Source organism: Chinchilla lanigera, unplaced genomic scaffold, assembly GCF_000276665.1.
Source record: "Chinchilla lanigera isolate Chin_1 unplaced genomic scaffold, ChiLan1.0 scaffold00051, whole genome shotgun sequence".
In the NCBI taxonomy this organism is placed as follows: Eukaryota; Metazoa; Chordata; class Mammalia; order Rodentia; family Chinchillidae; genus Chinchilla; species Chinchilla lanigera.
Window position 1 is genome coordinate 11,335,836 of NW_004955452.1, and position 71,624 is coordinate 11,407,459.

At 48.0% G+C, this 71,624-nt stretch overlaps 1 protein-coding gene across 1 annotated transcript; it reads right to left on the minus strand.

Moving 5' to 3' along the window:
* Nucleotides 1-12,165: 12,165 nt before the first annotated feature.
* Trim62 (tripartite motif containing 62) lies at nt 12,166-41,578 on the minus strand. Its single transcript, XM_005395108.2, has 5 exons — nt 41,149-41,578; nt 27,923-28,018; nt 22,954-23,210; nt 22,048-22,163; nt 12,166-14,468 (listed from the first exon to the last, which is right to left on the minus strand). Exons 1-5 carry the CDS (start codon nt 41,554-41,556, stop codon nt 13,918-13,920), a joined length of 1,428 nt encoding a protein of 475 aa, XP_005395165.1. The 5' UTR covers nt 41,557-41,578; the 3' UTR covers nt 12,166-13,917.
* Between the last annotated feature and the right edge of the window lie 30,046 nt (nt 41,579-71,624).

Sequence of the window (71,624 nt, forward strand, 5' to 3'; positions counted from 1 at the left end):
CATTTATCTCTCATTTGGATTATTTCAGCTGCTAAAGTCTCAACTGTCTTCTAGTTCTTCTTTTTTTTTTTTTTTTTGGCAGTATTGGCCATTGAAATCAGGGCCTTTGCATTGAGCTATATCCTCACCCCTTTTATTTTTATTTTTTATTTTGAGACAGGGTCTTGCCAAGTTACTGAGTTACCTAGGCTGGGCTCAAACTTGTGCTCCTTCTGCCTCAGGCTCCAAGAGTGCTGGGATTACTGGCATGCACTACCACGCCTAGCTTTCCAGTTTATTCTTTAGGTGGAAATCAGAGTAATCTTCCTAAAATGAAATCATACCACTTCTTGGCATGAGTCTCTTCAGGGGATGCCAGCTGCTTTTAGAATGATGTTAGCGCTTTTATGCCAGTCTTATATGACCCTTAGATCTAAATCTGTACCATCCATTATATTAGTCACCAGCCTATATTAGTCATTATATTAAGAGCCTTTGAGGTACAGATCACCTGAATTAATATGTGCTGTAGTTTGAAACACAGCTTAGAATTTAAAGATGTACTTCCAAAAAAGATTGTAAATTATCTCATTTTTAATTTTAAAATATTTTCAATGCTGAGATACTTTGAGTTAAATAAAATATATTGTTCAATTAACTGAACTCATCTGTCCTTAATATTTAATATGGCTATCAGAAAGTTTAAAATTGTATATGTCTCAATTTACATATATATTGGATCACACTGAGTAAATCCATATCCTACCAGTTTCATCTCTCTCTAATTCTTTATTTTAGCTACTGAAGAACTTTCTTCATTGAAAGTAATAGAAACTGACTTTTAGGGGAAAAGAAAATGAAAAGCTAAGGGACCCGATTGCAGGGATGTTCTGAATCACTGGAAATGTTGACTAGCCAGTCTGGGGAAGGAGGGGAGCAGCCTGGGACCTCAGCAGCAGCGGTTCACAGATATTAGTGTGGCTGAGCTCCATTTCTGGGCTTGTCATTCTACATTTCAGATTCCTGGAGAGAGAATCTAGCAAGCTCAGTTTAGGTCAGGTGTACCTGCTCTGGATCAATCCACTCTAGTTATGAAGGATTCAATGCGTGCGTCTACTGCATATCTCTCACCTTTACTCTCCAGCCTCTCTGCTCCCTAAAAGGCAAATGTAAACTTAGGGGTCAGCACACCTTTTCAGTGAAGGGCCAGACAGTAAATATTCTTTTACTTTTGAATCCTTAAGTTTTCTGTAGCAACTCCTGCGCACTGTTGTGGAAAGCATAAGCAGCCGGATGTACACAAATGACTGCACATGACTATGTTTCAATAAAACTTTACTTATAAAACAGGAAGTGAGTGATCATTTGCTAATTGCTACACTGTACTCTCTGTTCCCTCTGCCCAGACCATTCTTTTGCTTCTTCCTTCTGGCAAGCTTCCTAGCCTCAGGGCTTAGCAGAGGTACCACTTCTTGCTAACCCTCCTCTCTTAGATGCCACTTTCCCTAACTCTCCTCTCCTGGCTGGATAGTTGCACATCTTCTATGCTCCCTCAGACCCTATCACTCAGGGCCATGGTTATGGGGGTGACAGAATGGACCTTCCTTGACCCAAGGGGATTGGTGAGCAATGTCCAGCAGAACCTGGACAAGGGCATGAGGCATGCACCATGGCTGTAGCTTCTGTGAGGCTTTATCCAGCTGAGCACACTATTCCCTGTTGCCTGGAAGCATAAGCAGAGTTTCTTAATGTCACAAATTTGATTTGTTTTGTTTTGTTTTGTTTTTTTCTGGTACCGGAAATCAAACTCACAACCTTGTGCTTGCCAGGCAGGAGCTGTGCCACTGAGCTAAATCCCCAGCCCTTTTTCAAAAATTTTTTTTAATGTCACAAATTTGGGCAGTGCAGATGTGATAGTGATTTTCCTGAGTGTTTTGCATAAGGAGACTAAACGTAAAAAGAGAAATGCGTCCTGCCTGTCATTGTGTCCTTGAGTGGCTCATCTTGGCCCCTCCTGGGGATGACAGACTGGGACCAGTGACCCAGGACCACCAGCAGCATGTCTTCCATAAGATACAGCCAACGACCAGCAGAGTGGATGAGATCAGAACCGGGATGATGATCACTGCAGCCTGCAGCCACCACATCTGGCAGCAGGAAAGGGGTCATCGGGGCAGAGATGGTGAACTCGTTTCCTGGGGTAGGCTATGCCCCATCCTCAGTAGCTGTGGCTCCCACAACACTAGGCTCCCATACATGGAGGAAACATAGTGCAAGAAAAGAACAGGCTTGGAGACAAAGACTGAGTGATCTCGGGCAGATGTCCAGCAGTTGTTTCCCCCAGTGTCTGGGACTTAGCTGTGTACGTGTTGTGGACAAAAAGGGAGAGATGTGATGCTAGTACTACAGCAGATGCTTTACATGGTCACCACCATTCACCAGCTGGGGAAGCTGGGATTCAGAGCCTGCCTTCTCCCTGAGATTAGTAAGTTCATAAGGGTGGAATCAGGATTTGAACCCAGGTTGGATGCTGTCAGGCCTTCATGCTGTCTATGGACCACTCCACAAGCATGTCCTGAATACTTAACCAAGGGCCAGGCATGTGGGCCAGCCCAGTAAGATAACAAGTAACACTGGGATCCCTCAGTAAATTCTAGCTGTCATTAGGTATCACTATTATGTTGACTCATTTTGTCCTCACAGCAACCTAATGGGTAAATGGATTGATTGGTACTGGGTTTGATGCTAGGGTCTTCGACCTCCTCAGCTTTTTTTTATTTTTTATTTTGAGACAGTCTTGCTAAGTTGCCCAGGCTGGGCTTGAACTTTCAACCTTCTTGCCTCAGTCTCTTGGTGTGCTGGGATTGTAGGCAGGTGCCACCACACCTGGGAAGATAGATAATTTTATTCTTATTTTCCACAAGGGACTCTGAGGCCAAAGTGGTGAAATGTCTTGCTTCAGGACACCCAGTTAGGAAGTGGCAAGGCCAAGGTTCAAACACAAGTTGACTCCCCCTTTTCCGTGTGGGCTGAGGTGCTTTGGTAGAGAGGAATCCACTACTGCTGCTTCAGTCTATGCAGTTGGAGTCCTTGGAGAAAAGGAGGAAGTAGAGGGCCTTGAGAGGCTGGTGGGAAGGAGGGCAGGCTTTTGTCGGGGGCTCAGAGGACGGCGAGGACCCGTGGAGACATGTGGGGGAGGTATAAGGAGCTACCGCCTAACAATTACTCAGCAGTGGTCTGGGCTGCGGCCTGGTGAGGTCTCTGTCACCGCAGGGACACTGCTGGCGTGGGAGACTGTGGTGCCAGGGACACATGTGAGGGCTCCTCTAGTTTGCCTTACGCCAGCTGTCAGTTTGCTGTACCTGCTTTTTCTGGGGCGCTGTGGAACAGAGTGGTGAGGATGAGTAACTCGGCTTTGAAACATTCCCACTCTCCCCAGAGAAATCCTGCCTCCTCGCTTCTCTCTCTGCCTCATGCTGCAGCCTCACAGGCCTCATGGCCGCCAGCCTCCGTCTTTGTTCTACCCGCCACACATAAAACCATACTCCTTCCTGGCTTCAAACCTTGCCACTTCTCCCTATTGCCCGCAGGATGACTCTCAGCATGGCATGATCCTGTCCTGCTTTCCTCCCAGCCTCACTGCTCTGCTCCTTTGCCTCGCGTGCAACCCTTGGGCGCAGAGCCCTCCTCCTCTCCTTGCCGCACGCACATCGCTCGTCCTAGGATACTTTGCCTGGCTTTTCCTCCTCCCGCAGGCCTCAGCTTCCAGGAGGCACCTCTTTTCTGAATTCCTCTGACCCCCTTCTAGCCCTTGGGACAACTCTGTGATTGTCTGCTCACTATCCATTCCTCACTTACTCTTTGAGAGAGACCAGGGTGCCTCTGTCTGCTTATCTCTGTCCCTAGCAGAGTAGGCACTCAGTGACCAAAGGAGTGAGTGAAGGGGAGGGGAGCCCTGGGGGCCTGTCTTGCAGGAGAGTGGAAAGAAAGGAGAACCCTGGCACAGCCTTCTGCCACCCCACAAGTTATGCCACTTTCTGTGTCTTCAGGATGTGACCAAAGTCCGCACTTCTCTGGATGGACCTGGGGAAGATGGCACCTGGCTGGGCTGAACACAGACAGCCTTTCCTACCTGATTGCCCCACCCACTCTCAGCTCTGGACATTGGACTCCAGGCCGGGGATATTTCTGGCTCCCAGCATCCTTTTCTGGGGCATTATTAACTCATCAGTTATACTGAATATTGGTTCATATTCTAACATTTTCATACTTGCATATAACATCTTACCCACTCTCCCTATCACTACCCCTTACTCTCTTCTCCTGTCTTCCCCCAACCTTGTCCAGTAGTCTCCTCCTACTTTCATGTCCCAGCATTCTTTTTTGAAGAGTAGCCAGTGCTGGGTGGGAGGTGCAGTGGGCTGGCAGGTACATAGCCTGATTTACCCAACTCTGCCATGGACTTGCCATGTGGCCTTAAAAGGACCATCCCTGCCCCGGCCTCATCTTTCTCACCTATGACAAGGGAACAACTGTCTCCACAGACATCACTAAGTAGAATAGGACAGGGACTGGAGCATAAGTTTGGGAGTCACACAGCTCCGGGTCAAATGTGACCTCTACTACTGAGTTGCAAAATCATCTTAACCCTGAATTTAGTGTTCTCATCTGTAAAGTGAGACAAACATGGCACCTCCCCTTAGGCTGACTGTGAGGATTAAATTAGATGACAGCTAATAATTATTATGTAAATGATGTCTCAAACAGGGCCTGATGCATAACAGGGTGTAACAAATCATACGATGTGCAAGGACTTTGAGAGAAAAGAGACATGGTTTCAACTGAGTTATGGTATTCCAGAGCGGGGGATGTGGCGTACGAACTGAAGGTTCCATATTTCCCACTGTGTAACTGGTGGGGAGACAGATACCAGAGTGGAGAAGGGCTGTGCCCTCAAACCTCACTTAACTCCACACTACTATGCTAGTAAATTCCTTTAGCAGAGCACGGGCTTTGGCTGAGAAACTGAATATTTCCTGGGAACCTGAAAACTTTATAATTAGCTCATTCTCCTCTCCACCCCACACCTGGTACCCACCTCTGTCCCCTGTTCTTTCCCCAGCTCCTCAATCTGAGGGCAAGCTGACCAAGGTACAAGGACATCGCCCTTCCTGTTGAGTCCAGAGGCCCTCTCCTGCCTCACAGTCAGGATCGCTCAAGCCCCGCCCACACCTCCCCATTTGGGTCTTGGGTTGGCAGCGTGATTGGAGGAGCCCCGGGCTCAGCCAAGCAGCGGAGGAAAAGGACGGGCATGTACTCACTGCACCAGTGCGTAGCAGTGGCAAAGTTGCAGGGGGTGCTGCATACCCATCAGTGGGGTGTTGGGACTTCTGCTTAGGAGAGGTTGAGAGGTAGGTGCTCAGGGACTGCAGGGCATTTCAGTCCGGAGAGGGAGCAGTGAGAGGTCACAATCTGGGGCAATGGGGCTGCGGCCTGTTCCTGACTCAGAACAGGGTCAGGACAATTAGGCTTCTAAGGGATTCTGAGGGCAAACATCATACTAAACTGATGCTGTAGAAGATTTTTGAAACTGATAGACAAATGCTCACAACCTTTGATTAAATAGGGAAAAAACCAGGTTATGGATCAATAGGTAGAATGTATGTTTCACTTTTTATAAAATATGTTCACACGGGAAAATTTGTAAACTTCTTTGCCATAACCCCAACAGTGTCTACCTCAGGGCAGTGATTGGTGGATGATTCTAACTTTGGATATTTTGGCTATATTTTCCACAGTGAGAATTTTATAGGAAGTTTTTACTTAGGAAAGCAATTTTTTCCCCCAAAGTTAGTTCAATAGATTTTATTTTTTGTACTAAAAATAATTTTTAAAAAAAGAAAGCAATACATTTTAAATGACAAAACTGTTTGGCCCACAATTCCATTTGAAGGAATTACTGCAGAAGGTACAGAAAGACGAAGAATAGTATGTGAAGGATGATCATGTTTTTGTAAAAAAATGACATTTTTGTTATGCATAAGCAAAATAGCTCCAAGGAATCGCACCAACTGTTAGCAGCTGCTGACTTCTGAGAGTGGATGCAGAAATTTTCTACTCTTACATTTATTTGACTTTTTTTAAAAATAAAGAATATAAATTATGCTGTAATTTGTAGAAACAGCAGACAAACCACTTTCTCTGGGGGAAATCTGCCAAGATCCCCTGGTTCCCGCTGCACACGGTGTGGCTGGGAGTTGGTTCATGAGTCTCCCTGAGCACTCGGTGTCCACCGGAGCATCTTGGGGTGGGGACCAACTCTGGTCTCTAAGATTCCTCCCCAGTCAGATGTGGGGGGATCTTATTATTGCACTTTGACACTACCGGTGTCAGCTGGCTACACATTTTCCAAGATCTCCTGTGTACTCCATGGGCAGAGGTGCAGGACATGGTTCTGGCCTCAAGATACCCAAGACTCAGAGGCCCCAAGTGCTTCAGGGGCCCAGGGCCACTAATTCTGCTGGACCTGAACAATGGCACAGCCAGCCTTGAGTAGGACATGAAGGGTAAGATTTAAATTGGAAATAAAAAGACAGCATGGGCATTCTCGGTAGGAAAGAGTCCTACAAAAGCAGATGTGTGAAGGACAAAACTACTCTGAGCATTCTCCATTTGGGATCCTAATTGTCTAAGTGCTCTGATTCTTTTTTGCAGACAGGGTTTCACTATGAAATTCAGGCATCCTTGAACTCACTATGTAGCCTGAGCTGGTCTCAAATTCACAGCGATCCTCCTGCCTCAGCCTCCTGAGTGCTGGAATTACAGGTGTGTGCCACCATGCCCATTTAAGTGCTCTGATTCTTATGTTACATGCACAGATTTTTCCTCCTCTGGAGGAAACCCCTGTAAATAACAGATGTTGGTGAGAGGAGTGACAGCTGAGGGCTAGGCAAGAGCAGGACAAGGTGGCTTGGTGAGGAGGAGCCCTGTCATTCCTAGCCTGATCTGCGCCCACCCGGTGACACCTGCTGCAGTACTGCCTATATGGTGTCAAAGGAAGCGCTCTCTCCCTTCCTATCCTCCTTCCCCATAATCTCCCCACCTGCTGCAGGTCACTGGGGCTGAAATTCCACCATTAGCTATTACTCTTCTGGGAGTGGCTCCTATTATAAATGTGCACAGGTCAGGGAGGAGGAGACACCTCAAGCCAGAAGCCCATTTTATTGAGGAACAAAGGAGGGTAAACTAGGGTGGGGGATGAAAAGGACAGGGAGAGCATGCCAAGAGTGGGACAGAGGGAGGTCCCCAAAGAGGAAAGGGAAGTTAAAGGGAATGGGTACTCTCGAGCAAACTCCATAAAGTTGCCTCCGATTAGAACCTAAGCCCCCTTGTATCTCAGTTACTTTTCGTATTGCTGAGACAAAATACACAACACCTAAAGTTAAAGAGGAAAGATTTACTTAGCTTACAGTTTGTAGAGGTTTCAGTCCATAATTGGCTGGTTCCAAGGCAGAGTAGATGGCAGACAGGGATCACAGAGGAGGAACAGTTCATGGCAGGTAGAAGGAAGTAAAGCAAGCAGGAGACAGCCACAGCTCTTACTACCCCTTATATCTTATCCAGGCTACTTAGGACAGATAGCATTCATACCCTTGTATCCTAGAGCCCTTGACCCTAGCATTAAACATGAATTAATCCCAGTTTCACACATTCTAGACCCAGCCATCTGCATCTATGACTGCATGAGGCTTTGGGGAGGTGGGGGACATCTCGTCACAAGCCGTAACATCTTGCTAAGCTCATGAGACATGGAGACCATAAGGGGGAGATGAAGAGAGCTATACATTGTTACTAATGAGTCAGGCAGAAAACTGGGGCTCACTCGAGGTCTTTCACAGTTTGCCCAGGTTTGATCCATGGTCCCACACCTGTGAGATGCATACACCACCTTCTTGTCTCTTCCTTGGATCTTCATCTTCATTTTTATCTCCCCTCTCCTAGTAGCAAGAACAGAGAATGGGGCCCCAGGACATGGCTGCTGGTTGGTAGGTCTGGCAGCTTGGTCAGGGTTATGCAGTGGGCAGAGGAAACAGTCCCATTGGCTGATCCTCTAGAGTGAGAGGAGGGAGAAGCATCTTATTTGGGAAATGACCCCAAAACCTCCAAACTGCCTGGGGCCCTAGGGCTGATGTAGTCCCATGAAATCAGGGGACTTCTGTGGGCCACTGATCCCAGTGCCCTCACTCACCAGAGACTGCTTATATTCCAGTAGCTGCCCTTGCTGGGCTTTGTGCTTGCTGTAGCTGGTGCTGGCTCTGGACTCTTACCAGCAAAGGAGGTATAAGGTATGGGCAGGCACCGGCTGTGCCCAGGAGGAGGCATCTGGGGTCTCAGCCAGCTCTTCCTTCTCTTTGGGAAACAGGACAAGAGACAGCACCCAGCTCTTGGTGCCTGGGGCTGTGGGTCTTTGCTTGGACTTCAAGAATCTGGGGACTCGAGAAGGCTGGCTCCAGAATCCACATGGAAGAGAACAGAGGTTGCATGAGCATAACCAAGGGCTGAGAGTCAGGAGCCCTGGGGATGGGCTTGACCCCATTGACTGGTAAAATGATGGCATTGAGACCAGTGATCTTTCACAGCCATCCTAGACCCTGAGGTGATGACCAGCATCCCCAGCTAGGCTGAGTCTACCCTAGAGGGTACTTCTTGATTCTGTCACCCTTTTTTCTCCTTCTCCTTGTCCCTGGGTGCTACAGCCCCCAAGTCTGATAAGCACCCCTATACCCACGCACCTTTCCAGCCTGCCCTTGGTGCTGGTTTTCATTACCTGGGCTCAGGGCCTCTCAGCTGACAATTCTCTTTCCCCTGTGTGCTGACTAGGAACCAGGACATCTGGGTTCTGGTCCCACCTCTGTCACATGCTGTGCACCTTCAGCTAGAAACTAACTCTCTCTGGACTTCAGGGTGGACTAGAGGGTCACCAGGCTCCTCCCACATTCAGACTTGATCACATCGAGGCCCAGTCTCTCAGAGACCCACAGAACCTGGGGCTTTGGGTCTCTGACTCCAGTCTTCTGAGAGGCCCTCTAGGGTCATGACATCAGGGTAGGGAGCTCCTGCACCTCTGGTCCGAAGTGTCAACCTTCCCCCACTTCATCTAATTCCTAGGATGATTGAGGAACATTTTATAACAATCAGAAATATGACAGAACTGTCAAAAATTTGAAAGACTTCTCTATTTAACATTTAAGGTAAAACCCACATACTTTTCACAAAGATGGAAAAGAAAAACAGCCAGGGTGGGGGTGCAGGGCTGTAATCCAGCACTCTGTGAGGCTGAAGCAGGAGATTTGCAAGTTTGAGCCCAGCCTGATCAATTTGGCAACTTAGTGAGACTTTGTCTTAAAATAGTAATAAAAAGTAAATAAAAATAAAATAAAAAGGCTTGGAGATGTAGCTCAGTGGGATGTCTCTAGGTCCAATCTATAGTAATTCTGAGAGAGAGAGACAGACAGAGAGAGACAGAGAGAGAGACAGAGAGAGAGACAGAGAGAGGGAGAGAGAGAGGGAGAGAGAGGAAAATGAGCACATTTCAAAATAAAAGCAAAAGTACTTCTTCCTCTCCTGTTGTGTTTTTGGAAGCTGAGTCTCCTGAGTGTGCCACACCCCTCTCTTCCTGATCTGTGCCTTATCACTTCCTTTTTCTTTCTCTGTTTCAGGATTCCCTAAGAGATTGGTTAGAATCATTGGTCCTGTAGTAAGGAGAAATAGCCATGTCCTGGTGGGTGGGTAATGATGATTCAATTCAGCACCTTGGTCAGTACCCCACCTTCCAAGATCCCTCCCAAACCCCTGCATTTCAGTCTGTCACCCAGGTCTTTACCACTGACCTCTGGGTGGGTGGTAGCTTGAGGATGGTGGATACAGCCACGACCTGGGTAGAATGTGAGGAAGCAGGGAGTGCTGCCTAGATGCAAGCAGTCAGCTTCCCGGGATGGCTTCTCTGGCAGGAGGAAAGGTTTGCCCCAGAGCCCTCGAGGTGAGCTCTGTGCTGCTAAGAAACTTTATTTTTGTTATTTTCTGGCTCTGCTGCCACCCCAGAGTGAAGGGCCCAGAGGTAATGGGCTTATTAGGGGCTGAGCAGCGTGATAAAGTTGGCAAGCTATGGGGCTTAACACTGGACTCTCAGAATCCTGGTCCAACACAGTTAGGACCCTGGCAAACAATTAACAGAATCTTCAATTCCTCTTCAAGTAAATAAAAACTGAGCCCCAGAAAGGGACAGGGACCTGCTTAAGGTCACATAGTGTCTTCACAAGTTCACCCTTGAACCTTGGAGATGTAAGATAATTTGCATGCACCTGTGACTTGAGTCACAACTGCACAATTCCATGATGGCTGGTGTAAGCACTCATTTTGAAGCTCAGGGCATCCCAGCCTTGGTGGCTACTGCCTGTCACTGAGGCAGTCCTCAAAGTTGAGAGGAATTTCCAGAGAGGTCCAGTGAAGTTAGGCTTTAGCTCTGGATACATCTGATTTCCAACTCTGCCAAGTCGAAGCTGTGGGTCCTCTGGGAATACTTCACTCAAAAACTGAGATAATGATTCTAACCTCAGGGGCTTGTCTCAATAGATAAAGCAGAAAAAGTACCATCACTCTGCTAGGTGGCTACAAAGGACTCGGAGAAGGGCTGCTGCCAATCAATCCTTTCCCACCCTGTATAAAATCTACGTTGACTCCTCTTCCTTACCCACAGCTGAGCTGCTTTGCCTTCCCTCTTAACTGCATTAAGTGTGGGGATTCTGGTTACAGACCAACAATCCCATCTTTCATTCAGGAACTTTCTGGACAATTATGCTGATACACCTCTTAGAGGCATCCTAACTTCCTGGCGCCTATGTAAATGAGGCCCCTACAGTTACCCCCAGACACTTTAAAACAAGGAGGGTGGAAAATGGCCAGCACTTCTTGGGCTTGGAGCTGAGGCTGAGGAGAAAGGGAAGGATGGACCACGGTGTAGGGAGAGGGTTGTTCTTCCCCAGAAGGAGAAGACAGAGCGAAGACATTCACTGAGCAAAAACACAGAGGCATGGTTTTGGGAGGAGCCACAGTGATCCCAGTGAATAGGGGTTTTGGGGGACACTCTAGTCTCAAAATCACCCTTCCTCCATAACTTAACTGTACACTGGGCTGTTCTCCATCAGCCAATCAAGACCCCTGGTCCACCTTACCAACAGCCCCTCCCCATCCTCCCTACTCTCTTCCTACAGCCCCAAACAAGTCAATGACTGGGGATTCCCCTGCCTTCTCCCCACCTCCAGAGTGTGAACGAGGAGCCACCTGATGCCTCTGAGCATCCAGTCTAACTTCCTTTATCCTGTAGGGGAGATTGAGGAAGGGCCCTTTAGGATCAAAAGACTCAATAAAAAGCCAAGATGGCCCAGTAGCCTCCCAGCACCAGTGTTCACAGCTGTGTGTTCCACACGGGCCCTGCTGGGCTCCTGGCCAGGCTGCTTCCCCACCAGGCAAAGGTGGGATGGATCACCTTCAACAAGCAGACCTGGGGATCTTCCTGGTGGCCCCAGCTCCCTCACTGGGCACAAGGAGGAAGTTGGGCTTCTCGGTGTCAGACCCAGCACAGAGGTTCAGAAAACCCACACAGTTCTGGGTACGGGCTCCAGGGGCTGTCCCTCCAGAGGGACAGGCAGGGCCTTCTTTAGTGTACTGCATTTAGTTTACCATGAAATGAAATGAAGTTGGTGGTATTATCCTCACTCCTCCATGTGGGGCAACTGTGACCCAGAGAAGCTAGGGCAGTTTTCTAAAGTCACATACTGATGGAAACTGGACTTAAGCTCAGGTCTGCATAGTTCCAGAGACCAGGCTCTTACTACTGTCCTGCGAGCTCCTTGTGTCTTTTCCCAGGGCTATCCCAGCTCTCCTCTAGTAAAAGGCTGGCAGTCTTCCCAAGTTTCCAACAGCTTGAGAACTCAGTTATCACTTTCTAGTGTGGGCTGTGAGACTTTCTGTCCTCTCTCTGGGCCTTGCTTTTCCTTCCGTATAGAGTGAACTAAGTGCAATTTACCCAGCAGAGATACTTGTGGACCGGCTGTGCTAATGGACCTACACTGCCTGGGACAGGACAGGTGGGTTTTTGTGTTTGTCAGAATGAATGGAACAGACCACTGGCATCCAGTAACTTTAATTTAATACAAATTGATCATAACTCACAAAATGGGCAACATTTTTAAATAAAAATACTGTCAGGGATAGCCCAGATTCTGGGACTTGAGGGCATGGGTAGAGATGAGGATTCCTCTTGCCCATGTGTACGGCAGTTGTGAGTGGGAGCCCCTCAAGTTCAGCTGTGCTGGCTCTGTTGGGATGGTTGTGCTCTGAGACCCCAAGTACAGAACCAAGGCCCCGGCACTGGAAAGAAAAGCCAAGGCTGTGGAGATGTTTTAGTTCAGTCTTGCAGGCTCAGACCTTGGGCTGTCACCTCTGTGCAGGAATACAATCACAAGAACACCACAGAGCAGGACACCACAGAACACAACACAGTTGGATGCTGTAGTAAAAGATGTGGCTGGGCTTGCTCACCACCCATGCTAACATTCCAGTAAGCCTTTTTGTACGTCTGAGGCTGGAAGGAGGAAAACTACATTTCCCAGACTCCCTTGCAGCCAAGGTTTAGAATCTGTCTTGTTTCTGCAGAGTCCCTTGTAGGGATGTGGGATTTGGGGACCTGAGTTAAGTGGAAGAGAGGCAAGCCTCAGGACATCCACTTGTTGGCATGGATGATGCCAGAGGGAGCATGGCTCTGCAGGCAGTAGCTGCTGATGCAGCTGCTTCCCGCTGATGAGAGCAGCCTTCTTGGTCACAATAGGCATGATGAATCTGGCAGCTGGGAGTTGTTCCTGGAAATTCAGCAAAGACTCTGCTCCTCTAGCCCTTCCAACAATTTTGAAAGTCACCAGGGAGCTGGTAATAAATCCTTGTCTAATTAAGCCAGCTAAAGTGGCTCTTGTTTCTGCAGCAGGATCCTAAGTGAGATAGATGTCAAGTCTGAGGGCAGGACCTGGCCAAGGGCTCCTCCCAGAGCGCAGGTCCTGATCAGAACAACTGCACCCAGCAGCTTCTCTGCAGCCTAGCAGGTCACAGAGGCCCAGCTGAACAGGGCTGGCTAGATTCTGTCCAAAGCTGCTGGGGACCTCGATCATCCAGTGATGCCTGTCCTACAGATGCCTTTAGTTGATGGACTCTACACCAGTCCCCAAGGTGTCCTTAGGTTGTGGGTAGGAAAGGGGTGACATGGTGACACAGAAACCATGGACTCAGCTACTGGGTGCCTTCCACATGACACAGCATCCTCTCTGACTTGCTGATCAGTGGGAAAAGAACTCTTGGTACAGGGGTGGCAGGAGAGGGTGGGTCTCTGACAACTCTAGGAACAGCTATTGCCCATCCACTGTGGGCTTGGGGGGAGGTTCAAGGGTAAAATGGCCCATTGCTAGCTCAGTGAAGTCTTAGGTCATGGACACAGAGTATTCTGTGCATCTTTCAGGGTGTCAACTACTGGCCACATCTGACATATCCTGAGACCAGGGCAGCTGGGCAGGAGGGGGACAGACAGAAGGAGGTAGGCCCCTGCCCTTGAGAGGATGGGGGTGAGGTTGGGCAGGAGTTGCCCTGAGGAGAACTCATGTCATGTCCCCATCAAAGTCAGAGCTACAGAATATGAATGCTGGGAGGGAGCTTAAGAATCACGGACTGATTCTATCAATCTCCATGTCACAGACAGGGCAAAGGAGGCTGAAGGGTAAACAACTGGCCTGAGGTCTCAGAGTGATGGATGTGGGCCGAGTCCAGGCCTCCCTTTGCTGGGCTGGGCTTTTGCTGGTGGTAGTGACCCAGGAGGCTGTGGGCCCTTGGCCGAGACTAGATGCGGACTGTGTTGATCCGCAATGGCTGGACATTCTTGCCATTGGCATGGCTCTGGCCGGGGCTGAAGTAGGAGCAGAGCTTGCCTGGGAACTTCTCACGGAAGGTGTAGAGCCAGGACATGTCATCAGCATTGTAGAAGATAAGCAAGCCCTGGTCATAGTCCAGGAAGACACCCACCTTGTCCAGCTTGTCACGGACGTTGAGCCGTGTCCAGGGCTCTGTGCAGGCACTGTACTGGTTACCATCATGCATAACGATGCAGTAGAAGCCACGGCTGGGCTGGATCTGGATGCTGCCCTTGCGGCTTGCAGCCTCATGCGCCAGCCCGATCACCCACTGGGTCTTCTCTGCCACTACCACCTCCCAGTAATGGACGCCACTGCTGAAGGCTTCAGAGCCCAGCACTGACACCTCCACGTCAAAGCGCTTTGGTGAGTCCTGCAGCGGCTGTGGGTGTAGGTTCCCATAGGCCACAATGGTGCAGTCATCAGAAAGGATCAGGCGCTGGTGGGCAGTGCCTGGGTCCAGGGTCAGCGCAGCTGGTACTAGGCGGGGGTGGAAGAGAGAGAGATGATCAGTGGAAACAAGGCTCTCAAGCCACTTTTCAGTTCTTTGCTGAGGACAGGGTTCTGGTGCGGCCCAGGGAGACAACTGACCCACTGTGGGACCCTCAATACAACCTGTGCACGCTGGGCCTCACATCTTTCTCTGTAAAGCAGAAGGGAAATGGCTAATGTCCTTCCAGCTTTACATTAGGCTGCAGGGAAGGAGGCGCCATGGCTGAGGTCCAGGACAAGGCACAAACAGGGCACTCCACCAACATTTGTAGAATTAACATGTGAGGACTAGAAGGAGAGAATTTCAGAGCTGGGGGAGGAGTTTAAAGATCACCCAAATATTACTGCTCCCTAGAGAGAAACCTGGAAGTTTGTGAAAGTGTCTGTGTTGCCTCCTGACAGTGGGATCCAGGGATGCTAAAGACCCTGAACGAAACGCACAGGATGTTCCTGCGTGGTGAGTGACTGTTCATCCCCAGCCCATCAGCAATTTTCTTTTTTGTTTTTTTTTGGTATCAGGAATCAAACTCAGAGCCTTGTGCTTGCCAGGCAGGTGCCTGTCTCCTGTGCCTACCTCTGATCCCTTCCTACCAGAAGGGCAAGGGTTGGATACTGGTCACCTCGGCTTTCTCCTGTTTTTCCAGTGCCCAGCACAGAGCCTGGCCCGGCGCAGCCTTGTGGAAATGCTCAGCAAATTAGGCTGACCCCGTTTGGGTTGGGCAGGTGGTACTGGCTGGGTCACCTGCCTCTGGGCTGGCTATACCGGCTTAGCAGGTCTGACCTCAACATCTCATGAACTTCTGTCAAGACCTTTGTTTATTCTTTCTTCTGAGGGTGCTGATAGCCAGCCAGAGCAGCAGAGGGAATCTGGGCTCCTCTTAGTCTGGATGGTCATTTCTAGGCTAGATCAAGACAGAGGGAAGGGAAAGTGGGTGGGTGCGTGGGTGGAGGGAATGGGGACACCAGTTCCTCAGGGTGAAGGACTTCCCATCCAGTCCCCTTATCTAGTGCAGCAGGGACCTGATGGCACTTGGCCAGAGCAGTACTCCCTACCTCACGTACTTCCACAGGCTGTGTGTGTGCAGAGAAATAAAATGACAGCGATGGCGACTGTCCAACAGGGAACCACAGCCAGGCCCTGACTGTGCTTCTGTTCCTACATCCACTAACAAGCTGACTGCTGACACGTGTCAAGCTCCTTCCATGGTCTCTGTCAGGAGTAAATTTAGTTCTGCCCTGTGTGCTCTTCTTAGTGCTCTTAGAGCTCAGAGGGCAGTGTGGATACGATGACCTCTGGGAACACAAAGGTCAATGGCAGCACAAGTCTCTATCCAGGGACACAGAAGAAGGGAGCCAGGTGAAGAAAGACAGTGAATCAGTGGATGAAGGTTTTGTCTCCAGCCCGACAGGCCACCGGGCAGCAGGTGGAACCAGAAGGCTCCTGCCCTGTGGAATGTGGGGAATCCCCACAGAGGGGTGTGTCCAGAGGAGGTGGAACGGTGTGTGTGGCTGGGAGAGCCAGGGAAGGAACTAATTAGATACAGATGGAGCTACCCACTCCGGCCCCCACAGTGGTATGTGTGTGCAGCAGAGGGGTGAGAGCAGCAGTAGTTCCGAACACCAGGGTGGTGGGCTTCGGGTGGGGACCTGGGCTTCGTATTCTAGGTGCCCGGGATGATTTGAGACCTGCACCAGGCAAAAACCCAGGCTCAGGGCAGAAGGGACAGAAATCTGGCAAGCATGCATGAGAACTCAGCCTCAGACTCTTAAGCCTACGCAGCGCAACGTGGACCCCTCCTGAGACACTGATGACTGGGAGGACAGCCAAGAGGGCTCTCCCGTGGCTCTGAGGCTAGGTGTGTGGGAGAGGAGACTGCAGGGCGGGGGAAATCCTGACCCTACCAAGTACCTACTGCAATTGAAGGGGTGGACGAGGGTGGGGCCTGCTTCCTCAGGGGTGGGATAGGCAGGGGCTGTGGACTGACTCTAAGGAAGCTCTCACAGCCCAAAGGGTGAGGCTGGGTCAGGGCCTCCCATCTCACCATTATCCTGTCCCTGGCTTTCCTCCACCTTCCTGAGGTGGGCAGGAGTAACTAGAGTGAGACCGGAAGGGGGTGTGGCAACCTTCTGCCCCCTGGGATGGGCTGGCAGATTTCCCATCTGTTCTTTACCCTCTGGAGAGGTGGCAGAACACCTGTCACCTCTATTTTACAGGGCAGAGCTCATTTCTAGGTTGTGAAACTTTGAATTTGGAAACACAAAATGCCAGTGTGAGGCGACTGCCTGGTCTCCAGGAATGAAGCCTCTCTGAGGCCCAGGTGCGAAGGCCGTCAGGAAGGGTCAGCCACTGTGGAGGTAGCAGGAAGTGTTTCCCAGCCCCTATCAACTACCACCCAAGCACCAGAGAAAGCTCTCCCAGGACACAGCCTAGCACCGCTGCTTGGCTGCCAGTGGCCTGTGTTTCTTTGTTCTCAAGAATAAGGGGCCAGGGTTGGTGGGATGGAAACATGTTTACTCTTTTCTCTAGCCAGGCATTTAAAAAATCTGGGGCTCCCACCTCTTCAGGCCCTCGACTGCATAGGGCAGGCATTGCAGAAATCTTCATATCCCTTAGCTCCTGGGAATACAGTGCAGCCCTAGGGTACATATCACTGTACCCATTTTACAGAAGAGAAAACTAAGGCTCCTTGAGGTAGATAAGTGGCTTATTCAAGTTGCCACTCGCAGTGAAAACCGAGTTGGAATGTAGGTTGTGGTCTTTTCACCTCCTGTTCTTTCTCTCACTTGGCCCCAGAAAGCCTGCTCAGCAAGCCAGAGGAACCATCTGAGGAGTCACTGCAGTGCTAACAAATAAGCACCAAATACTTACTAAGTTATAGGATTATGATCACCAAGGAATAATTTAATTCTTACACTTACCATGGAAAATAAACGCAACTACCCCTCTTCTAGGGATGAGGAAAGGGGGTACTTTGCCGTGGGTCACACGGTTAGGCAGTAACACGCTGGGACTCAAAGTGATTGGGTACAGGTGAGCAGGGGAGGGAGTGGGCAGCCCAGGGGAGGAGGTGGGGTGGTGAGAGGAGCAGTGTCTGGTGTCCTTGGGACAATGGCTGCCTGGCCCAGGGGAGGCTCGTGCCTGGAGGCTGGGGCTGGCAGGTCCAGCAGGCAGAAGTGGGGCAGGAGGAGGAGCACAGCAGGGGTGGGTGGTGGTCGAGAGAGGATGCTCCAGAACAGGGCAGTGACAGGTGCCACAGGGGGTTCTCGGGGGACCCAGTAGGAAGCCCGAGCTCTAGGGGAGGGGCAGGCAGGAAGCTGCTAGAATCCACAGCCCAGTCCCTGGGGGCGCCCCTCCCGCTTGCACATAAAGGGCTCTGGGGTTGGCAGGGAAGCCAGAGTGACTTCACAGGCCCCACAGACAAAGGAAGGGGCCCAGAAAACAGGGTCACTGTTCTTTGAAGTCCCAGGGGCCTCTGGGCTGAGCAGGACGCTCAGGACCACACTGCGGCTCCCTCAGCCCTTCTGTGGGCAGAGTTCTCTGGGGCAGTGGTTCTCAACTCAAGCACTTTTGCTTTCCAAGGGACAACTAGCAGTGCGCAGAGACACTCGCTACTAGGACCACCAAGCACACTGGATAGTGCGCAGGCATGCTGCCCAGCATCCTACCATGTGCAGGGAGGTGCCCACAACAAGGCCTCACAGTCATTGTGCTAAGGCCGAGAAACCCCGCTGATGGGCCGTCAGCAATGTGCCATCTCGCTGCTGCGCTGTGAGCGAGGTGAAGAGGAACACGGCATCCCCTTTGTCCCAGGGAAGGGGACTGTCCGAGACAGAGCCACAAGTTTCTTCATTCAGTGTTCACTGTGCACCTGCTCTACGCTGGGCACTGTCCTAGCAGCAGCCCTGGGGCTAGGACTCATTCTTTTTATTCCCTAATGAACACTGACTGTGCTGGCTGCAGGGGATGGACCAGACTCAGCCTCTAAGCCCTCGGAGTTCACACTCCAGACAGAGACAGCTACACAGACACTGACAGAACTGAAACCAGGAAGGTCCAGAACTGCTGGGAGAAATCCAGGAAGGCTTCTCAGAGGAGGAGTCTAAACAGTAACATGTGCAAGAGGACAGAAGTTGATCATCAGAGACCAAGGACAGTGTGGAGGGCTCCAGGGAAAGGGAACAACACAGCAAAACCATGGAGGAGGGGAACGTGGCTCACCTAAGGCCTAAAGATGGTTCATCGTGGCTGGGTGGGACAGAGGGAAGAGTGAGAAGCCGAGGGCCGTGCTGAGCTGCCCAGGGCCTCTCTGAGCTGTGATAGCGATGGGGCAGTGGGTGCTGAGGCTAAGAGTGCCCCCTAGACCATCTACCTGAGGGGCTCCCCTGGAGCTGAGGAGAGAATGGGGTGTTGGAATTCTTGCCTCCCTTGGGTAATGCCATTTCCCACCCGGGCCCTCACCCTCCTGAGCCCCATGTGACATCCCTCTGAGGCCAGGAGTAGAGAGTGAGCCCCAGCCCAGAGGACACTCAGGAGCACCATCCAGTCCGCTAGAAAATGGCCCCCCCCTTGCTCCCCACGGCTTCTGTGCGAACAAGGGCACAGAGCGACGTGTGAGAGCACGAAGGAGCTCCTCCCCATCTGTGAAATCAGTAGCGACACATCTAGTGGGGCCCCAGTCACCTACAGGGGAGCCCCAGCTCTGGGTCCAGCATTCACCCCATGCAGTGACTGTCCTGCGCCTGGCCATCCTCCCAGGTCCTCAGTATTCTGGGGTCACGATGCCACAGGCCCCCACACCCCTCAGCCTTCAGCGCCCAGTCCAAACACCTGTTCTGACCCTTGCCCCTCTTCTCCCGTTGTCCCTGCTGGGCTTCCGTGGCACCTGTCAGTGCCTCGTCATAGGCCTTGTCCCACTGGACTGCTGGAGTCTGGTTGCTTTTCTGCCCCCCCTGACGCCTGAAGGTGCTCCAAAGGATTTTTACTGGTCACAGAGAGCAAAGGGATGATCCATACAGGTAGAAATCTGAACCTGTGTGACCTTAGGAAACGAGTGAGCTGTTCTGAGCCTCCATCTCCCCCACAGACCCCAGTTGACACGTGTAAGACCAGGGAACGGCCAGTTAGCTTAGTGTGCAGGGGCACGGGCTCTGGGGTTTGACTTTAGAGTTTTAATCTTGGCTGCACCATTTCCAAATTGTGACCCTAGACAAGTTCCTAACAGCTCAGGGCCTCAGTTTCTGCATCTGAAAAAGTGGGGATGATAATAGTGGTGCTTCTTAGGAAGCATTCCCTTCGACACTCCTGTCTTGCTTCTCAAGGACATGCGCTGACTCCAGCATACACAGCGCTCCCCGCTGTCTGAAGACTTGGATCTCCCCTTGCGGGCCATGCGGCTTGGGAGGGCACTGACCTCTGAATCCCAGGGTGTGCTAACCCTACGAGAGACCTGTTTAGTCCTTCCCTCTCCATGCAGACCTCCCATTACCTACTCCCCATCTCAGCCGGAAAAGGTCAGAGACAGGCCCCACCAGCGCCCGCCTCTGTCCCCTCTGCCCAGTGCCCACAGAGTCCACCTTCTCTGGGCTCCAGGACTGTCGGCCTCAGCCAGGCAGCAGATCCCGCTGCGGGAGGCAGCCAAAGCCAAGGCTCCAGTGACTCTCTCCACCTTGAGTCTACCCTTCTGGCAACTCTCCTGTCACCCAGTAGGCCCTCATTTCTCCTCTCTTGCAAAAGCAGCTGCTGCCCCACCTCTCTCCTTCCCTTCTAAGTGTCATCTCCACCTACTGTCTCCCCTCCTAAGATGGCTCCAATCAGGCCCTTACCCCCATCGCTCCAGCAAAACAGCCCTTGTCAAGGTCACCAATGACCTCCCTATTGCTAGTCCTGGAGAATGGGCCACACTTGGCTCTGCTGCCTTTGCCACCGTGAAGCACCGTCCCTCCGGAAATGCCGCCCTCCACTTGGCTTCCAGGACGCCGGAGCTGCCCTCCTGCCTCACTGGCTGCTCCTCGGTCTTCCTGGTTGGGTCCTCTGCCTGTTCCTGACTTTTAGAGTGCTTTTGGCTCCAAATGCCAGAGTGGCCCTCTCTCTCCTCTTTCACCCCCACTGCCCAGATGACCCATCCAGGCCCACTAGCTGCTGTGCTTGTGCTGATGACACCAGCCCTGACCATTTTCCCAGGCTGCATACTTCGTTCCAACAGCCTCTCTAACATCAGCAGAAATGCCTCAGTGCCTCACACACTCGCTCCAACTCCATGCTTCCCACTGCTGTAGCCAGAACCCTCTAGTCTTCCTTACCTTCCATCCCTCACACCTGAGACCCAATCCTGTTGGCTCTCCCTTCAAAATACTTCCTAACTATGACCACCTCTCACCCGCCTCAGCCACTATGGTTATGCAGTTGCCGCCTCCATCCTTTACCTTCTTCAGTTTAACCATATCCCGGTAGCCAGAGGGATTCTTTAAAACCTTAAACTGGTTCATGTTATGTCATTGCCCCAAATTCTCCAATGGCTTTGGTCTCAAGATAGAATTCAAAGTACCCACATTGCTTCTGTCCTCCAATCTCCCTCATGCACCCCAGTCCAAGCCACCTGACTGCCTTTCCTGTCCTTGAACATGTCAGGCAAGCCTCCGCCTCCCGTACCTGCTGCTGATACCTACATGGCTTACCCGCCTTTCTTCCAGTCTCTAACGCTTCCTTCTTCCTGAGGTCTTCTATCTGGACCCCCTATCTAAAATCTCTATCCTAATTTAACTTCCTTGGGCTTCTTTTCTTATTCTTTATCAGTATCTAATATGTTATGTACTTTTTTTTAAACATTCATTTGTTCACTTTCTCACACCCTGGGATATAAGATCTGCAGGGTACGGGGTTTTGCCTATTTTGATCACCACTCAATTTCAGCACCTAGAACAGTACCTGGTATGGGGAAGGTGCTCCGCCTGTACTGCGGGTTTAGAACGAAGCAATGATGTGCCCAGGGCCTCAGTACGCGTTCAACTTTCGATTTTTCAAGTATAATGGGGGTAGAGTGACATACATTCAGTAGAAACTGTATCTAGAGTTCTGAACTTTGGTCTTCTCCTAGGGATGCCCAGATAGGGTGTGATACTCTGCAACATTGCTGGGCATCATGGTGAGACACACAGTCATGAGGGGAAACAAAATATAGTGCCCCGTGTTGCTAAGCGAGGATGTTCAGTGGGTCAGGCATGTTAAAAGTGTTTTTGACTAGGGATATTTTCACCTTACAATGGTTTATCGAGATGCACCCTTATTGTCAGTGGAGGAGCATCTGTACCTCTACCTGGGGAACGGTATATTGTGGAGCTGGCCTCATGGGGGCCTGTGAGGATTTACTCAGCCGGGCAATTGTGTGGGTGCCCAGCAAAGCCCGGGGGTATAGCAAGTGCTCAGCAAGGCACTCTGCTCACTCCTTGCCCTGGCCCCTGCTATCTTTAGGGTAGAGAGATGGGCCGGGCTGGAAGTGCCCACCTGGGTCCACCAGGATAATCCATGGCTCTCCCAGGACCTCTCAGGAAGCGATGGGCAGGGCCTCACCTGGGTGGATGTCCTGGAACAGGGACTTCCAGATGGTGTACTGCAGAGGACCCGTATACTTGGAGGTTGGGAAGTCTTCGTACGTCAGGTTGGTCTCATGGATTTTTCCTTTAAGCCTGGAAGGACAGCAGAAGAGAAGGTTGTACCAGGGACTGGATTCCTGCTCCAATTCTGGGACCCTGCAGTGAGAAGCTGCAGGATTCAGGTGCAAGTGTCTGCTTATGCCATTTTCAACATCTCTAGTTGTTACTCTCTGTTTTCTAGTCTTTAAGATGGGTACCACGTTAGCAGCTGCCTTCTACAGTTGGTATAAAGATTACATGGCATAGCATACCAAATACTTAGCTTGGCTTAGGGCCAACACCCAATGCATGATGTTAGCGACCGGTGTTATTAAGGGTGGTTTTGGGGTAGAGCAACTTGAGCTTGAGTTCCGGCTCCACCTCACTGAGGGATCTAAGTCAAATGATCTAGCTTCTCTGAACTTCAGTTTCTACATGTGTGAAACAGGGACGACAGTGATCACTGCCTACAAAGGGGCTCACAGAATTAAGATAATACAAAGCCTTTATAGAATAACATAGTATCACCATTAGTATAAGTAACATATGACGTGTTACAGATGTATAATGTAAGTAACATAAGTAATATACTATATATTACTAAATATTACTTGTTCATTATAATGTAGACAGAATGTATTGTATATAGATCAATACAACTACATAAGGCATCAGCCCAAGCTGTGGCACATAGCAGACGCCCCACAAAAGATTGATAAAGATGTGAGTAAATGGATTCTTGCTGACAGCCCCATCTGCCTCCACCCCACTACCTCACACTTCCTCCCCCACTACCTGGGAGGAGCTGGTCACTTTGGGAAGGCCCCTAGCAGGCGGCACTTACCGCTCAGACAGCGAAGCCACCCCAGCCAGGAAGGTGTGCCGGTCAGTCTCAGCCAGCCGCTCCTGCAGGATCTGGGCACCCTCCTGTACCTTGCGCAGCTGCTGGCTGTAGCGCTGCACCTTCTGCTCGATGTCGGTCAGCGTGCGTGCCGTGTCTGCCTCTAGTTCCTCCAGCATGGCTTTCTGCCGCTCGCGTAGCAGCCGGTGCAGCCGCTCAAAGGCCTCACCAATGGTGGTCCGCAAGCTCTTGGTGGAAGACTGTGAGGGACAGTCATCAGGGGTTATGGCAGGGGAGCATTGGGGTGATCCCACAGGGAAAGGAGGAGACCGAGAGGCTTGGCACACAGTGGGAAAGGGTAGGAGGGCAAGCCCGGTGGGGATGGCACATGCACAGGCTTGGTGAGTGAAAGGACTGGCATGGCCGGGACAGCACAGAGTTCTGTGTGGCCCTTCACGGTTGTGGAGGTTAGAGCCGAGGATGCTGCCCAGATTCCTGGCACGGGGGTGGGAGAGGCGGGGCAGGGAGAAATGCTACAGCCAGTCTGGGATATACAGACCTCTTTGTTTTTAAGCCTCATCTGTGGTGCTTTAGGGGAGATTGTCAGGGACCAGAATCTGTAACAAGGGGGGACTCAGAGGTCGGAGACGGGTGCGTTTGCCCTATAAGCCTAGAGGAATGCAGAAGCTCTGTCACGGCAGGAAGACGCACAGAACCCTGATGCACACAGGACAAGATAAGGACTTGCTGAGGATGACGAGGATCTTTAAAGCAATGTAGTTAGTAGCTGTCATACAACTTTTGCTTGGGGAAAAAAGTTTCCTTATTAATCCTTGTTTCTTCCTTGTAAGAATGCTTTATTCTTTTTACTAGCCCACAGCAATCACCATCCTGTTCCAGGAAAAGCACACTCCCCCCTCTGAAAAATGTGCGTATGTGCTCAGTAAACAGTGGCAAGCTTGCAGCGTCTTTGTCTTTGCCCATCCTGAGGCACTGACCTCCCGGCCCCCTTTTACACATTAAATTGTCTCTGTCTCTTATTTCATCCTTCGCCATAACCCTCATACAGGCAGTGGGGGGTCTTGAGCAGGTCCCCGGCAGGAGATGACAAGGAGATCATGGAGGTCAGAGAGCTTCATAAAAGGCAATGGGACACTGGTGGTCACTTGCCTTTCCTGCCCCTCCTAAGATCCCACAGCTAAAGAACAAGAACTAAAGCATAAGGCCTAGGTTTTGCAAGTCTTGCTGTCATGCAGGTGACATTCTGTGGCTTTGGTGAAACAATGTGTGGGGAAACACAGTTCTCAGCACAGGGAAAGTAAACATAGACTTGCACGGTCCTCTGCCCAGTGGGCACTGCGAGGCCCAGGAGGGCTTGGAGGAGGGGCAGGCACAGGTTTCGTACCCGGCAGCCTGGGGAAGAGTCCTAGCTCTGATCGCTAGCTGGGAGCAATCTCAGCGGCCTACGCTTTATGAATTTCAATTTCCCTATCTGTAAAAGAGGTAAAATGGCAGAGGAGTGGTGAAGTTGAAGCAAGGGATGTTCGTCCACCCAGTGACCAGGTTTCAGGTGTGGAGAAGGCTTGGTTAAAGCAAAGGGATCAATACTAACGGGTGCATCCTGGGAGTCCTCATGGAGAAAAGACTTCTGAGCTGGGCCTGAGGATGGGCATGGCATCAGCTGGGGCGGGGGAGCGGGCAGAGGGAACAGCCTAAGGAAAGGCAGAGTCAGGCGACACCAGAGACACAGGATACTGTGGCATGTGGGGCCTGTCTCTGCAGTTTCACTTTGTGGGATGCAGGCTGGCAGTTCACGGAGTCAGAGACCCCACTGTGCTCAGTGCCCAGGACTCTGTGGGAAGCTTCACAGAGGTTCAATTAGGGCCTCTTCCCTCCTGCTCAGCTGCTGGCCTCCAGGAAGAAGGCTGGCGGTAGGCCAACCTCCTTGCGCATGCCCACCCAGTGTGCTGGGCAGACAAAGGGGGGCGGAAGACAGGCTGGGATGGAGGGCCAGGCTGCAGGGCCCTCTCTGAGCTCCTCACCCTGCGGAGCCCTGTGGCAGCCCGTTGCAGATGGAAGGATGGCGTCTGCCCTGTCCCTCCACCCCACGCTCTCTAGAGCTGCCCCCAAGGCCCCCAATCCCACCGCTCCCTGGTGTGGCTCCTGCAGCAGCTTGGACCATCAGCCTGTACTGCTGACTGAAAGGCCAGGTGAGCCTCTCATCTCTGGTTGCTCCTCCACTGCTACCATAGGCCAGCTCCTTCCTATCTCATCCTCAGGCCCTCCCTCCTCCTCCATACCTACTGTTCTGAGCATGGCTTCCAAGTCCATCAGAAGGGTTTGCATGGCTCCTGACTGCCACATCATTTTCCAACTACCTCCCCAACACATCCCCCTGGGCTCCCCCAGGTCCCTCCAACTCATTTGGTCCACAGCCTTGTCCGCAAACTCATTGCTGCGGTGACCCTTCTAAAGTGCCAACGGTGTCATAGCCCACCCTGTGTCTACGAAACTTTCTTGGCTCTTTGATGATAGTAAAATGCCAAATTCCTTAGCCTAGGAGTCAAAGCCCTTCAGAAGTGGATCCTAACTTATCAATACTTTGCAATTTTATCAATTCCTGAGACCAATTCCTCCTCACCCTTTATTTATAAATAGGAGGCAAACTCCTACTTATCCTGCAAGACCTAGCTTGAGAGCTACTTTCTCTGAGATACCTTCTTTAACTTGTTAAGGTTAAGATACCTTCTTAACAGGGAGCTAGACGGTCCCAGAGCCTTTTGTAAACATTCTTAATACATGGTCCTCCATGTCATATCTCTCTAGCTAGTGGATGAGATCCTGGTGGGTAGGAATGACATTTTCCTTAGTCCTGTGCCTGGTCCCCATCACAGGGCCTGCCACAGGGCTGGGAGTCAGGAGCTCCTTGAGTGGTAAAGGAGGGGAGATCTTGCTCGATGGCTTCACAAAGCAGGGCACAGGCTCTGTTTTCTTTCCAGGCTGGGGAGTCAAGTGTCCCCACGACAGAAGATGGGTAGAGAAGTGGGGGGAGGCAGGGAGAAAGCATCTCAGAGTGGCACATCAGAGAAAGAGCCATCCTGGGGCTCCTGAACATGTCCCTGATGGGTTCTCCATCCAGCTTGCTCCACAAAGCCATAGATCCTCCAGGGGACACCCTGGTGTGAGGCTGGAAAATGCCTTGGGCTCTGAAAAAACTAGATGGGACGCTCCCAATTTCCACTTACTAGCTGTGAGGCTTCGGGCTGGTGTCTCAACCTCTCTGTTTCAGCTTCCTTGCTGATGAAATTGGGATAACAACAGCTCCTACTCCCAAGGGCTTTTTATTTTCCTTTTCATTCATTTGCTCTACAACTGCTTACTGTGTGTGTGACTCTGTGCTAGGTTTTGCAAGTCTTGCTGTCATGCAGGTGACATTCTGTGGCTTTGGTGAAACAATGTGTGGGGAAACACAGTTCTCAGCACAGGGAAAGGTTCAGCTCAACGGCAATGCCTCAGTTTCTTTAGTGCTTTAGAGGACAGAGCCACCACCCCCACACTCCTTTTGGTGCTTTGGCTGGAAAAGCCGCCTCCAGCCCAGCCCACCACATCCCCTGGAATACACAGGGCCTGGGGAGGCTGCACCCTGCCAAGAATGTGTCACCCCCAGGGCCAACCAAGGAAAACACAGGGCCTGAGGAGGGAGATCAGACAGACCCCCAGGCTAGGCCATTGGAGGGACAGGCGCCACAAGAAAGTGAGTCAGGCACCAGGTGAAATATGACCTCAAAGGCTTCATAGGCATTTCTTGTATAAATACCCTAGTCCAGACAGGAAGCAGGCTGGGGGGCTGGGGGGCGCCCCACAGGACCCCCCAGAGGCAGACAGATGGACAGGAAATCGGGGGAAGAGGTCAGTGGAGAAAAACAATGGTGAAGGGAGATGAGACAAGAATGCTGCCAGAGGAGGGAGAAACAGACCCTCAGATTCCCGCTAAGCCAGAGAGAAGCTTCCGTTTGCTTCCTAGCACTGGAGAGGTACAGAGGAAGCAGACACATGGGGAAACTGAGGCTGTGCAAAGCAGTGAGATCGCAGTGCTGTGATTGTTTCTACTGAGGGTCCTTCCCTGAGACCCTCTGGAATGTTCTCTGAGGAAAGTTTGTCACGTCCTGTCTGGGACTCCACAGTGGATTGATGGCCCTGCTGGGGCACGGATCTAGGTTTCTGACGGCCTCTTCAGGCCCCGGGGTGACCTCTGGAGGCCTGGGTGTTCCCAAGGCTGCCTCCAGCTGCACAGTTCCAGCTGCACAGGGATCAGAGCCAGCCTGAAAGACCCTACATGTCACTGTGCTGAGTTCCTAGGGAGGAGCTGCCGAGGGAGGGTTGAGAGGGCTCTGCCAGGCTTCTTCCAGCTCTGAAACGCTGAACTGAGCCCTGCAGAGGCCCCGCTGTATAGATGCAAAGACTGGGACCCAAAAAATACAGTCAGTGGCTGCAGCGTGGGCAGGATCTACGTTCTTCCTCTCTGCTTGAGAAACCCCCGTGCGAACCACTGCAGCCAGAGACTTCAGGGCTTTGCTGTTTTTTCTGGTCAATATATCTATGGCCTCAGCCCAAGAGAAGAGGGGTGAGCAGGGCTGGCTTGGAGGGGACACGCACAGGGATGGTTCCTTAAGGGTGTGTTTAATAAGGGCTAAATTCTCCCAGCCCTTCAGGATACCGGAGGCTCCTGGGAATCCCTGGTCTCATGTCAACTTTCACCCAAAGTGGCAAGGGAGGGGTGGCCCTATCCCTAATATAGACACCTGCTCTTAGTTCCCTTGAGGTGGGTCCTGCCCACTTATTTTGACAGACGCTCCACCCTTGGCCCTGCCTCCCCTCTCTTGCCCCGTTGGGCCACTAGAAGCCAGGACCCTTTCTGGACCGAGGTCCCGCCCATCTCTGCCAGCCCTTCCCCAAGCCAGGCCAGGCTCACCTTAGTCTCCGCGAGCTGTCGCTTGAGCAGCTGCAGTGCCTCAGTGTGCTCCCGCTCACTGTCCTGAAGGGCCTGAAGCTGCTCCTTCAGCTCCCTCTGGAACACACACAGGGGCGAGGCATGGGGACGCCGGCTTTCTGTGGCGATGGAAAGCCCAGCCCTGCCCGCCTCGGGTGTTATCCTGACCTCCTCCCTGCTTGGTCAGCCCCAAGACACTCCTACAGTTCAACCACCAAATTCTATAGAGTCTGTCTCCAAAATATCCCCAGAATCCGTCCCCATCTTTCATTTCAGCCTCTTCTCTGGCTGGCTTGGGAGCTTCTGGTCTCCCTGACTGGGGGCAGCCTCCACCTACACATTATCAGGGTCCTGCCCCTGCTGAGCACCGGTTCTGTGCTCAGACCTTCGACAGAAATCAAGGCTGAACCAGAGCCCACTAGCTGCACACTAACTACCCACAGTCTAAGCCCTTGCTGAGGGCTCAGCGTTGCTCTCAACCCTTTGCTTGTACTAAATCAGTGGAGCGTCTCAGCAACTCTAAGGCAGGCACTATGGTTATCCTCATTTTCAGACGGAGCAAAAGGCACAGCGAGGTCGGGCGTGGTGGTGCACGCCTGTAATCCCAGTCCTCAGGAGGCTCAGGCAGGAGGATTGCCTGGAGTTCGAGGCCAGCCTGGGCTACAAAAGGAGTTCAAGGCCAGCCTGAGCTGCACAGTGAAACCTTGTCTCAAAAAGACCAAAAAAAAAAAAAAGGCATAGAAAGGTAAAAAGCAAAACAAACAAACTGGCTTCAAACCACAGAGCCAAGCATGTAAGTGTAAAGCCAGAATGGAAACACAGACATCTGGCTCTGGAAACCATGATACCCCCCACCCCCGCCCTGAGTGCCGGGATGACAGATGTGCGCTACCCTACCCAGCTTGGAAACCATGGTTTTGAAGCCAGGTAACATGTCTTCCTTCTTACAACAGTGACACCTATAACGATCAACAACAACAAATCCCCAACAGACAAGACATTGCCATTCAAAATAAAAACAGTCTGTATTACTGATTTCTTTGTTTCAGGATCCAATATGGCGTCACAGGGCACCGCTAGTAATATTGGCCTTATTTAAAAATTGGATATTTTGTTCCTTACGGAGTTTTTGCATTACTTTTGATTGAGGAACGATTGTATTAAATATTTATGTTGACTGTGTTTTGGCACCTGCTTCAGTCCTGGGCCTCCCTCCCTCCCCGCTGGTCCCACTTCTGTCTGCACCACCTTGTCTTTTCACTCCTGCCCACCCAAAGCGGGCTTCCTCCTGTTCCTCCATCACCCTGACCTTGCCCAACCTCACGACTCTGCACTTGCTGGTTTCTCTGGCTGGCGCCTTTCTCTGTCATACTGTCATGGTGACTCCTTTGTATCATTCACTGAACTCAGACGCCACCTCTTCAGAGTCTTGTCTGACCAGCCCATGGTCACCTCCGTCACACTCCTGGTGTCACGGTCTTCACAGCCCCTCCCACTGCCTGCGATGACCTGAAGCGTTCCCTTGCCTGCATGTTTACTGCTCATCCCACTCACTGGACTGCGAGCTTCACGTAGGCAGGAATCTCATCTGGCTGGTTCCCTGCTGCTTCCCTAGTGCCCCAAACGGTGCATAACATATGGCAGGGCCTCAATCATTATTTGTCAAATAAATGAATGGGATGCGGTGGGTGTTCCCCAGCACAGGGCCCAGCTGTCTGCACTTACTGAGCTGCAGCCATTGGATCCTAGCCAGTTGTCCTCCTGTCTGTCCCTCCTCCCTCCCCATATTAGCACATGAGTCCTCTCGGGGGGTCCCTACTTCTCCCTCCTTCTAGGTCCTATACCCAGCAGCCACCTGGCGCTGAGCTGGGGCTCCAGGAAGTCTGCCAGGTGAATGAATTGCCATGGAAACAGCCTCTGAGCAGGGGTTGAAGTCCCCAACCAGCTTGGGCTGAGCGGTCCCAGGGAAGCTGAGTTATGGATTTATTTTCCCTTCCCTCCCACTCATTTGTCTTAGCAGACCACAGAGGATCCTCAGCAAACATCTGGTTCAACTAATTTAACAGACCGGCAACATGGGAAAATTGTCATGATAACATGGAAAGAATGCAGAAAACAAAATTATCTTTGCTTACTATCGCTTATTCATTTAATAACTATTTATTGACCAACTACTATGTACCAAGCACTGCTGAAGCACTGAGGTCTTGGCAGAGAGCAACACACATACAGTCCCTGCCCACTGGGCTCTTCCCTCAGGTTAGTTTATTTTTTATTTTTTATTTCTATTTTTATTTTTTCTGGTACTGGGAATCAAGCTCACGATCTTGCGCTTGCCAGGCAGGTGCTGTGCCACTGAGCTAAATCCCCAGCCCCTCCTCAGGTTAGTTTAGAAGACAGGCAATAAAAAAGAAAAATAATCACATTGTCAGGTGATTACCAAGATGCTCTCTGCTCTAGAAAAAAATCAAGCAGTATTGGATGAGGGGACAACTTTAGATAGGGTACTCAAGAAGGTTTCTTGGAGGTAACACAAAAGATGACAGCTGGGGAATGAGGAGGAGCTACCCATGAAATCAGGGGTAAGATATTAAAATGAGAGCTGCATGTTTTATGAGAGAAGAGTGCTTGCACAGACATAATGGCTGGAACTCCAGCAGCCACCTCAGGCCATGAGGCAACTATAAAGATGGAAGTCATAAACTCAAACCAGAAGAGCAGAAGGAAGAAGAAATCTGGATTTCCAAGGACTGTGGGGCAGCTATACCAGCCCTGGACACAGTGATGTATAGGAAGCTGGTTCTCCAAGGGGAAAAGAAAACGGACAAAAAAGAGAGGGAGAGACGGAGTGAGTCAGAGAGAGGGGCAGGGGGAGGAAGTGAAAGAGGGAGAGAGGAAGATGGATATGGGGAGAGATAGGTCCCTGTACAGTCCTGCCACCAAAGCAGTTCTTCAGCACTTCTGAGAAACAGCCACAGAGGCCATGTTCCTTGCATCGTTCAGACCCTGTGGACAAATTCCTCCCTGACGCTGGAGTCGGGAACACAGAGAGCTGGCCTGCCCCTATCTCCCGGACCAGGAGCAACACAACACGCATTCACATTCTGCAGCCTGTATGTGCCCAGGCCTCCTCCGGCCCTGCGCGTGCTGTGTCAGCAATGGGGAGAGGGAGTCAGACAGGGACGCAGACACCCCAGTGAACCCTGGGATGGTGTCAGGCCCTGCCCCTCCTCACTGAAGAGCGACGCTGCCCACCTCAGTGAAGGGCACACGCCCACACCATCCCAGCCTGACACCTGGGAGTCATGCTTGACGGACCTGCCACCCCCAAACCGGCCCCACTGGCCACCAGGTTTGCTCTGGAATCGTTCCCTCCTCTCCACACCGACTGCCCCCTTTTCATTGCTTCTGTTTGGGACTGGGCCCCCAGGCTTTCCTCACCCAGCTCCCCACCTCTGAACTCTCCTTGCTGCCCCAAGAGCTCACACGGCAGGGTGACACATTCGTCCATGCTGTTCTCAACCCCTGTGCGTCTCAGCAGGAATTCCGCTGTGTCTGGGAATAAGGGCGTGAGGCCTTAGGACAGCAGTCAAAGCCTTTCCCAGCAGCCCCAACCTTCCCCAGCCTTACCTGTTGGTCCAGACCTGTGTTATCCCACAAAGTAGGCAGCAATGAAGTAGAATGAAATAAAGTTGAAAATTTAGTCCCTTCATTGCACTGGCCTCATTTCAAGAGCTCAATAGCCACATGGGACTAGTGGCCACCGTGTCACAGAGGGGACAGACAACTTCCCAGTGCTCCAGAAAGTTCTCTGGGACAGCACAGAGCATCTTGCACTGGTCTCCGCCAGGCCTTTGCACACGCAGTGCCCTCTGTATAGCAGACTCATGCGTACCTTTTCCCCCCAGCTTCAGGATTTACACTCATCTCTTATGACCCAGGCCAACCCCCCCCACTGCCCCCACCAATCCATATCCCCAACTCCTTAAACTGTTGTCAGACACTGTTTGGCACATACAAGGCCCTGTCCCCGGCACCCTTCTGTACACACCGCGTTTTAGCTGTAAGGTTACCTGTTGATCTCCCCCACTTTCCTGTGGGCTTCTGAGGGCAGGACCCATTCTCAGTGCCAAGGACAAGGAGAAGGCTTGGCACAGACCTGCCTGCAGCTTTTGTAGGAAGAAGCTGCCTTGAGAGAAGGCTGGGCTGGGTCTGAGCTCCCCTCTGAAAGGGTGAGAGGGGAGAGGACCCTCCAAAGGCGGCGCTCCCCAGGGGGCTCACGTGACTCAGGAAAACTGAACCCTCCAGCCCGCAGGGCAAGCATCTGAGCTCCATGTCACCCCCACCCCACAGGTGTCCTGTAAGCCTGGACTCAGATAGACCTTCGGAGGCTGGCTCTGCCACCTACCCATTAGCTGCGTGTCCATTAGCCCAGGAGGTCACCTAGCCAGTCTGTGCCACAGTCCCTCATCTGCAAAATGGGTGGTGATGCCTCATAGGGGTGGAAGGGTGAAATGAGATAACAGCAGGAAATGCCCAGCCTCCTGGGGCACAGAGCCTGGCAGCACACCCTGGGTGCTTTAGGACATGGAGTGGTCCCTGTGTCCCATGTGAGGATCCTCAGTCACTTTTTCATGTCCTTGCTCCGCGCTGTGTCCAGGTGGCCCTCCCTGCCTTCTCGGACGGCAAGAGGAGGAAGGGGCGGAGGGACCATCTGGCCTCGCTCTTATAATTGCCAGCACAGGAAACAGAAGTCCAAGGAGAGGGACCGACTGGCCCACGGCCATACAGATTGTCAGTAGAGAATAAACTGGAACGTTTACTCCCAGCTGACAGCTCAGACAGGAAATGGGAACCTGTTGACAAATTCCCAAGAGTCAGAACCAACCCAGAGGAAAGATACTGTGACCCTGACCACAGCAGAGGCTCGGGCCCAGAGGGGCTGGAGGTGGGTGTGGCTCAGGTTTGAATTTCACAGTCATCTCATCACCTACTTCTCACTATTAGGTGAGGATTTTCCCGGAGAAATTGAGGATCAGAAAGGCTGCACAGCTTTCCTAAGCTCACACAGTGAGCACAAAGCAGGCGAGCTTCTGAGTGACTCCCCAAATCCGGCTTTGAAACCTCTTGGTCTTTGTTCCTCTAATTCAACTCAATACAGCAATAACTTTGGAGCACACACCGTGTCAGGTTTTGTGCTGGCTACTCTCAGGTTGGGGACGTGGTTCCTGCCCTAAAGAGTTTGCAGGTCACTGTAGAGGTAGAAATTCAAATGGGTGAATCTCAAGGGAGAAATGGGTACACACAGAGGCCCGCCTAGGATCCCGTGCAGCTGTTACCACTTAGATGTGTTTGCCACACCCTCTCCCTACCCGTAAAGTGGGGCTGCAACAGCACCTGGGCTGTCGAGCGCTGTTCCACTAAATGTCTTAATTCCTGACTTCACATGATGCACTGGGTGAGTCAGTTAATCTAAGTTGTCATCATTATCATCATAATTATATACGTAACAGGGCTGCCAAACTGGGGAGCTTCCAGGACAGAGCTTGTTTCTGGAAGGAGTGGGAGGATGGGTGACAGCGCTCCTTCCAGAAGAGAAGAGAAGGCTGGTTAGGCAGGGACGAGCTTAGTGTGTGCAGGGAGTGGGGGCAGTCAGGCCTGGCTGAGCCAGGTATGTGGCGGGTGGGTGGAGCCTCAAGGTGGAAAGGCCGGCTTGGGCTAGCTGGGCTCGGGGAGGGAGGGCTGGCAGGGGCCCATCAGAGGTGGGGCAGGGAAGGCTAAGGGGTCTGCAGAGGAACACACCTGTGGTAGACGGGGCACAGTCACACAAATCCATCAGTTGCCAGGCTCTGGGACTCCCATTGGCTTGGAGAGGCCAGAATTGAGGCAGCAACTAGTAGCAGAAGCACAGCAAGCCAGTACTCAAATGGCCCAAAGGCCAAGGCTGGGACTCCCGCGCTACCAGCTCAGGACACAAAGCCACAGTAGAAACCATTTCTCCTCTGGCTTCAGGGACCTCTCCTCTCCGTGGAGACAGCACAAACTTTGGAGTCAGCAATCTTGGGTTTGAATCCTGGCTCTATGACTGAACAAATCACTTCTTCCTCTCCCAGGGTCTACCTGGGAGATCCCTACTAGGAAAATACAGGCAAGAGCCCTCCCAGGGTTGTGATGAGGACTCCTGAGATACCACCGTGAAAGGACCCAGTATGGTGGCACACAGGAGGTACTTGGGGCCTCCCCTCTCCTCCGCACCTGGTCACACTGCTCTCTCTTCCCCTCTCCCACCCAAGCATGCCAGAAATCTTCCCGTGGCAAAGGAGATTTGCTTCCCTCCTTCTTACCCCCAGTCCCTCATCCTTATGCAGAGGTCCTGATGCTCCCGATGCTCCTAAAAGACATGAGATCTTCTCTGGTTTCTGTACCTCTAAGGCCAATCCTCACCTGTGCCCTTTAACGCCACACAGCCCCAGACAACACCTAGCTGCTCCCCTGCTCCAGGGACTCCACAGCCTACTGAGCCACCCCCCTACCCCAGGGTGCAGGCCCAACAGGTCATGCCCTGTAGTTCATACCTGCTATTAGTAACCCTGCATCTTCAGGACCAGCCACGAGCTCCTAGAGTGTGCGCATGCGTGTCCATGCGCATGTTCAAGGGCCTTCCTGAACTGGGTAAGCCTCTCTGTTTCATTCTTTTCTCCTTTTAAAAAATTTTTTATTTTAGAGACAAGAAAAAAAAAGATAAATGTAACAGTGAAACTGAGTTTCAAAATGGGCTACTAGGGCAGTTACATTGCCTACTGTGTTCCTAGTAGTTATTCAGAGTAGAAGATTTAGACACAGTATCTTGTCTACACCATATTAGCACAAAATTTTCTTTTTAATGAACTATGAGAAACTAGCTGTGTAACAATCTTAACTATCTTGTGTATACATATATTTTCTCCTATTTTCCTTCCTTCCTTTCCCCTTTCCCCATCACAGGTTATCTTTTTTTTTGAACAGTTTCTTCCCAATTCACAATATCTATTGTATCTTTCAGGTCTTATTTACTTGTTCATTTTCTCACCGTAGTGAGACAATACGATATGTACACAGATGGGTCTGGTTTATTTCGCTTATGAGTATGGTCTCAAGTTGCATCCATTTACCTATAAAAGACTCCATTTTATCCTTCTTTATGGGTCTGCTTCACTCTTACCTTCCCCCCAACCTCCTCTCCATCCACAGCAACCCATCTGAACTTGTGCTCACACCACCAGGCCAGGCCCTGGTCAGACTGATAACCCAAGTGCAAGCTCCAGCTTCACTGACAAGTAGCGGCTGTGTGGTCTTAGACACAGGTTTTGAACTTCACTTTCCTCATTTGTAAAATGGTTGCAATGAGACGCACCTTATACGGTGGCTGTGAGGATTAAATGAGAAAGATGGAGATAGAGGAGATAGGAAAGACAGACAGTCAGTGGGACAGAGAGAGCGAGCACCTATTTGCCAAAGGACTGGATGTTGTCATTGCACTGTCTGAACCAGGCCTTGCTGGCTGTGGACAGCTTGGCCCTCTGCCCACAACCCTCTCAACCTCAGCTCCCTGGCTGGAAGCACACACATGTCCTTCAGGACTCTGCCCACCTGAACAAGCCTCAGTTTCAGCCACCTATAGGTTCCGAGGCCTATCTCCCAGAACCAAGGCAGGGCAAGGTCTCCTGCCGCTGTTCTGGACCTGACATAGCACTGGCCCTCAGGAGGCACAGGAGCCCTCAGTAGTGATGGAAGAAATGACCAAATGAATCTCTGAATCCAAGATGGAACCTGCCTGCAAATCCTCCACACCCACCCTCAGGGTCTAGTCAGAGCTCAAGGTCAAGACAGCTAATGATGCTTCTGAAGCAGCCAGACTGAGTGGGACGTGAGCTCTAGTCCCTCCTTGGCAAGCCAGTTTCCCCACCTACAAAGTGGGGGAGGCTGGCCCTGATGGTTTCTGCGGCCCCTGCTCATGCAGAGGCTCCCTGGGGTGGGTGAGAGTGCTAGAGAGGAACAGGAGTTCTGGGTCAAAGCCAGGCTGGACCCCAGCCTTCCTCCTACTGGAGTGAGATCTCAGCCAAGTTCCAGAATCTCTTGGCCTCAGAGTCTTCCTCTGGGGAATGGCGCTGATCCTTGTTCTATTCAGGGTGCAGGAAAAGGAAAAAGGACCGTTGTGAGGATGAAGGGCCCCTAACACAGTACCTCTGGCATATAGTAAGCGCTCAAAACACTTTATTTTTCAGAGTTGTTATTCTGTTGTCATTTTTGGTCACCAGATCCTTTTATTTCTATAAAACAAGCATTTTGCAGTCCCCAACTTCAACCCTAAGTATCTCTATGGTGGCCTGTGCTCAGCCTGGCTGAGCTGTCCTATGTGGCTGCCCAGATGCCTACGAAGAGGGAGATAGATATCCACAGCCAGGCCTGGCTTTGACCCCAAGCCAACCTTGCCCATGGTGGCTGTGGTTACACATAAACTCTGCCCTCTTTTGGGAAAGACAGCAGAGGCCACTGCCCCGGGACATAGATAACCCTGCTGCCCTGTTTAAGTACCAGAATAAGTACCTCAGCACCTGGCATTTCTTGGGACGGGCAGCAACTTTCTCTCCCTTTCTACACAGAAAGCAGGCATTCTGTTCTTCCTTCCAGTTCTCAGACTAGAGAATGGACACAGAGGAGGCCAGGCCCTCCACTCTGCTGGAGGGAGCCAGAGCCAAGACCTGAACTCTGTCCCCAGCCTGCTTTTTCCTTATGGGGCTGCCCTGGCTGCTCCGGCTCACTGTGCCCAGCTTGTGAGGGCTCCCATTCAGGACCTATCTGCTGGCATGAAGGAGGCTTTGGGAAAGCTCCAGTGGTCACATGAGCCCTGGAGGGGGTGGCTGAGATGAACTGGATCCCTTCTCTGGGGGTTAGGAACCTGAGATGGCCAGAGCCGGATGCCACGCCTGACCGGGATGACATTCTAGCCACTTACCCTTCAGGCGTCAGCTGGCATAACAGACTGGCCCGTAGTCTGGTCCTGTGCTGAGTACTCCAATACAGAGTCAGGTAGGGAGGGTGGAGATAATTTTCTAGTCCTCAGAAGCAGGGCAGAGGTATATGTGACCCAGCTAGCCTGCCCTCAATTCTAACCCTGCCATTTACCAGCTCGGTGGCCAAACAAGTTACCACATTCCCCTGAGCCTGTTTCCTCATCTACAAAAGGAGTAAGTAACGACACTACCCAGGAATAGTGCTGTGAAGATTAAATGAGGTAATCCAAGAAAAACTCTTAGCGTAGTCCCAGGCTCAATGAGTACTGGTTGAGAAGCCCCAAACCCCTTCAGAGATGAGTCCTCTCTCTCCCCTTTGCTCTGTGCTCCCCAAAGTAGGCTTCTTCCAGGTGTTTAGCATGGGTTAAAAAAAAGATGTCAATACACATACATGCCATGAAAATTACGTACAACTATATATTTCTTATAGTCATGTTTATCCATGAAGTGGACCTGGGGGGATTTTAACTTTTATACTGTATTACTCTACGGCCTGTGTTATTTAAAAACCACTTCAGGGCTACTGTGCCACATCCAGTACTAGGCACTTTTGATCAAGACTTCCTAGCCCTTACCATATCCTTCCCAGGAGTATCATATTCTCCCTATGTTACGGATGACAATCGGAGGCTTAGAGATGTGAAGTGACTTGGCCAAGGACATGAAGCATGCCAGGAGCTGACCCCTGCAGTGTGGAGTACAAAGCAATTATGCATGGCAGATCAAGGAAGAAAAAAGTGCCCAGAAAGGGTGGCATTTTAGCTGAACCCAGAAGGCTAAGTGGAACTTCTCTAGGCCAGCTTTCCTGAAAGGGGTGGATTCTGACTGCCAGCAGGCATTTTTAATGTTTGGAGACATTTTTGGTTATCATAACTTGCGGGGAGGGGTTGCTACTGGAGTGTGATAGGTAGAGCCTAGGGTGCTGCTGAACTCCCCACAATGCACAAGGAAGCCCTGCACAACAAAGAATTACCACGCCCCAAAAGTCATTAGTACTGAGAATGACATTTAAGTGTCATTTACTGGGAGCCTCTATGTGCCAGTTCAGCCCCCACTTCTTACAGACATTGTCTCATTTAAAATCCTAACCCCGTTACTTCTGTGCTGTCCATGAAGAACTTGCGGTTCAGCGATGGCAAGTCACTTTCCTAACATCACACAGCCAGTAAATGGTACAGCCAGGATGGATGGCATTGTCTGCACACAAGGTCAGAGATTTTCACTCTGCTGCCTCCAGGATTTAGAATAAATGTAAAAGCTCCACGCCAACTGCTAGGTAGGGTGTCTGGAGACTCCCGCCACGTGCAGGCCTCGCTTCCTCTGGATTCAAGGACTTGGGTATGTCTCCCACCCTTCTCTCTCTACCATTTCCCCATCTGTCAAGTGAACAGATGATCTCCAAGGCTCTGCCAGCTCTGAGTCTGTCATTCTCCAGGAGAGGGGCCTTGGCTCAGGCTCCAGGAGCTGCCAGCTGTGGGGGAAGGGAGGAGGTGGGAGGGGTGAGCACAGCTTCATTCCCAGTGCATACATAAATAGCTAATGAGACAGCTTTTCTACTAGGAAGGCAAAGCGGTGTGGTGGAGAGTGGCTTGAACCTTGCCCAGGAGCATACCTTTCTTGGGGGGAGGCAGGTTTGCCTGTCACCACCTGGCCAAGGCCAAAGGGATACCAAAGTAGGCCTCCTTCTTGGGTAAGAGAGATGGTGCTGGGTTTTCACCTAGGAGGGCATGTGTACTCTCAGTGCCGGGAGGAGAAAGGACGACAATGCATGTTGTCCCTGCCCTTGCCATGTGCCAGGCACCTCAAAGAGCAGGTGCCTCTGGGTAAGAAGGAATTACACTCACCCCATTTCATAGACCCAGCATCAAGGAGCCAGTACCTAAGGCAGGTCTAGGAGCCCAGTGTGTCTGATCCCAGGATGTGTTAGAGAGAGTGGCAGTCTTGTTTTTCTTTTCATCCAAGAATGAAAAGTGTTTTAATGAAATTTGGGAAAAGCATATGTTCAATTTCTCTTGCATTGTCCAGGTCACGGAATGGAGTATAAAACCCCCAAATCAAGGGTTTTCAGGAGAACCCAAGGAGACAGGAGTACCAGGGCTTTGAAACAGAGGCTAGAAAGTCATACAGGAGGGGAAGGGGTGTGCAACAGGGTGCGTAGCAGGGGGCGGCATCTGGCCCAGGCCAGGCTGTGCTCTCTAGCCCTGGTCCTTCCCATCTGGTGGTGCAGCCATGGATTAGCCACAGCACCTCGCCACACCTCAGCTCTGTATCTGTAGAACAAAGAGGTGGGACAAAGGGTTTCACAGTCCCTTCGAACTCTCACACCCATGCTCAGTCCTGTCACAGGTCCCTTCCTCCTCCGTGTTTATGTGACTTCACAGACTGGGAGATGGGGACCCCCGAGGGGCTCTAGGAGTACAGGGCCAAGGCTGGCCTTGTGCAAACTCCCAGAGCCCCTGGTCTTTGTTCACCCTGTGATGGGACCTCCATCCTCAGGGAGACAGGTTGGAAGAGGTCAGTGGTGTTTGGGGACAAAAGGAACTGAGAGATGGCAATGATGAACACAGGCCACTTTTGGGTGGGTGGAGGCCAATGGCGATCTCCATGAGCATCTAGATACTGGCTAAGGAACAGAGAGAGACTCATGTATAGCACAGGTGAGTGGCAGTATGGGGAAAGTCATTATTTAGCTCTGATTAAGTATATTGAGGCCTGGGGAGCTAATTAACTCCCAAGTTAGTCTGCTCTATTTTAATAAAATGTCTTGAGCCAAAAAATTTCTGCTTTCAAATGCTCCACAGTCTTGGCCAGCTCCTGGCAAGACTGGTCATTGGTTCATCCAACTTCTGCTGGTGTGGATTGTAGGCTAAATCTTGCGCCAGACTATCCCTGCCCCTAATGAACTGTGTGCTAGATTGGGATCCCAAGGCCATGTACATGGGACTGCTGGATTAAAATGGTTTAGCCATATAAGCTTGGGAGTAATTTTATTAAACACGATAAAGTAGGTTTCTTTGCTACAAGATTTCTCCAAGCCTTTAGTATGGAAATACACACTGAGAATCCTGGGGGGCAGGTATAGAACATATACTATGTTCCCCAAATACAGCCGATCTTGGAACACTTTTAAAAATATACTCATTAAGAGATGGCATTTGGGAAAACGTGGTCTGCCTTTCTTTTTTTCCTTTTTTGGCTAGTGGATCTTGGAGGGCTTTTCAGGAAGGATACTGGATTTGAACAGGGCCTTGAGGATGTGTAAGAATTTGTCAGTGAAGATGGGAAGGCTTAAGGGAAACCAACTACAGTCTGAGACTGTTCCAAGGGTTGTTTCACTGAGTCCGCAAAGATCCAATGTGGTTGAGGGAGCCACGGAGGTCATCAAAAACTCCTGGAAATCTCCAGAGTTCTACCCCACAACCACCACCTCAAGTCACCTCTGGGGTTTATTCTCCAAATCTTGAATCTTCAAGTTCTATTCCCACTTTTAGCGGGCCCTTACCATGCTTTAAATCTCAAGGGGTTCTTACACTATCCGGACTCTATCCCAGTGTCAGTCTCTCCCACATCTCGATTTACCTCTTGCCACCCAAATCTGCCCTCTCAGCTGTTTGCTGGCCCTGACCTCAACTCCTCTCTTAGATTTAATCTTCACCTGCCCAGCACAAGGTTGCCGCTCACGCCCCCAGGTCGGGATGCACACCAGATGGAAGCCCCACTCCACCAGGTCCCCAAGCCCGCCAGAGATCAGCTGCTGGGTTTAGTGCACACCGCTCCTCATGGCTCCGCCCTTGACCGGATCTGGTTCGGCTCCGTCCCCAACTACGCCTCAGCCCAGTACCAGGTTCAGCTTTGATCTCTTCTGCCCGGATCTTTCCTTTCCACCTTTGACCTTCCCCCAATCAGGCACAGGCTCCCTGGACTCCAGATCAGTCCCAGACCCAGCTCGCAGCAGACTGGCCAAGGTTCCGCCCCAGACCCGCCCCCTCGCCGCGGCCCCGCCCCACCTCGGGTTAAATCTGATAGGGTCTGACCCTGCCAGAGGCCCCGCCCCGTGACAATTCTGACTGGGCCCTGCCCGCGGTCCAGCCTTGACCCCACCCCCCGGCCTGGCCCGCCCCCATGTCCCGCCCCCGCCCCCGGCAGCCAGCGCACCTGCAACTCCTCGAAGGCATCGTCAATGCCGGTGACCTGGTGCTGCTCGTGTAGCGCGGGCTCGTCACAGAAGAAGCAGAGCAGCGCTCGGTCCGTGAGGCAGAAGAGCTTGACCTTGTCGTGCGCCTGGCAGGGTCGCGCGGCGCGGCGCGCGTTGAGGATGGCGTCCAGTGGGAAGGCGCTGTAGCGCTCCACGATGTTGGCCAGCTTGAGGCTGGGCGCCAGCGCGGGCTCGGCGAACGTGCGCCGGCACTCCGGGCAGTCGCGGGCGCCCTGCGCCTCCTGTCTTACCCAGTGCTCGGTGATGCAGCGGCGGCAGAAGTAGTGCTCGCAGCCCAGGCTCACCGGGTCCTGGTAGATGCTCAGGCAGATAGAGCAGAGCAGCTCGTCCTTGAGGCTGCAAGCCATGGCGCCGGGGAGGGGGCCCCGAGGGGGGGGGGCGGTGGAGCGCGCGGCGCTGTCGGGGCAGCACCCGGAGAGGGGCGCAGAGACACGGGCAGCAACTACCAAGAAAGGAAGCGGTTGCTGTCCGGGAGAGGGATAAGGTGAGCTCCAGGTGCAAGGCAGAGACTACGCAGGATGCGAGCCCGGGAGGGCGGTTTCCAGGCAGTGGGTAGCCGAAGGTGATGGGTGCTGGAGAAAAGAGGCAGAGGGTGTCTGAGGAAGGAGGTTCCAGGCGAGGGCGTCCTAGGGAACCGGACGGTCCGAAGGGATGGCTGCCTGGCAGGGAGGACATTCAGGTGGGGGACGGAGGCCTTGGGGTGCTAAAATCCCGGGACGGGGGCCGGTGGGGGAGGGGGCAAAGCTGGGGTTGGAGAATTCTAGTGTGGAGGGAAGCCAGGCCGAGCCGCACCGCGGTGTATCCCGCAAAGCAGAGGAAGGGTGCCAGCCCACTCAGCTGCCCGATTGCAGCCACAAGCCCCGGCGCGGCACGACCCCTTACCCCTGCCGGCTCGGCGGCCACCGCTTGGGTCCAGCGCAGCCTCTCAACCCGGAACCACCCGAGCCGAGCTGCCGGCGGCCGCTGCTCCCTCCCCGCCTCTGCGGGCAGGATCCGGGCGGCTCCACCCCCGCAGCGGGCGGGAGGGGGCGGGGCCTCGAGACTCGGGACCCAGCCCCGCCCCCACCATCCTCTGGCTGCGGGGAAGCGCAACCCAGCTGGTCCTTCAGGGTCTGCGCAGCAGCCGGGTCTCGCTTAGGGGCTCCCCGGCAGGGCGCGAGCAGTAGGGCAGCTGGTTTGAGAGGACAACGAATAAGCAAGGACACCTTTCTGGATCATTAGTATAAAGATTTGGGGAAAATAATGTTTTGCATTAAAACAAGAATATGTTGTGTAATCTGCTTATAGTACATTTAACGATGAAACTCGAGAAATGCCATTTGCTTAGAGCGCTTTGAGGGACCTCACAATACTAAGTCCTGATGTCCTTCCACTTTGCATTGTTAAGGAGGGCTTGGGGGAGAAGTTTGGAGAGCCCTGGCTGATGTTCGATCCAAGGGTTCCCTCTATACAGCATTCTTTCTGCAGGGCTCTGTGTGTGTGTGTGTGTGTGTGTGTGTGTAAGGGGGTAGTGGAGCAGAAGGGGAGAAGAGTAATGGGAGACTTTATCTCCAGTCATTCCGTTCTGTTCGGGTGGGGTGAGGATGGGGCTTGGGTGAGGTGGAAGACATTGAGGGTCATGGTAAGGAATTTCTTGAAGATACTAAGTTTTCAAGCAGGGGAATGACCTGCCCCGATTTGGGTTTCCCTAGCCTAATATGGATGAAGGACCTAAATGCACAACTTCTACAGACTGCAGCACGGGTCATCTGTTTCCATTCATAGTCTAAGAAATAACAGCGGGATTTTGAGGGGAAGATTGACCAAGAGATATTGTTGAATGAAAGGAAAAAAATTTAAATAGAAGACCCAAATATACATAGACACATAGACATGAATACATGTAGACTTACACATATGCACAGGGATTATTTGCATAGCAAAACGTCTGCAGAACCAAATAGTAATTCTAACCTTCCTCAACTACTGGGCTGAGATTATGAGGGAGCTCTTACATTCTATAGCACCGCTTATTCCATTAATTTTATAATAAAGATACAGTTGATTCACATGATTTATAGATTCCATATTTGCAAATTCACCTACTCTTAAAATTTATTTGTAATCATCAAATCAATAATTGAGGCACTTTTGCAATTATTGGTGTGTATATATGTATGGGCAGAGAGGTGAAAACTTTGAGTGGCCCATAGGTCCCTTTCCAGCTGAGGCTGAACAAGGAGCTATGCTGCTTTTTTGTTTTGGCTTTTTTGGTGTAAACAAAAATCCTTTTGTGACCTATTTAGTGCCACATTTTCCCCCTTATTGTTGTGGGTTTTTTTTTTCTGGTTATTTTGCTATTTTAAGTAGCCACCATCTTAGTGGTAAGTGAAGCACTGGCTGGTGTTCCTAAGTGCAAGAAGGCCTCAGGGAGAAAATGTGTGTATTTGATAAGCTTTGTTCAGTACTAGAGTACTGTTAGCTGTGAGTTTAATGCTAATGAATCAACAATATACAGATGGTCTGCTTCTACTTTGGATTCAACCAACTGCATATTGAAAATATTTGAAAAAGAATTGCCTTTGTACTGAATATGAACAGACTTTTTCATGTTGTTATTGCCTAGATATTACAGTATAACAACTATTTACATAACATTTACGTTGTGTTAGATATGATAAGAACTCTAGAAATGAGTTAACATCTATGATAAGGTGCAGATACTGTGCAGTTACTGTGCCATTTTATATACAAGATTTTGTCATCTGTGGATTTTGGTGTGTACCCAGATCCCCAAGAATACTGAGGGACAGCTGTATACATTAAATAAAGTGTCTTCTAGCAGAAATGCACAGAAAACAAAGTTATGTATTTTTTTTTTTTTTTTTTTTTACAAAGTTATGTATTGATTGACTGCTGCAAATGTGGGGACTTGCAGGAACCTGACCCTGTATTTCCTCTTGGGATAATGACTCAGGATTTGCTAATTCAGTCTTTGCAGTGACTTTATAGAACATAACTACCATGAATAACGCGAGTCAACTGTATTTAAAATAGTAGTGTGTAATAGCATCCACCAACACAAGGCACCAACAGCCCCATGCCTTTCCATCCCAGGTGACACTGGCTCAGGTCCACTTGGATGGGGAGGGGCAGGAAAGTGAATATTGAGCAGCTCTCACGGGGCAGGCACTGTGGTAGGTGCTTCAAGGCACTGTTTTATTGAATCTTCACAATAGCCCCTTAGGCTTGACATTTTTCTCTCCATTTACTGATGGAAACTGCTGTTTAGAGCAGAGAAATGATCCTTCTAAAGCAAGTACATGTAAGCACCACTGGCTTCCTCACCCAGGCTGGTAGAGAAGGTTCCACATCTGTGCAGCCTGGACCGTGACCAAGTCTGGGCCGCCAGCTCCATCCTGTAGACCTTATAAATGGTCCAGCGGGGATGCTTGTCTCAGTTCTTCTCCACTATCCCAAACCTTGCCTCATCCCCTGATCCAGGGAGACACCCTGCCTCTTGTCTGTGGAGGCCTTGCCTCCTACTCCACAAAGGAAGTAGAGCCCCTCACTGGGGACTTCTTCACTTCCAATCTGCTCGAATCATCAATGTGACTATCAGTGTATCTATAGAAACACTGCAAGTCCTCTGTGAAATGAGGCAGAGTGTAAATGAAACAAACAGATAAAGTAAATGCATTTTTGTCTTATTCGTCCCCACCTCCTTCCTCTGACCTTGAAGGATGAAGCAAGCCTTCTGTTTAGAGTAGTTCCTCCACCTGGGCCTGGCCTGATTCCCGAAGGCCTCCTCTGGGACTTGACTCCTTCAATTAAGTTCCTTCCTGACTCTGAATTTTTGTCTACTGCCTCATAATTGGCTGCTTTTCTTCACCCTACAAACATGCTCAAGATCTTTCTAAAACAATACTGTAAATGCTATAGTTTTCCCCACCTTGAGCCACCATCCATTCTTGCCTTTCTCCAACCCCTAATCCAAAGAGCAAGGGAGAGAGGGTATTTATATACCACCTTGGAGTGCTGAGGCTGCTTCCCCGTGGTGATAGTTCCTTGGCTCTTATGAACTGTGATGTGTATGGCCAACTTTCTGTAGTTCTGGTGAAAAGATCCCCCAGCCAAGGTACAGATGCTGGCAGCTGGAAGTGTTGGGAGCACACTGACAGGTTTGAGGGCTGAGGGCAGGACAGTGAAAGTGTGTGTCACAGTTCTCCTTGCTCAGATACACTGGCGACCACTGTAAGCTCATGATCTGTCATTGCTTCTCCAAGGTGGTGGCTGGTCACAGATTACTAAAAGAAGAAGAAAAAAGAGATGGAAGAGGAGGAAGAAGAGGAGAGTAAGAAGATAATGATAGAAGGAGAAGTGAAACAAATCCAAGATACAGCTGACATAGTTGGTTCTTATAGTCCTCCTCCTCCTCCTCTTCCATCCATGCTAGACACCTCCCACTTCTCTTGCCAGCACAGGGGCTCCTTCCTTTGCTTGCTGCTCTACTGACATGCAGACCTCAAAATTGCCAGGGGACAGATGTAATTTTAGGCTTAGTAAAACCATTACTAAATCCTCTAGTAGAATGTTATTTCCCTACCCTCTGGAAACTAGAATCTTGAGTCCAACAGAACCAAAAGCTTTGGAAATAGGAAGCATAAATTTACCAACAGATCATCAGGAGTAAAAATGAGAGGGGCTACCCAGACCCATATATTCTGCCTGTCAGGGACCCAGCACATATATAATATTATTGGCTCAAAGTATATAAACACATGCAAAGTATATAAATACAGCATCTCAATCCCATCTTCAAGTTGATGCCTTCAGGCGGTTATTTTAATATTCTCAGCTTATGGTTGATATGCTGTGTAGTGACAGAAGCCATGGAAGAGCCATATCTCTTCAGGTTGTCTGGGTCAAATGTAATCAATCCAGCACCATGTGGGTATGTGCTCTTCTTGAGGAATGGTACCAAGTCAAGAGCTGTAGTCAGTCTCTGCTCTGACAGTTTGGATGTTTAGTAACACCCAAGTCAGCCTTAGTAACATGGAGCTTATGCTGTTAGGCCACATGTGGCCATCACGGCTGTTTGGTTTGTGGGCCAATTGTACATGCTTTGGGTAGCTAAGCAGAGATGAGCTCATTTTCACTGGATGAGTCATCTACCTACCTGGCTGTTCAGTGCCTGCTTTTCAAATGCAATTGCTGCATACTACATATCAGAGCTTGTCTTGTCTTATTTTATTCAAGATACCACATCTACCATAAGCTACAATTAAGGTCATTACTTGGCTAAATTTATGGTAGCACACAATTAGTGACTGTGACCTTACTTTGTTAGTTTTTAATTTTTGCAGTGGCCAATGTGATAAATTCAACAAGGATACCATAGGGACCTCCACCCCAGCATTCCTTAAATCTTGGAGGGTGTTACTGATCTCTCCTTTTCACCACAGAGTACAGAATTACTTCCAATTTACTATCTAGAATTGGTATATATGTGCAATTTCAGATACTTCCACTTGGCCTTCTTACATTATGAATCTTTCTTTGCAGGTTAAGAAAGCAATGTGAGATTTCTGCTACTTACCAAGTGTGATCATCCCAATTAAGTATTCAGGAATTGAAACGTATCTACAGACCCACTGGACTCACTGTGAAATGGGCTTTGGCAAAGACTCCTTTAATCATCTTACCTCCATATCCACCTATTTAAATAGGAGAACCACAGAGGCATTTTGTATCCCTTGGTATCACTGTTGGCCCAGACTCTGCACCCAAAAATACAAAAATATCTGGATATTCTTCATTTCCTGCTATACACTTACTGGTGTTGATTGAGCATAGGTTCCTCTGGGGAAAGCGTGGGAAAATCAGTTATAAATATAAGTATATATATATTACTGCATGGCTTTGTGGGAACCTCTCTTAAAAGAACCCAGTGTTTACTTCACAAAATGGACTCGGGCTCTGAAGACTAGCACAGAAAATGGGATAGTGATATTCCATTGTTCTGGTTCCCTCAGCCTTCAGCTCACATAATCTTGACCCATTTGGATTGCCGATTGATCTCACCCTTAGGAACTTCAGATTCCTGCAGGCCTCTGTGGATAAAGGACCCTGATCAGCGGTTTAACTCTGCTGCACCTTATGTAATTCCATCCACCTTTCTCTTGATGGTTGAGGGCTGCCACCTGGCCTCAGTTGTTCAGCTCCATAGCAACTTCCACAACTGTTTACCTAGCTTAGAAAGGATGGCTGAGCCACTCAATGATGCCCCCTTCACAAGCTCACTCCTTTCTGCTCCAGTCAAGAGATCAGGGTGGGAACCTGCTCAGCCAGAGGGACCTCTGTTTTTAAGCAATGAATTTCTTGTAGTGGATCTACCTCTATGACCCTTTGATGCCTTCCTCTGAGTCTGGTAGTTCATGCATTTCTTTATCATTATTCGTATCTCTTCTGTTCGGTAAGTTGTTGCCTCTTAGCACCACACCTACCCTTTTATACCATGTCGTGTAATGCTGGGGCTGGGATTCAGAAAGTCACAGTCAGCATTGCCAGTTGCTCCCTGCTCTGCCCCACCAATGAGGAGTGCAGGAGGGAGCTGACAGCTGCAGCAGGAAGAAGGGACTTGCCTTTTCCTATTGGCTTCCAGTGCCTGTGAGTGTTGCCCTAGCAACGCTTCTTCACCCTGGCATCGGCAGTGCCTTCCCTTGGCAGCAGTTGAGCCCAGTTTGCAGTTTTCCCAACACTTTGTAGCACCAGTTTCCAACACTTTGGCACTCTTCCTTAGAGTCTGAGTTTCACTTTCTTGGAACTCCTCTAAGCTTCTAAATGTAATAATGTCACCCTCTTCCCTCATTTCACCGACCTGGGCATCATATATAGTCCTGTTTTTGCCTTTTGTGTGATAACTTAGCACTCTCTTCTTACCTATTTAGTTACCTGGTCAATAGCTTTATACTTACTTAACAATAATTTACTTTAAATTCTTTGTTTAAATTAGTGCTATGGTTTCTATCTCCTGAGGGACTCTGATCCTATTTCCTCCCCCAAGTTTCAAAACACCACCCCAGCTCCAAGCATCCTGGCCAGGAGGATAAATCCAGAGACCCAAGGGAGTGCCTTTTAATCAAAAAGCTCTTCTCTCTTCTATCCCTCTTCCTTTCCCTTCCCCACTCAGCACATTCACTATTCAGTACCTATATGCTCTCTAGCTTTCTCTTGGTGCCTGTTTAAATCAGGTCTGCAATACTAGTTTAAAAAGTTCCATTTCTCCAAGCAGTGTTAGTACTTCTTTGATGCTGCTATGCTGAGACTTGGCCCTAGCGATTGGCCTAAAGACACAGAGGAGGAAGAAGGAGGTGTTGAGAGCAAGTATCATCTTGCAAGGTGTCTGCTTAGGTGAGGCCTCTGCATAGCTTCCAGCAAGGGGAGGGAACCCACAGTTCTCGAGTAAAGATGAGTGAGACATTTATGACATTTTCCTCATTAGGTCCTATCCTGTTTTTACCCCTATCTGCCCTCCAGCTACAGAAGATCAGGGGATTTAAAAAATATTGTCACAGGAGTTTTCTCTCTTTCATTCCATACCCTAGGTTAACAGTTGGCTAGTTTGAGCCTATAATTCTATTCTCTCAACAAACTCCACCAGTTCTTTCATTGCTATTCCTCCACATCCCACAGATGGTGGAAAGATGCATAAACCACAGTATCCACTGATGCTTATATCCTAGTTCCCAGTTCACCACAGATAAATCCTTATAATAGGGCTTCTACAACATGTTAAGGACAGCTGACAAGGAGATCTTGATGCCACAGGCAACAAGTTACCCAATTTTAAGGATCTGATTTCTAATACCACTTCTTCCACAAACTGTCTTAGCTTAGGAGGCCAGAAACAGACTCTGAGACAAAGGCTTCAGTTAAATTAGCTTATTTGGAGGTTCTGGTTACATTGGTAGGAATGTGGGAAGTGGGAAAGGAAAGGAAGGCATCCAATAAGAACATACTATTAGCCAGCTATCGTAGTTATGAAAGCACACTCCAGCAGGGAAACACTGGGGAAAGATGTCAAATATGCCTTGGAAATAACAATCTGCGGGGTAAGGAAGCTGGATAGTTACATACCAACACTCATAGGAACTGGTTCAGGGTGATGTTTAACAGGTGGCAGGAAGATCCAAAAGACAGGAATGGGAAACAACAGTAACTGCAGCAACTTGGATCCACAGCTGAGCCACATGATCCTTTCCTTAAGTGCAGGTTCCTGAGAAGGGGAACTCTGTGAAGGGTTCCCAGCACTTCCCTGCAACTTCCTGTGAATCTACAGTTGTTTCAAAATAAAAGATTAGAAGATAGGATGACCAAGAAAATAAATTATATAGAAATGCATTCAACTATATATTACATGGAAATTAGATATATTTTAATTGATATATAAAACACAAAATCACACATATTAATGGTGTACCATATGATATTTTGATACAAGTATACATATATAATATTTAAATTATATATTGTACATGATATATATTAAATGTATATTATATTAAATAAATACATATTTAAATGCAGGTGCCTGGGTTTGCTTTCAGTGAGTATGGAGTATTATAAAGAAGATAGAAGCCCCTCTCATCTCTCACTCAAATACATACCCTAAATACTAGCTATATGATAATAAATACATTTTTAAATATAAGGCTGAACTCAAAAGTTGTAGGTAGAGGAGAGCCACCTGGGAGCAATATAATCACAGCGGGATTACTGTGGGTGTGAAATTATATTTGCATCAACTATATCATGATAGTAACTGGCTGGAGGGAAGCCTAGCCAAAAAATTAACAAAAAATTCATCTCAGAATTGGTTAAACTAACGCAGCTTCTTGTGAAACTACTGATGGTCTTCCTCCACAGTGCAGGGCACACAGGAATTCCATGGAAAACAACTCCCACTGTAAAACATCTTGTAGTAAAGCAGACTGTGAGAGTAGGGCTGCATGAGAGAAAGTCAGGAGATGAAGCAACTTGGATGGTTTGTGAGCTGTGCCACTTGGATCCTGCAGGAAGTAAATGCAGAGATGGAGTTTGGAGTGTAAGGATTCCATTGATGGATAATGACTGTGAAAGATAAAGTGGGGAGGAAGTAGGTTTGGGCAGAGAGAGCCTTGGATGAGACAAAGATCTGACAGAGTCTTGGCAGCCTCAAGAGGAACTGCAGAATGATTTACTATTAGAGGAGTCTTGTGTTGAGCAGAACTGTTAGGACTCTGGTATCCCTGCCATGTTCAAGCAATGCTTAGGGCCCACCAAGGAAGAGTGTGGCCCCTACTCACCAGCTGAGTCAGATCTTGAAGGCACAAACAACTTGAGGTTACCCTTGATCGTGTATCTCATGGCTGAATGGCAAGTATTCCCTGGAGAGGGTGCTGAGTGGTGGGCATGCCCCAAATTAGGATCATGGAACAATCTGAAAGTCTTTCATATAAACATGTTCAAAAGATAAAAATTTAGGGATATATGACATAAGGCAAGAAGAAGCAATTATGAAAAGAAACCAAATAGAGTTAGTAAAAATGAACCATTAGAAACTTAATAGATTTTTTTTTTTTTGGTTTTTCTCCAGTACCGGGAACCGAACTCACGACCTTGCGCTTGCCAGGCAGGCACTTTTGCCACTGAGCTAAATCCCCAGCCCCTCAATAGATATTTTAAAGGGTAGATCAGACACAGTTGGAAAGAGATTTAGTAAACTCAAGTTGTTTTGAAGAAACCACCAAGCATGAAGTACAGAAAGAATGACAAAAAGATGAAATTAGAATGAGAAGCCTAGTATACGAGTGAAGTACTTTGATTCTGAAGGCACACACCCAAGATTCAGTCTCAACTCTGCTGCTTATTAGTAAGAAGGCTTTAGGCATGTTTTAGAGCCTCTTTATGTCTTAGTGTTCTCATCTGTACATGGAGCTATACTATACATACCTCATGGTGTTCCTATGAGAATTAAATGTGTTTATAGTTCCTAGCACATAGCAAATGCTCACTAATTAGTAGTATAAAAATGGAAGACACGAAAGATAAAGTATAAGTCATGGAAGAAAAAGTGAGAATGTTCAACATTTATATTAGGTTTGTAGTTCTAGAGGGAGGAAGTAGGGGAGAGGCAGCATTTGAAGACATAAAAGAATCTTCTATAAAAAAAGACGTAAAAGAATCTTCTATATGTGAAGAAAAATGAGTCCCTAGAATGAAAAAGCACACTGAGTCCAGAGTGGGATGAAAAAAATCCAGTCCTGGACATGTAGAGAAATTGAAAAACAATAATGCTAGAGAAAAAAAATCTGGAAAGCCACTAGAAAGGAAATATTATCCACAAATAAGCAATATTCTGCCAAAGCCAATTTATCATCAGCAACAATTGATGCCAATGTTCCAATAGCTCCAAAGTGATCCAAAAAACAGAATCCTGCATTTGGCTACCCAGCATTCAAAGTGAGTATAAAAATAACGAAATTTTCAGATATTCACAGACTGAGAGTTTAATTTTTTACTCAAAATTATGCTTAAATGTTAATGTATTTTTTGACTTTTGCTCAAAGCATTTATGAAGGATGAACTTTAGCAAGAAGAAATTAAACTCAGAAGGAAAGAAATTATCTTCCGGCTAAGATGGAATAACAAGCACCAGATTTACTTTCCGACCCGAAGCAACAAAAATTGGACAAATATACGGAGCAATGATTCCTGAGCTACTGGACATCAGGTAACAAAGGATAGTGATATCTGAGAGATGGGTCACAAGGCAAGCTGTACAATCTCCCCAGCTGGCTGCCTAGAGAAAGTTTCCGGGCCACAGAGTCAGGAAGGAGAGCTCAAGCTGACCCTGGTCATCTCCCTGAGATGAGGAGGCTAGCTGGGGGTGGAGGTCAAGGAAACAAGAGTCTGGAGGGCAGAGGGCAAGAGACAGAGAGCATCTCAGTACTTGGCACTGATCAACACGTTCATGTGAGGAAATGACCTGGGGCTTGGGGGAAGAAACTCCCAAAGGATGAGACGAAAAATGCTCTTGGCTCACCGATAATCAAGTATAGTGCCATTCCCACCAACCACAGTAGAAAAATCTCATAATTCTTGGGGTACTGGGTAGAGTACTCAGTTTACTTCAGTAACAGAAAAGATGAATTCTAGGCTAAACGATATGTTGATCCTGTCAAACACGTTAAAAGCAAGACCTGGAAGGTCAAACTTAACCACATTCAGAACAAAGCTAAATTATATTTATAGGAATAGAGAAAGTATCCAGCACTCAACAAGGTAAAATTCACAATGTCTAGCATCTAATAGAAAAGAAAAAATTATCAGACAAATAAAGAAAGCAAAATACTATTTATAAGTGTGTTAGACTTTCATTACTATGATAAAATACCCAAGAATATCAATGTGAAGGGGAAAGATTTATCGTAGTTCACAGTTTCAGTCCATAGTTGGTTGGACCCATTGCTTTTGGTTTTTCCTCCTTGAAAAACTTTTTTTAAAATCTATGCATGTTTGCAGTACATATGTTTACATTCATTGTGCGGCGTTTGTACCTATGCATAACACACCTTAATTTCTTTTTGCATCTCCTTCCCCTCCCCTCCTTCTCCTTCCCTCCATCTCTTGATCTTCTTCCCATTTGAGAAAGGACCCATTGCTTTTGGAACTGTGTCAAGGCTGAATATTATAGCCACAGGGATGTGAAGCGAAGAAGACTGTTGCTTCATGGAGCCCAGGAAGCAGAGGAAGCGGGAGGCGAGGGCTGAGTCCTAATATGACCCTCAAGTGTATGTCTTCAGTGGTCCAACTTCCTTCTACTGGGTCCCTCCTCTCAAAGTTTCTTCCACCTCCTAATAGAGTCATCAGCTGAGAACCAAACCTTCAACACATGACCCTGTTGGGGACATTTAAGATCCAAACTGTAAAAATAAGGAAGAGAAAAACCAGTCAATCAAAACTGCCCCAGAAATTAAATAATAAGATTAGGAGACAAAGGCATGAAAATATTTGGTATATCTGAATTTTCTATATTCAGAAGCTGGAAGAAATATTAAACATGTTCAATAGATTAACAAATGATATTTAAAAAGACCCAAACCAAACTTCTGAAAATCACAGTGCTTGAGGTGAAAAATATACTGATGAGATGGTTTTGCCATTGCAGAAGAAAAAAATTTGTGAGCTTGAAGACACAGAAATAGAAACTATCCAAAATAAAACACAGGAAGAAAAAAGGCTGAAACAAAGAATTTCAGTGAGTTATGTGGTAATTTAATTCAGACTAATATAGGTGTATTTAAAGCTCCCAAGGAGAGGAAAGGGAGACAGAAAAAAATTTCAAGGGACGTCTGAAATATTTCCAAATCTCATGAAAGCTATAGACTCCTCCATCCAAGAAACTTCACAAACCACAAACACAAGAACATAAAGCAAAATACACCAAGACACACCATCAAATTGCTTAAAACAAGTGATAATGAGACAGGTTTAAGAGTATTCTTTGGCAGAAAACTTATTACACACACAGAGGCATAAAGAATGTCAAATTTCTTATTACTGTATAAACAGTGCAGGCTGGAAGACAGTGGAACAACATCTTTAAAGTACTGTAAGACAAACTTGTCTACCTAGAATTACACTCAGTGAAAATATAGCTCAAAAAGTGAAGGAGAAATATTATTCAGGCATATAAAAACTGAAAGAATTTGTTATTCAGTGTGTCCTATGAGAAATGTTAAAGAAAGTTACTCAAATAGGATAAAGATATCAGAGAGAAATCTGTATCTATGCAAATAGTTTTGGATTACAAGATTCAATATTGCTGAGATGTCAATTCTCCCAAAAGTCATTTGTACATTCAACTGTGTCCTAATCCTAACAGGATTCCTGTTTATGAATGTGGAAACAGACAAGCTAATTGTAAAATTGATATAAAAATGCAGAGGACCTAAATAGCAAAAACAACTTTGAAAAGGAAGAAGAAAGTGGAAGGACTACTTGATTTCAAGTTTTATTATAAGTTATAAAAACCAAGAGTGTGAAATTAGCATCAAGATAGTGAAACAGATCAGTGGAACAGAATAGAAGTTCCAGAAATAGGTCCACGCATATACAGTCAATTGGCTTTTGGCAAAGATGTAGAGGGAATTCAGTTGAGAAAGGATAATCTCATCAGCAAACAGTATTGGTAGAATTAAGTATCCATAGGCAAAACCAAAAACAAAAATAGAATGAGCTATACTTCCAAAAGGATAAGACACAAGATAGCTAAGATAATTGTAATACTAATTTCTATTAATTCACTGAAAGGAACCGTTAATGCTTATATTGTTTGATCAATTTTGCATGCCTGTACCTGGTAATCTGAGCAACTACTCTGAAGATAACAATATGCAATATAACAACCACTGTTAATTTCCTATCAACTTGTTTTGAAATTCTGTATCATTTTTATTTATTTATTTTTGTCTCTTTAAAATAAAAAAATGCAAGGTTTAAAGGAGTATGAGGGCAAGTGGTTGCTTTTTGATGATTATGAAGTGAAATTTACCAAGGAGAGGGACTTTTTGAATTCTCTTTCCTCTTCTATATCTCCTACATTTACTTCTGATTTGTTATTTTATAAGAAATTATAGAGTAGGTATATGTTAAACAGACCTGGCCAACACTAGTAAAGTTGATTACAGCAAACAGTCTTTTAGTTTATCTTTTAAAGCTATTGGATATTATAGGTCTCTCTAGGTTTTTATATAATAGTGAGATTTGAAAGACTGAAAAAAATGTTAATTTTAGAATTCATTTTTCTTCATAGAGACAAGTGATATGTTAGCTTCTGGGAACAAACTTGTATAGCTTCTTAATTGAATATCCAAAATGGAAGCATTTAAATCTTTTGGATTTACACCAATCTTTTGGGTTTGCTTTTTAAAATAAAGTGCTTGATTTGTATTCTCCATATTTTGGAGAAATTACCGAAAAAAAGGATAATAAACTTAAATTTACAATACAAAAATATAAAATGTCTAGAAGAAAATGTTTTCAGACCATGAGTTAAGCAAAAATTTCTTGAATATAACTCCAAAATGGTTAAAATGGCTATAGTGCCAAGAACAAATTATTAAATCAGATTTCATCAAAATTAAGAAAATCTGTTCTTTGAAAGATCTTGTTATAAAAACAAATGACCAACCATAGGAGAAAATATTTCTGAGTCACATACCTGATAAAGGTTTTGTGTCCAAAATATATACAGTCGGCTCCGTTATCTGAGGACAATACCTTCAAAAATCTCCCAGGGAGCCTGAGATAGGGAATAGTACCAAATGCTATATATACTGTTTTTTTCTATAGAAGCATATCTGTGACAAAGTTCAATGTATAAATAAGGCACAATAAGAGATTAACAATAATAGAAAAATGAAACAGTTATAACAATATACAATAAAAATTTTTTCTTTGGAAGCATTATTAAGTAAACTAAGAGTTAACTGAATGTAAGCACTGCCATACCAAGATGGCTGCTCAGTGACTGGTGGGCTGATAGTAGCATAGATAGCAGGGATAACTAGACCAAGAGATGATGCATGTCCTAGGTAAGACAGAATGGGAAGGCACAAGACTTCATGGCACTATGCAGAAAAGTGCACAATTTAAAATGTATGAACTGTTTATTTCTAGAATTTTCTACCTTATATTTTCTAGCTGTGAATGACCCCGATCACTGAGTCCACAGAAAATAAAAGAATTGGATCAGGGAGGACTACTGTAAAGAACTCTAAACCTTAATGATAAAACATATACATGTACACACACACACACACACACACACACACACACACACACTACCCCCAAATGGGTAACAATTTTTTTTTTTGTATAGACATTTCACCAAAAATATGTGTGGATGACCACATTAGCGTATAAAACAGTATTTGACAACACTAGTTTTCAGTAAAATACAAATTAAAACCATAATAAGATATTCTGTGTACCTCCTGCAGAGTCTAAGACTGCAAGTGCTGGCAAGGACAAGGAGCAATTTAATTACAATTTCCTACATTGCTGCTGGGAATGTCAACCATTTTGGAAAAGTCCTGGAGTCTCTTAAAAAGCTAAGCCTATACCTACCTAATTGAGTTATTCCACCCCTAGGCACCCAAGAGAAATGAAAGCTTCTAGTGATTCAAAGATTTGTACATAGAGCTGCTTTTTTATAGTAGCCAAAATTTATTTGAAAATAACTCAAATGTCCCAAATTAATAAGTGAATGGATAAACAAAATGTATTGTATTCCATACAATGGAATACAGTGCAGAAATAAAAAGAATAAATTATTGGTATGCACAAAATATGGCTGAACCCCAGAATAACTGTGCTGAGTAAAGAAAGAGGAAGTGTATAGACTGCATAATTCTATTCAAATGAACTTTTAGAAAAAGAGATCTATAGTGACAGAAAGCAGATCAGTGGTTGCCTGTGGATGGATTAGGACAGGGAGTAGAGGGAAGCACAAACTATGAAGAATCACAAAGAAACTTTTGGGGCTGATCTTCATTATCTTAATTATGGTGATAGATGGGAATATGCATATTAAAAAAGCTCATCAAAGTTGTTCACTTTAAGTATGTACAGTTTATTATCAACCATACCTCAGTAAATCTATTAGGAAGAAAATGCCACAAAGAAAGGACAGGAGCCTGGCATGGTGATGAACGCCTGTAATCCCAGCACTTGGGAGGCTGAGGCAGGAGGATTGCCATGAGTTTGAGGTCAACCTGGGCATAATGAGTTCAAGGTCAGCTTAAACTGCACAGTGCTCAAAAAACAAAACAAAACAAGAAAGGACAGGAAGCAGGAAGTAACGGTAAACAAAGAAACCAGCAATGTGTTGGCAAATCTAAATGAGTATTGGTCATTTACAACCATAATGACTGTGGCTTTATGTCGGCTTTCTCTTACTGTAACAAATGCCCATGACAATCAACTTTCAGTTTTCCGTTTTAGAGCTTTCATTTCATAGTTGTTTGGCACTATTGCTTTTGGGCCTGTAGGGATGCAGCACATCACGCTGGGGAAAATAAGGTGGAGCGAAGCTGCTCACTTCATGGTGGGGAAGCAAACAGTGAAGATGAGAGAGGGGCCAAGGTCCCAGTGACCCCTTCAAAGGCACACCTCCGATGACCAGAAGAGTGCCCATAGACCCCACTTCTTATCAATAGGACCTTGGGACCAAAATTTAATACATGGGCTTTTGAGGACACATCAAAATCATAGCCATGATAATAATGACTATTTCTGGAAGTTTAAAGACAAGACACGGGGGTTGGGGATGTAGCTCAGTGGAAGAGCTCTTGCCTTGCATGCACAAGGCCCTGGGTTCAATTCCCAGCATCATAAAATAAAATCAAATGAAAAAGAAGACAAGACAGGATGGAAAAACCTGACTTTGTACTGGTTGGGACAAGTCTAGGGGTTTTTACTCAGCTCTAGATTTAAATGTGCCTGATATACATGTCCATGATGGCTGGGGGTGTGGGGAGAGAAAGAGATTTAAAAAAATATGTGAAATAAGAGAAAAGCATAGTAAATTGAATGCACAAAGTAAAATAATTGAAGCCACGGGAAAGCAGGTAAGAACAGTTTAACACATGCTCTAAAACTGCCTGTGGGAATCAAAAAGGCTTCCTAGCAGGGAGAGCATTTATTTAAGATCATTTAAAAATGAGCAGAATGTGCCACCCATAGAAGCAGGACTTCTGTAATAAACGAGGGCAGGCGGCATGAGCAAACTCACACAGGGACAAAGAGACACGGCAGAGGCAACACATAAGATGCAGGGGCTGGGGTGTGGGCGCGAACCTGCAAAAGCTTGGGGCCACCTTACTGAAGGCTTCACTGAGGGCAGTGGGAGCCACTGAGAGCTTTCTCAGGCATAGGTGACACGGAGGATGCACTGGTCGGCTTTCCCATTGGTAGGACAAAGCACCTGAATCCTGCAGCTTACGTGAGAAGTGTAATTTGGCTTCACATTTCAGAGGTTTCATTCTGTGGTCAGCTGGCTCCAAGGCAAAACCGTGGCAGAAGGGCATGGTGGAGCAAAGCTGTTCACTTCATGGTGGCCAGAAAGCAGCACATAGGGGAAGAGCGCCAGCGAGAGATATGCCCTCCAAAAGCACGCCCTCCCATAATCCACCAGCTCCGTGAGCTCCGCCTCCCCCTGCATATTCAGCTATGAGCATGGGTGGATTAATCCAGGGATCAGTAGAGCACCCCCCATGATCCAGTCACCTCTCCAGGATTCTCTTAATCCAGTCAAGTTGGCCATTAAGACGAAATGGCGCAGCGGGAAGTGTTTTCCAATAGTGGTTTCCGGTGTTCTCTCAAGCAGTGTGGAGCTTGAGTTATCAGGCAGTACTGGAGGCAGGGAGGCGGGGGAGGAAGGCTGAGGGAAGGTTGCAGGGATGGAGGGAGGATGCCGCCACACGTTCTACAGCTCAGCTTCCTGCTCAATGTCAGTGGCAGGCCCTTCAATCTGAAGATGTTCGTAGGGCGCTGGGAAAAATGAGATGACATGAAGGAGTTGGGGTGATTTGTTTTCCCAACAAATCAGTGCAGCATCGAGTCTGTAGGAATGTGCTTTTAGCAGTGACCTCACATTACCTTATAGAATGAGAACAGCAGGGAAAGAGCCCTGGCCTTGGGGTCCTGGTGACTGAATTAGCTCTAGCCCACTGTGTAATCTTGGCCAACTCTCTGGCCCTTTTTGGAGCATCATATCACCCCTGCCTCTGAGGAAGAGGGATGAACGAGCAGGCCCCAGTCTCTGGCTAAGACTCACTCTCAACAACCTCACACTGGGTCAGGAGGTCCAGGCCAGGTCTCTGTACCCATGTGAATGTCCACTGTTCTAGCTTTCCCTCCTAGCAGGGCCACCCCTAGCCCCACCATAGGGCCCTCCAGCTGGTGAGGTAAGGCCCACTGTTTGCTTTCTTTCCTCACAATGAAAATCATTTTATTGTTTTTATTATAAAATGAATATGGGAGCAAAAATTTTTAAACTGTAAGAGAAGTATAAATTAGAAAGTGAAATCCTGTTATAAAAAGGTAATGAAATTTTGGTAACAGTCTTCCAAATAACTCACGTACACACACACACACACACACAACCATTACACACACACAGGTAAAGGATGATACTTTTGTATTTGTGTGTGTTTTTGGTGATGGAGAGCTAACTCAGGACCTTGTGCATGCTAAGCAAGTGCTCTACCACTGAACTATACTCCCAGACACAAGAATACATTTAAAAATATATATATAGAATTTTAACTATGGCACAATTTATGTTTTTCACTCAAAAATATATCACAAGAACCTGTATAAAATATATCAGCCTAGTCATTTTCAGAATTTTATATGTTTACGTAACTTGTATATCAGTACATTACTTACATACATGTACAAATGCAATCAATACAAATGTGAGCAGACCCAGCCAATTCTTTATTTTTAGTGGTTTCCTATTCTCCTCTATGGTCCATAAAGAGTACTGTAGTGAGCATGTTTAAATATACATCCTTTTGCATTTTTAGGATCAATTTTCAGATATGGAATTGTTGGATCAAAAATGAATATTAACGTTTTTGATATTGTTCTCCAAAACGCTAGTACCAATTCTCAGCCAAACGTGGTGGTGCATGTCTGTAATCTCAGCAGTCAGGAGGCCGAGACAGGAGGATTGCCATGAGTTTGAGACCAGTCTGGGCTACATAATGAGTTCAAGGCTTCATAATGAAATATATAGCAAGACCCTGTCTGAAAAAAGAACTTAGTACCAATTCTCACTTCTATAGACAATGCGGCAGGGCCTATTTCTCAACATCCCTTCTTAAAAATCATTGTCAACTTGTGATGTGGTAGGTGAACAATGTCTTTTCATTTTTAAAAGCTCTCACTTATTTGGTTATTAGTGAAATTAGTCATCTGCTTATTGACGGTTTCTTAGATGCTTTCTGGGTGAAATATCCTGTCTCTACCCTTTATCTGTTTTCTTTTGAGTATACTTATTTATTTCTCATTGCTTTTCAGAAACTCTTTGTATATTGAAGATTTAGCTTTAGCCCATCTGGTTTCTCAGGGTCCCTGGCATGGAGCGATGGTTCCCTGCAAAGTCAGACTATCAAGAGATTGGAGTAGGTTTTCTTTCTGGTCAGTGGAGGGCAGCAGTGGGCAAGATTCACTTTCAGGAGGTTGCACAGGCCTGGGCGGGAGCCAGGGACACACACACACCACACACACACACACACACACACACACTCCTCTTCTCGGGAAATTTCTTGTCCAATGATTTGTAAAGGCCCCAATACAGATCTCTTCCACCTGGTCTCTTGAGATAGCTCTGGACAGTGTAGAATCAGGCTTTGAAGTCAGATTGGAGTTCCAAACCCAACTCTGTCACCAGCCAACGGTAGATTAAGTGTGACCCTCATGACCTCTACCTCTCACATTCCTCACCTGTGAATTGGGCCTGTGACCCACCTTCACTCACTGTGCACTAGTGCTGTGGCCTGGGCAGTGGAAGTCGCTCGTGGCTGTGAGCCCTGGACTGCCCAGCCCGGCCCCGTTTGCTCTTTGGCTGAGCTGGAACAGTGGGTCCGAGCTGGGGGTGGTCCTGCCTGCACCAGGTTGATTAGTTTTGCATCCAAGGAAGATTCCTTCTGGGTTATAGGGAGGGAGCTTGAGGGCGCTGCGGGAGGTGAAAGGGGAGGATGGGGAGAGCTGATGAGGGCTGACCGGAGTGGTAGGGAGAGCTTTGGGTTGGGAAGGACCAGAGCAGGCCATGCGGCTCCAGGCAAGAAAGACCCGCACTGGGGTAGGGGAGCTGTGCTGGCCAGGAGAGAAGGCGCTCAGGTTTTCCAGCTGAAGGGCCAGGTAGACAGCCAGAAGGGTGCAGTTTTGTCACGGTGAAGGAGTTGTATTCTGCCTGCACTGCGCTAGAGAGACCTCTAGGCTCCTCCTAGCAGGACATCCAGGCTTAGCCCAACCTCTCCTCTTTTACCTGTGTGCCTCCTCAGTCCCGCAAAAGCTGGGGGGACCCCTGCCAGGGATCCGAGCTATTCCACATTAATTCAGCCGGGGAGGGCTTATCTGTGCATCCCTACCTCTGGATCCCTCCTATTGCTCCCCTAATTCCTCTAGGTCCCGGATAGGGGAGGGTCACCAGGGGTTCTTTTTCCACCTCGGGGACCTGTGCCCCTCCCTTAGTCTGGGAGCAAGGCAGGGGCCAGGGGATGCTTGGCTCACGAGGGGAAACTGGAAAAATGGCTTTCTGATAGGCACAACTGTGACCTGGGGGAGGAGGAATCACCGGAGTGGCAGAGGGAAGGGCTCTGAAGAAGGAGGGGCAGGGTCCCGGTCCCTGAAGTGCTGGGGGAGGTGGCAGGTCCCGGGGCTCTGCATTTCCCTGTCTCCAATCTGGTCTCAGGGCCAAGGCAGGATTATAAATGTTTATTCCTTTGCTTATATTAGTAATAACTACAATAGCAGCTCTGTGTATAGGCTGCTTACTATATGCTAGGCTTCCTGCTGAAAGCTTCACCTGCATTATTTCATCAAATCCTCCCTTACCTTGTGGTTAAACTCCATTGTACAGGTGAAGGCGTGGGAGCTAGGAGAAGTTAAGGCGCTTGCCCTGGGTCAGGGAGGATTCAGGCAAGACCCTGTCTTTGGCCCAGAGGTTGAGAACTCCTCACTTAGGATCCTCACTCCATAACCATGGGAAGCATGGAGGTGCCTTCTGGGGCCGACAGGTGGAAGACAGGCAAGAGGCCAGGCTGTAGGGGTCTGGCCTGCAGCCCCTTGGGCCTGACTGTACCTTGGGCAAGCCCTTTTTGTTCTTGGGTCCTCCATTTCCTATCAGTCCAACAAGACCAGCGGTTTCTGCGCTGGGGCCCAGGCACCCAGAGCCTATGGAGCCATATCAAGGGGCAGGGTCCGAGAGAGGGCTGGGTGCCCCCACCCACCGTTGGACCACCCAAGCCACAGTTTCTCGAATGCTGCACATTCTGGGAAAGTTCTTTTAGTTTGTGGGTTTCATGGGGAGGTAAGGAATGAAGCCGGTTATTGCTCAATGGGTAACAAGGTGGCGTGCTCCACCAGGCTGATGGGGCAGGGTCAGAGGAGGGTGGCAGAGGCTCTTTGGGGTTTCTTAGGGCTGTGAAGAAGGGATGGGGCATATGCATGCATGGGGGTTGGTGCTGGCAGTTGGCCTGTGGTGTGGAGGGCAGGCCTGGTTCTCCCCTCCTATCTGCTATGAGGTAGGCTGTGGGTGGTAGGTCTGGCTTCTGGAATCTTATCAATTCCTCAGGAATGTATGCAGCTTTACCAACCCCAGCCACAGGCAGAGGAGTGGGGTACAGGCCAGGGCCTGTCTGAAGTGTGGGCGAGGATCCTGGGGTGGGCCCCCCTCAGGCAAGCTTGGGCACAAGCCAGATTTGGGGTGAAGCCAACCAAGGAGAAAGCACAGGAACACCAGGCATCCCTGTCCCCTGCTGCAACTGGCCTTTCCTCCCTGCTGTCAGGTTCAGGCCACCTTCTACCTCCTGTCCACTTCTCCAGACTGTGCCCGCAGGGCTGCTACAGCCCCGGTTACATCTTCATTTATTAAAGCAGAGAGTGCCTGAACTGTACCAGGCATTTCCCAGCAAGAGCTTTTTAAATCTCCATAATCCACTCAATTTATATTTTTAATCACTAATTGATACATGAGTAAAAATAAGTCTCAGAGAGGTTAAGTGATTTGTGCATGGCCAAGCAGCTGCTGAGTATCAAAGCCAAGCACTAACTAGCTGACTCCAAAGCTGATTTACTTTTCATTTCACTAATCTCGGGGTTCAGAGGAACCAAGACCTGATCCTTGATCTTGTGATGTGTCCTGTTGGTTCTTAAAGGGGTAAACAGGTTGTCTTGGTTACTTTTCTCTTGTTGCTGAGACAAAATACCTGGCCCCCAAATTTAAGGATGGAAAGATTTATTTAATTGATAGTTTGTGGAGGTTTCAGTCCATACTCAGCTGTCTCCAAAGCAGAATGGCACAGCAGAGGAGCAACTCGTGGTGGTGGAAAACAGCAAGAGCAACAAGAGCAAAAAGGGAGGGAGGGCAGCAAGCAGCCTCTTTCCCTCCCTTACATTGTATGCAAACTACCCACCCCAGGGGGAGTGTAGCACTCACACCCATAATCCCAACAGTGGACCATGAATCAATCATAAACTCTAGAAGCCTGCCCCATGACTGCATGAGGCTCTGAGGGGACATCCAGACACAAACCATAGCATAGGTGTATAAATAGTATTACCCACTATGTGAGTTGACTTTCCATTACAATGTTGGATATCTGAGAATTATAAAGAGAAAAGGTTTATTTTGGTCAACAGTATTAGAGGTTCCAGTCTCTGATCTATTGGTCTTTGGGCCTGTGGTGAGGCAACACATCATGTTGGGAGCACATGGCAGAGCTAAGCCACTTGCCTCATGTCTGGGACATGAAAATGATAAAAGGGAGGAAAAGACCAGGGCCCCAAATCCCCTTCAGGGCCACACCCTCAGTGACTTAAGACCACCGATTAGGCCCCATTGCTTAAATTTTCCACTATCTCCAATACTGTCGAGCTGGGGACAGAACCTTTAACATGTGGGCCTTTGGGAGATGATCCAGACCTAAACTATACCCCCCAGCATGAATGAAGGGTCAGGAGAATGTGGTGGATGTGCTGTTGGATGGCTGCTCTTTCTCCTGCTATAGATAGTTTCATCTGTAGGCGGGGTGTAGTTGCAGTCACTTCAGGGTTAAATCATCCCAGCAAAGAAAAAGGAAAAAGGAGGAGAAGGAAGAAGAGGTGGAGAAGAAGGAGAAGGGAGAGGAGCAGGAGGAGGAGGGAGGGAAGGAGAAAACAGAGAGAGCAAGATAGTGTATGTGTTCTGGTAATACAGTGCCTGGATCCAGCTGCTGGAGAGCCTGTAATTCCCAAGAGAGTCAGCTAGCAATTTCTTGTTTTTGTTTACTCCAGTTTGGTACTCGCAACTAAAAGACACCAAATTTGTGCCACTTGTGTAGCATGCAAATGGCTTGAAGATGGAATTCTTGACTTTTATCCCCCAAACCTGTGTCTTCCCCATCTTGGTATATGGCTCCACCATCCACCCAATTATGCAGTCCCCTCGCTCTTCTCACCAACCCCACATTTAACTTAGCCACAAGTCCAATAAACCCTACTTTCTAAATATATCACAAGTCCTTAGGCTGGGATATAGCTCAGCGGCATAGCACCTGCCTGGCAAGTGTGAGGTCATGAGTTCGATTCCTGGTACCAAAGAACAAAAACAAAAACAAAAGCAAGTCTTTCTATTTCTCTATGTTTTCCCTGTACCTTAGTCCAGGCTGCCGTTCTCTCTCACCTGGATTACTGCAAATAGGCTATCAGTGGTCTCTCTGGTTCAAGTCTTATTTCCTCTTCAGTATTTCTCTGGCAGATCTTTCAAAAGCATGAATTAGATTGTGTCACTCCCTTGTGTAAAATTATTTAACAATTTGAAATGAAATCGCTTTTCTAGGGCTCCTAATATCTAAGTCTTATCTACCTTGTAATGGCATCCTCCCTTCTTTTCTATTCCACAAGGCTGCCAAGCTCATTTCTGCCTCAGGGCACTTGCATTTGCTGCTCACTCTATCTGGAAGAATCTACATCTCCACATGGCTATTGTCTCATTGTTCAAAGTGTTGCCTCTCACAGAGGCCTTCCCAGCTGAAGGATCTACTTCTCCCTCCCCACCCCAAATTGCTCTCTGTTTTATCACCTGGCTTACTACCTTCATAGCACTTCCCACAATTGGTCATTCTGGGTGAACCAGAAATAGATGAGCCACCATAGACCAAAAATCAGCTTTGGATCAACCCAGTGCTTGATTATACTGATGGTGATCTGCTTCAACGGCCCACCAAAAGTGGAAGTACATCCTCTCTTGAAAACAGCAACATGATCCAGAGCTTCAAATTATCTGTATGATTTTTAAGACACAATGTCAAATTTTAATCAAAAGTAACCATAGGACATGAATTGACCAAAATATCAAGAGGAAAAAAAAAATACAAGAAACAGACCCATAGGAGACCCAGGCATAGGGATTATCAGACTTTTCAATAACAATGATTAATATCACCAACAAATAAAAAGATGCAGAATGTGAGTACAGAACTGGAAATTAAGAAATTATCAAAAATAAAATCTAGAGGCTGCGGCAGGAGGATTGTTGCGAGTTTAAGACCAGCCTGGGCTACAAAGTGAGCTCAAGGCCAACCTGAACTGCATAGTGAGACCCTGTCTCAGAAAGACAAATAATAGGGCTGGGGATTTAGCTCAGCGGCAAAAGTGCCTGCCTGGCAAGCCCAAGGTCATGAGTTCAGTTCCTGGTTACGGGGAAAAACCAAAAAAAAAAAAGAAAGACAAATAATAATAATAATAATAAAATCTAGAACTAAAAAAAATCAACAACTGAAATGAACTCAATAAATAGATTTGATAACAGACTGGACCTGAGTACAGAATGAATTAGTGGACAGAAAATATGTCAAAAGGAAGTGGCTAGGCCAAAGTAAGGAGAGACTAAAAAATGAAAAAATAGAGAAAACAACATAAGAGATGTATGAAAGGCAGGGGAAATTCTAAATTTTATATAGCTGGTATCTCAGGGTGAAAGGAAGAAGAAAACAGAGCAAACGATGTTTGAGGATATGATGGCCGAGAATTTCCAAAGCTGAAGAAAGACGTCAAGAACAAGACTCATGATAAGCTATGAACTCTGGGTAGAATAAATACAAAGAAAACTATATTTGGGCACAGAATAGTAAATCTTCTGAATACCAGAGACAGAAAAAAAACCCCAAAGCAGCCAGAGGAGAAAAGATGCACTGTATTATTGTTAAAGAAATTACCACTAGACTTCCAGAAGCCATGCAAGCAGGAAGACGGTGGAGTGGGTGACACCCGCAAGTTGCTGAAAGAAAATACTGTCACGGAGCAGTCTGTACCCATGCCTCCTGGGACCTCACCTCCTATTCTCCTGTTCACCCATTCGGTTCCAGTCACGCTGGCTTTTTTTGTCCCTTGCCCCTTCCAGACATGTCCCCGCTTTTTGCACTGGCTGTTTCTTCTACCAGATCCATTCTTCTCTTAGATATTTGTATGGCTTCTGCCCTCGTGGCTTGCAAGTCTTTTCTCAAACGTCACCATCCCACGGAGGACTACTGTGGCCACCCCACCGAAAACACTTACTCCATCTGCATGTCTCATCTCTCCTGCCTGAATTATTTTTCCCGGAAGTTATTATGACATAGTAGAAACTTCACACATTTATAATTTCCTGGGGTCAGTCTCTTTTGGTTTAGAGATTGATGAATGTAATGTATTTATTTATTTAAAATAGATACTTAAAATAATTCAACTTGTTTTTATCATGAGGGTCATCCAGGGTATTTAGGGTGTCGTGCTGCTAGAAGCAGAAGTTCCTCCTCATTACTTGTGTGTCTCTCTTTTGATTTTTCCCTGTGTTTTTTATTGCAAGTAAGACAAATCTCTAGAAGTGGATTAGATGGATGGATGGATGGATGATAGATAGATAGATAGCAACAGTGATAGATAGAGATAGACAGAGACAGACAGATAGATAGATAGATTCATAGACAGATAAAGTTTCAGGAAACCCAACTCCAAGTGACTGAAAGAGTAAGGACATTCACTGTCTCACGTACAAAGCCATCCAGAGAGTTGAAACTTCTCCAATATTAGCTGAAAGATGAGATCAAATTTGTTCCCTGTAACATTTTGTCACACTCAGCTCACTGATAATCCTGACAAAGGATAGTTTCTTCTGCTGCTGCGCCTTTTCAGGCACCAAGATCCTCATTTTCTGCAGTGCTCCCTGGCAGAGTCATCTCTGTCTCATTGACTGATATAGCGCATCCAAAACTTATAGGTAACAAGTGATCCCCCTGCCTCAGCCTCCTAACTGCTGCATTTACAGGTGTGTGCCACCATGGACTCTGGTCAAATCTGACAATACCAACCAAGTGTGGTGGCACATGCTTATAATCCCAGCACTAGGGAGGCCGAGGCAGGAGGATTGCTGAGAGTTCAAGGCCAGCCTGGCCTGCAAAGTGAGCTCAAGGCTATCCTGAACTGCATAGCAAGATCCTGTCTCAAAAAAAACAAAACAAAACAAAACAAAACAAAACAAAAGCACCTAAGAAAGCTAAATGATTCAGGCAATTAACTCCACCTAAGTCTGGAGAGGGACCAGTATTTAAATAAAGGACAGAAGCTCTGGTAATGAAGATACCAACTTTTCCCTACAAGTCTATATTTCTTTGGCTCTAACTCCAACTATACATCTTGTTTTAAGTTAGTATTTGTTGATATGCTTACAGGTAAGCAAGCATATCTTTTTTTTTTTTTTTCTTTTTTGAGACAGGTTCTCACTGTATAGCTCAGGCTGGCCTTGAACTTGAGACAATCCTCCTGCCTCAGCCTCCTGACTACTGGGATTATAGATATGCACCACAACAAGCCTATCTTGACTGGCTCAGACTGTGATTTGGCTGCTCTGATAGGAGGGATCCAGCTTCAAGAGCAGAAAGCTGCTTAATACTTGACCAAAATCACGATTCTGATACCAAGAAAGGGTGTGCTATTGTGTGGGCAACACACAGGATTTCTTACAGGATACCTCTCAATTTGTCATTTAAAGAGTCACATCCTTGATTGCATTGATTCTCACCTGGGATACTTTATTATATTACTTTGTAGATGAAACTCAGAGATGCTGGGGAACTTGATGAAGGTGGTAACACTAAGATGTGTCAAAATTCTGTTTTGGGTCCACCACTCCTGAAAATCCTGGCTATAGATTGTTAGCGATTTAAAAATTTTGACAATAAAACTTACTCATGAATATTCACAGAAGCATAATGTATGAGTTAAAATGTAGATAGCTCAAAGTTTTATTAACTGACAAATGGATAAACTGTGGTATAGACATGTAATGAAATATTATTTGGACATAAAAAAGAATGAACTACTAATACATGCTACCATAGAGAGACCCTGAAGATATGTGCAGTGAAAGAAGCCAGTCACAAAATTCACACAAATTATATGATTCCATTTATATGAATTGTCCAGAAAAGGCAAATTCATAGGGATGGAAAGTAGATTGCCAGGGATTGGAAAAGGGATGGGAATTCTAGGGACAGTGATAACTAAAAGGCACAAGCTTTCTTTTTTTTTTTCTTAAGCTTTCTTTTTGGGGTAATTAAAATGTTTTAAAATTGTGGTGATGAGTTGCCCAAGTTTATGAATATAATAAAAACATTGAAACATTTAAAAAAAAAACATTTTAAGTTGTATGGTATTGAGTTATATCTCAATAAAACTGTTACTAAACTGGACATAGTGGTACATGTCTGTAATTGCAGCATTCAGGAGCAGGAGGATGGCCACAACTTTGAGGCCAGCCTGGGCTACATAGTTGAAGGCCAACTAGAACTATATAGCAAAACCACATCTAGGGCTGGGGATTTAGCTCAGCGGCAGAGCGCCTGCCTAGCAAGCACAAGGATGTGAGTTTGATTCCTGGTACTGGAAAAAAACCAAAAAAACAAAACAAAACAAAACAAAACAAAAAACCCAAAACCCCCCAAAAAAACCACATCTAAAAAAACCCAAAATGAACACATAAACAAACGAAAAAGCCAAAACGAAACAAAAAATGGTAATTAAAAGATGGCTACAAATTATTTGGAACTTCCACGAAGAAATAGGGTCTTATGTCCCTTCCCCTTCAATCTGAGTGGGCTTGTGACTACTTTGATCAGCAGAGTATGATGGAAGTGGCACTGTGTGACATCCGGGGCGAGCCTTTTTAGCGGTTCCCACCTGACCTTCTCCAGAAACTGACGCTGAGACATTCCCTCTTACAACCCAGCTGCAACATTTTGAGGAGTCACATCTTGACCTTCCAGGTGCCATTCCTAGCTAAACCCAGCCATCAGCTGTCTCAGGCCGGGAGCCAGACGTGTGAGCGAAGAAATGCCCGGATGATCCTAGCCCTCAGCCACTGGGGTCCTCCTCACCAAAGCCTCAGACCTCAGGGAGCAAGGACAAACCGTCCCCACTGTGCTCTGTTCACATTCCTGAGCCCCGCATCCGTGAACATAACATCAAATGTCGTTTTATATGGCCAAGTTGGGAGTGGTCGTTCAGCAGCGGTGGGTCACCAGAAAACTGCCTTCCCGCCTCCCGCTGCACAGTTCTTTCCTCTGTCCCGTTTGACCCCTCACAGATGTCTCAAGAGCCCTGGTTCACTTTCTCTGGAGAAGCAGGTGGCGCTCAGAACTGGAGAGGGCGAGGGTCTGCCTTTTTCCCTCACCCTGTTCTCCTCTGAGGGTGTTTCCTGCACATCATATGTGGTTGAAGATTTCACCTGCAGATTCAAATTCCTGTGCTAATCCCTGGAACACCCGTGTGCACGCTTGCTCACTCTGACCCTGGAAACTGGGGACAAGGCTTGGACAGATTGGCATTTCTTCTATATCAACTTGCTAGCTCCTCAGTTACTCTGCCTCAGTTCCTTGCCCGGGTTCCAGACCACTCCCTGCCCCTGCGGTGTCCCTTATCACCTCCACGTCAGTCATCCATGGGCGCATATAGCCCCTTCCCTCCAACACCTGCCCCTCGCCCTGTGTCCTCCATCTCTGAAGAAGGAAGCCATCCTTCCAGCAGTTTAAGCCCCAAGCCAGGAGTCTTTTCCCCTCCACACTCATCCCTAGACCTTCGTGTTTAGTGGGTGGGATTTAAATGCTGCCTGGATCTGGATGACTTCTGTTTTTGTCTCCAGTCCTCACCTTTCCTCTGAACATCTTCCTAGGACGTCCATCTGCCATTTGGGGCTTCTTCTTCTCTCTTCTGCACCACACACCTGGTCAGGAAATGCCACTGGCTCCACTCAAAGTACTTTCGGAAGCCAGTCACAGCTCAGTGAGACCCTCCCACGGCACAGCCCAGCGTCTCCCCCCAGGACTGCTGTAAGGCTCCCCGACTGAGCTCCGTGCTTCCAGCTTCACCCATGTCCATTTCCCACACAGGAGTTTCAGTGACCCTTTTAGATGAAGGTCAAGCCGGACGCTCCTCTACTGGAAACCTCTGCTGGTTCTTGTCTGAGTCAGGTTAAGGGGCCGCGACCTGACAGCGGCCGGCTACCACCCCTTCCTGCCGCTTGCTGCGTCTCCCTCCTTCTCGGCACGCCCCACCCTTCTTGATCCCCCTGAAGATGCTGTGCTGTACAGCCTTCGCAGCCCTGTTCCTTCTGCAGGGAATGGTTTTCCTCAAGACACCTGTGGGGCTCATTCTCATTTCCTTCCATCTCTACACAAATGTATCTGCCTCCCCTAAACTCTCCAGCCCTCTCTCCCGGTTCTCCTTTCCCCTATCACATTTATCTGACAGATTCAGTGTGCAGTGATTTGTCTTTTCCCAGTTATGTGGAAGTTCCACAAATGCAGTTCCATCCTGCGTTTGCTTCCATTGTGCAACCTTGCTTCATAGAACATTGCCTAGATGATCTGGAGACAGCTCAGTGGTCATCTGTGGGATGAATGGATTCCAGCCAGCTCCTCCCCCATGTCACAGTCATTTTTACTCTGTTTTTTAAAGACACTCTGTAGTCCCTTAGTCAGCACCCTGGCTCAGACTGCACCGTCCCCCTTGACTTTTGTACGGTTCATTAATCCATGTCCTCCCCTCCCTCCCTGTTCACCTAGGCCAGCGATGGCGAACCTCTTAGACCTTTCAATGATAACAAACTTTTCCCTGGGGCACGTGTGCCATAGGTTCACCACCACTGACCTAGGCTCTTACTACAGCCATTTAAAACACTAATTTTATGCTTTCCCAATATATTATATGTTACTAATGAAAAACAGACACAGAGAAATAAAACAAAAGGAGAAATTCTATTCATATCCCTACCACTTAGAGATAAGCATGATTTTCATTTGAAAAGATTTTCTGTTCACGAACTATGATATTTCTTACAGATAGCTGTGTTTTTACTGTCAGGTTAGTATCCTATTTTGAAAAAAGCAGAATCATAGTAGCTCATGTTTACATCTAATGTGTGATTTGAAGCATGTTATTTAACCTTTTAATGCCTCAATTTCCTCACCTGTAAAATGGGAATGGTATTAATACCTACCCCATAGCGGGTGAAATGGAACCTGGTAAATGCTCAATAATGTTATTATTATTGTTGCTGCGTGCATATACTGTCTGTTGCAGGCAC

Coding starts and splice junctions, on each gene's coding strand:
- Trim62 (XM_005395108.2), bottom strand. CDS start 41,556: ATGGCTTGCAGCCTCAAGGACGAGCTGCTCTGCTCTATCTGCCTGAGC. Junction 23,211..27,922: donor GACAGCTCGCGGAGACTAAG/GTGAGCCTGGCC, acceptor TGTCCCTCACAG/TCTTCCACCAAGAGCTTGCG. Junction 14,469..22,047: donor GTTCCAGGACATCCACCCAG/GTGAGGCCCTGC, acceptor ACCCCCGCCTAG/TACCAGCTGCGCTGACCCTG.